A 72089-nucleotide genomic window follows, 5' to 3' on the forward strand; every position below is an offset into this window, starting at 1 on the left:
AGGCCGATTACTTCAAGGGTCCCATCGCCGCCGACTATGGTCTCGGATCTGATTACGGTTGCAACTGCCACTTGGAATGAAGCATTAGTCCGTTCGGTTTTTTTGCCAATCGACGCTGAGGCAATATTGAGCATACCCCTCTGCACAAGGAACATCTCTGACTTCTGGGCATGGAGTGCGGAGAAGAAGGGTGGCTTCTCAGTCCAATCGACGTACAGGTTGATTACACAAACAAAGACCGCTAGGGAATCTTGGATTGACGAGGAGGAGGGAACCTCGGAGACCGGGCGTGATAGCAGTTCGTGGTCGTTGCTATGGGCAGCTAATCTACCACCAAAGATCAAACATTTTCTGTGGAGACTAGCAAGAAGTTCGATCCCGACCGCTGATGTTCTTGTTCACAGAATATGAGTGTTTCTGAAGCCTGCAAAATTTGTGGCGCCCGGGATTCTTGGCGGCACACGATGGTGGATTGCACCAACGCTCGCTGTATCTGGGCTCTTTCGGACGAGGCCTTAGTTGAGAAGTTGAGCCAATACAACAATGATGACCCTCGGCAGTGGCTGTTCGCCCTCAATGATGCACTAAACGCGCAACAATTCATGTTGTTGGCAGTTACACTATGGGCGATCTGGAGTGCTAAAGGGAAGGAGGTCTATGAGGATATTCACCAATCTCCTATGACTACACATCTATTCATCCAGCGATATATTTCAGAGTTTCAGACCCAGACTAGGGTTTCTCCCGTGAGAACGTCCGGCCAGGTGAATCAGAGACCGAAGCATTGGCTCAAACAGCCGCACAATATGTCAAAGCTTAATGTTGATGCAGCAGTTGCAGAGAGACACGGTGTGGGAACAATTGCAGCTATAGCAAGAGATGAATTTGGAGCGTTCTTGGGGGCCTCAACGTTGGGATTCACATCGATTACCAACCCTACCACCCTAGAAGCTTTGGCAGTAAGGGAGGCACTAGCTTTGTCGGAAGATCTCCAACTACTGTCAATCCATGTTGCCTCCGATTGCAAGGAGGTGATAGACAGCATTAAGGAGAAGAACCGAGCGGAATACGGCGCGATTGTGTATGAAATCATAGCCTACTCTAGCAGTTTTATTTCTTGTAATTTCGTTCATGAGTTTAGGAGCTCCAATGTGGAGGCTCACAATTTAGCAAAGCATGCTTTAAAACTCGGGGTCGGCCGCCGTGTATGGTTAGATCACCCTGAAAACCTCTCTTTCGTCCCGGCTCAACGGGTGACGACGTAATAAAGCTTTGCGAATTGTCTAAAAAAAAACCAAACACACCTCCGACCACTCGCTCCCTCAAAACCCTTCCCTGCCGCGCCGCCGCATAAACCCCTCTTCTCCCTCCCCACCCGCCGCCGCCGCCGCGACGACCATCCGCCCAGCGCGGCCATGGCGCCGGCCCTCGCCCCGATTCGCGACCTCCTCACCTCCTTCAGCCCCTCCTCCGACTTCCTCGCCCTCTCGTCCGGCGACGGCCGCATCAAGGTGCGGAATCAAACGCCGCCCATCCACGCCGGAGCGGCTGGAGTTGCCGCTTCCTCTGTTAACCCGACGGTTTGCCTCTGTCGCAGGTATGGGACGCCGTGCGCGGCCACTTGCAGACGGAGTTCGCCGACATCCCCGCGGTGGAGGTCGGGGCGCTCCCCGAGACGAAGCGCGGCCACCTCGCCCTCGACTACACCTGCATGAAGTGGGTACAACTCTCCACCAAGGTGAGGAATCACTCCCATTTTTCGAGCTGTTGCTGTCTGGCGCTGTGCCATGTGTTCGTGTGCTGTGCGTCATTGGTCGTGTTTTTGCCTAGCAGAAGAAGCGAAAGGCTGGGAGTTCGCTGCTCGTGCTTGGGACGGGCAGTGGGGATGTCCTTGCGCTCGACGTTGCTGCGGGCCATTGGAAGTGGAGGATCAGCGACTGTCATCCTGGGTATGGCTGGTGGTTCAGTGCATTTGTGTCATGCTGGGAGGGGAACCTCGTTGTTCATTTGTGGAAACCGCATTTTCTTAGTACGAAATGTTCATAATACCATGCCAATTACGAAATTCCTTTTGACGCATTGTTTAAGCACATATCCGCAGCTGTAATCTTGGCTTTGTTTGCTATTTCCTGTTGGGGTTAATCTCTGCAGAGCTTAGGCTCAGATGTGTTCACTTATGTCGGTGTGTGTTTCGTATTTGTTCAGGGGTGTGACAGCAGTGGCATACTCGAGACATGGGCGGAGTGTGTAACTGTGTATACAGCAGGCGCTGATGGCATGGTCTGTAAGATTGATGTCTCAGATGGATCTGTTGCAGGGAAATTCAAATCTTCCTCCAAGGCAATATCTGCGTTGGCAGTTTCATCAGGTATCTCTTCTTGATTTATATCTATTTTCAGTGTTTCACTACTCTCTATGTTGCTAAATCATCCATGTCTTGCTTTTTCATCTGCACCATGGATGTTTTTGCATCTGTCTTATGATTTCTCCTTCAGACATAGTTTAACTACTCTGACTTACCCTTACAACAGTAAATAGTTGATGATCTACCAGACACATGGATCCATTTAAAGAAAATCCCACTGTCCTGAAAAATGCCGCTTTTACTTGTTTATAATCCTTTTTTTGTGAAATCTGAACTTTATCTATCTGTTTATATGATATATGCGCAAATGTATGCTATTGTTAACATTATATGTATCCTTTGAGCTAAGGGCCTTTTAGTATATAATATCTGTCTGTATGTGTATTAATCTTATGCTGCAATGAGGCATGCATGCCCATTTTGTTTTGCTTGTATCTGCTCTCCTTCATACCAATCATTTCCACCCCAGTTCAAAGAAATGAAATGCACATTGTATTTGATCTTATCAGATGGAACAGTTTTGGCAACAGCAGCTGGTCAGTTGAGGACCTTTGACGCTTCTGACAACAAAAAAATTCAAAAATTCTCTGGGCATCCGGTGAGTTTGTCTTGTATGCCCTCCTGTACTGTGATCCTCTTCTGAATTTGTTATCTTTTCAATTGTATTGCTTTTTCTAAGTGCACACCTGTTGCTATTGACTACATGAACATTTAGGTGTCTGTGAGAAACATGATTTTTAGTAACAATGGCAAATATGTTCTGTCATCTGGAGTTGGGGAACGCTATGTTGCCATTTGGAAGTTGGGCAGTGGTAAAAGTCAGAGTTCAAGCTGTATACTCTCTATGGAACACCCAGCAATCTTTGTGGACTGCATGTGTTCAGGTACTAATGCTACTGAAGGAGAAATAGATGTGTTGGCTATCTCTGAGGTTGGTATCTGCTATTTCTGGTCTGGGAATAACATGGATGACTTGCGCAATAAGAAGCCTACTAAGATTGCCTTGTCCGAGTCCTCCCTTTCAAGAACGAATCAGGATTTCACGATATTTGCCGCAAAACTTCAAGGAATAGATGGACCTAATTCGGCTCATGTCCTTCTGGCATATGGATCCGTGGTGAAACCATCTTTCGATAAGCTGCTGGTTTGTTATGGTAAGGATGTTAATTTGGGTGTATCTGAAGATGGAGTTCTCTTACCTACAGTTCAACCCACCATGCACCAGAAAGGTCAATCTGCTAAAACAAAAGGTATGCTAATGCTCATCAGTTATGGTGGTAATTCACCTTATGTGTTATTTATTTATATGAATATCCGAATGGGTCAACCATTCAAACCCTGTTTACAAATGGGGATTTTGGTAGGAGCTTTATTGTTACCGCCTTCATTTGAGAAGGTTATTATTAATGGCGAATCTTGGGCTGAACTTTGTCTGTTTTTTTGTAGTAACTATCACTGCTCTAGACCGTGCGAATGCGGAAGATGCCATTCTTCCTCTTCCGAAGCTTCATACACAAGAAAAGAAAATGAAACATGGTGTAACAAAACCGAGTGGCGTCAAACTTGCGATTGATAGTGACCTTGGTACCACTTCAAGGTTGACTGAGAAAAGAGGTAAATTATCTCTTGCCATGTCTTCTCCTCTTCTGCAAGTGATGAAGCACAACCAACAGTTGGAGTCTACATAAACTATGAACTGCAGGGGCATAACCTTGTTGTGTTCTCCACGTGGGACGATGTAGCAACTAATTCTGTGACAACTTGAGTAATGTATTGCTATTTATTAGCATATTCAAATTTTATACTACTTTTTTGTAGGGAGAACCAGGATGTGCCTGTTATATTTATTATTCCGAATCATTTATTTTCAGAATGTTCTAGTATACAGCTTGGTCACATCACTAAAATACCATTTTCCTTATTTAGTTCCGGTGCAAAGAATTGAAAACGACAGCATATGCATTGAAGATCTGATGAGGAAATATGGCGTCATTGATCAGAGTCTCGTCGGCCATCCTGACATGGCCACTAAAATCTTATCAGATATGTTTAGTAGCAGTGGCATAACAATTGACGCTAATTTACCCAGCAAGAAGGTTTGTGGTAACTCAGTTTCAGCTTAAAGTTCTATCACTATTTGCATCTTTACTATGTACGTGTAGCTATCGAAGTTAATTCGTTGATGTGAAGGGGTACAATTTTGATGTTGTGTTCTGTTGTTCAATAGATTCGAGCACATCTAAGATCTTTAAAGCCTGGAGATGCTTGCAAGCTTCTAGAGAATTTAGTATGTGCATGGAGATCAAGGTGCTCTGCATCCATGTCTTTCTCCACTGCACATTTTCACCACCGTTTATTCTGTGTTGGTTGCTGATATGTATCTCTCGACAGATCTGGTAGCGCTGAGCTTGTTTTGCGTTGGATATACTGCTTACTAGTAATTCATGGTCGTTTTATCCCCTCGGAGAAATCAAGAAAACTAATTAGCGACCTGGAGAAGGTACTATTTCTTCTTACCACTTAGCAGTACTAGTTGGAGCTTGTTGCATTGCATAACTTGCATATATATATATATATATATATATATATATATATATATATATAATGTCTGTTTGTTTCTCCCATGAGCTTTGTAGATCATTCGAGACATACCCCCTCCAATAGGAGGGGTGACATTGTCTAGATTTGTAGTTTAGGTATGTGAAAATCATATGTGTTTTGTTTCATTTTTCTTGATATAAGACTTCTTGAGTTTCCGAATAGATGATAACAAACTATTGTGGTTAAATTGGCATCTTAATGAGTTGCAAAGGTTCATGTACTTATGTGTACTGTATTATGGAGTACTACTAGTATTGTTCTTGTTATGGAGAAGGGTTGTGCTATAGCGACTGACATGTTTGGTACTCCCTCCGTCCGGAAATACTTGTCACCAAAATGGATAAAAGGCGATGTATCTAGACGTATTTTAGTTCTAGATACATCCTTTTTTGTTCATTTTGATGACAGTATTTTCGGACGGAGGGAGTATTAGATAATGCACAACGCATGTATGCACTGGCCACTGCACCATGTTCAGAATGTTCGTGATGTAACTGTTATTGTAGTTTCCTGGCAACCTCGACATGTTTGGTACTCCCTCCGTCCGGAAATACTTGTCACCAAAATGGATAAAAGGCGATGTATCTAGACGTATTTTAGTTCTAGATACATCCTTTTTTGTTCATTTTGATGACAGTATTTTCGGATGGAGGGAGTATTAGATAATGCACAACGCATGTATGCACTGGCCACTGCACCATGTTCAGAATGTTCGTGATGTAACTGTTATTGTAGTTTCCTGGCAACCTCTTTGAGAAAGATGTATCAATGGTGGCGAGAACTCACCTGCTGCAATTGAACACACTGTGCACATTCAAATTGGCCTACAGGAAACCTCTATTAGTGAAAAAGCCCACATGCAAACTCTCGATTGTAACCTTCTATAGTCAGTGTGAAGAGCAGTCTGGAAGGTGAAACACATTATTGTGCTGATGATATTTGCCCCTACACTTGTATAGCTTAGATCTCGAATTTTCATGTCATCTTTGCAAGATGGATTTTCATTTAGGATCTCAAGTTGTATCTGTAGTAGTGTAGTTGGCAGTGACAAGTTATACTTCGGCTTCACATTGAGCAGATGATTGTAGAGTTAAAGATAAATCTGGGAGATGGTAGTTAAACTAGTAAATACTGCTGCCATGTGTTTTTGCTTCCTACTCTATTTGGGAGAGAAATGCAACATCAGTGCCTTACCTTATTTGGATCACATGATTAATTTGAATAAGCTACCAACCAATGTGGTTAAAGTTGATATGCCAACTACGAGACAGTCTTTGTCTGCTGGATGTTTGGCCATGAATTGGCATGCCACTAATCTAAGCAAAACTGATCTTTCTTTTGCAGATGTGTGCAGAAAGATACACAGCAACTGAAGATTTACTGAAGCTTTCTGGTCGTCTTCGGCTGATAATGGCACAGGTTTTCATCCATTTACAAGGCTGAAAATAAGTTAATAGTTAGTCCTACTGCTACAGTTATCAATTATTAAGTTATTATGTGTTTCACTTTCCTTAGGTTGACAAGGATGTGAAAGATGTATCGGCGAAGGCCGCAGTCCAATCTGATGAAGATGAAGAAGATCAAATTGATGAAATGGTGTATGGTGAAGACGTGGATTTGTCTGAAAATAGTGACGATGATGCTGAGTAGAATCGCCGCATTGTTGGCATGTCTCCAAGAGACTTTTTGACTTTGTGTACGGTCAAGATGTATTTTTCAAGCTTAGAGCCCATAGTCGAGTTTGTAAAACCGCGCAACGACGGAAGGTTGCACTAATTTTGACAACAGGAGGTAATATTTGAAGGGCATTTTTGTATGGAAACTTATCCTATCTATGCATCCGAGAGACTTTGCGCATCCATCCATCTGAATTGCAGGAGCAACATCGAAACAGTGATTAATTTGCAGTTTTTTTTGCGATGAGTAACATCATCGGGAGTCATAGAACTTGCACTTGATGTTTAGTTTGGTGCTAAAATTTTAAAAATACGGATTTGTGGTCATCCAACTTGTGTTCTAGTGTAAATACGGTCACGTTGCTCATATCCTGTGCTTATGTGGCACGCCAGCGTGGCCCACTGTTAGTGACTGAAACAGCTTGGCGCGTTTTTTCCTATGCAGAAGCACCCTCGCTCTGTACTTAATTTATTTAATTGAGCATAAGCCCCTCTATGGGTCCCACTTGTCAGCATGAGTGAAGGGAGAAAGTAGAATAAAAAGTGCACACGCACAAATTTGAACTCCAAACCTCAGGTACATGCATGCACAAGCAAACCACTGCACCGACTACATATTCCTACCTATAAAGAGGCACGCCTGATTTTATATTAGATGCATTTTTTAGCTAAATTCCCCTTTTCCCTGGGTTCGACCAGTAAAAGCTGGATCCAGGAAAACCTCACCTTTTTAAAAAAAACGTGTCAAAATGTAATGCATAACCCAAAACATACAAAACGTTGTCGTGAGCGAGAATTTTTTCGACTCCATTTTTTCTGAGAATGGCCAGAAAATTCGGGTTTCCAAATATCTTGGCAGTTCCAGTTTTTTATCGACCAAAATTTCTAAATGAGTTTTGAATTCAAATATTTTAACGTCTAAATATGTTTAGTTTATCAAAAACAAAGTGATTCCTGTTACATTGGCCAGCTCGACTCCTCTCTTATATAGAAGTTCGCATGTTTAATTCATTGTTACAGTTCGAGACCATTTTTATAAATGAGCATGAATAAAGAAAAAATATATTTCACAATACAGGGGATAGAAACATGGACCTGCCACTAAGCTAACTATGTGATTACTAGTAAATTGCACATGCTATGCACGTTATACTTCTTAAGTGAATAAGAAAGTGACGTGAATGAGAACTTCTACGGAGTGAACATTTTCTTTTGTTCGGTATGAGACGAACAATCAAGTCTTTTTATATTGTATTACAAATAATATTTTCATTTGCTCATATTTGTAATCACGTTGGGGTATGTGTGAGTCTATATTCCTTTTGTGATGTAGGGGGAATGGACACATTTTTTTTGAAAAATCATTACAAGTCCAATGATTCGATTGATGGATAATGTAGTCCGTAGGCAAACTGTCAAATGCATGGTAGTTTGATATCATTTTATCGATCTCACATTTTTGTAATCTATGTATGCTAATATTCACAAGAAAAGAAATTGATATGATTAAATAGTCACGTTTTCAGTTTGACAACAACAAAATGGCATGTCTCTACAACAACCGTATTAGTTATTTTTCTTTGTGTGAGCTATCGTAGTAGTTTATTTACAAAGCTATTGTTGTAGATAATGTCAGCGTGTACATTGGTTGTACGGTAGGCCGTAATGTCTCCATTTACACAAGATCTTGGGAGGTGTATGACCATGTCGGTCTCCCAGCTCACAAGCCCAATTCACGTGTACTAATCGCAGATAGCGGAACTTTCTTGTTGACGTGATGTACCTGTCCAGAAGTGTCCAGCGGCTTCAACACAGAAGTTCGCACGCGGGGAGGCATGATGGCGAATCCAATCATTTTCAACCATCTGATCTGTTGAGTAGCGTTCTGATGAGTGGTGGATAGCAATCATAACTTGCAAATAAACGGCTTGGATCTATCCAGTGGGAATTTGGTGGGATGCTGCAGTGGACTTCCAAGTTCAAAAAATTATGTGTACTATGTAGTGGTATAGATATGATATTGTATGCATGCGAAAGTTATTATATTTGACATATTTCCTGTCGTTTAAATTCAAAATTTTCGGGCGATATCAATTTTTCCGGGGACCAATCGGTTATCGAAAATTCGGTTCGAGAGAAAAAGAACATGAATACGAGTAGTTGTCATGGACAATATATAAAATTTGGTGTTTCTCTTTATAGACACTGATAGATGCTTAGTGTAGCGGTTAGCTCATGTGCTTTCCACGCTCGAGGTTGAGAGATCGCCATCATTTTTTATTATATTTGATGGCTTTATGCACAATTAAATAAATTGTGAGGGGGTTTTCTATGAAAAAAATCGGTCTGCTATGTCACCTAACACCTTGTGCACTCCCAACCACTGACAGATGGGCCTCCACCAGTCTGGCACGCCATGTGGATAGGCCATGCGGCTGAATACGAAAAGAAACACCGTATTTGCACGCAGGGACAAGTTATGTGACCATAAATCCGTATTTAAAAGTTTTAGCACCAAACTGAACATTGAGCGCAAGTTTTATGACTTCTGATGATATTACCTCCTAATTTGCAGTTAAACGTCCCCCTGGAATCCTAAATCACTGCGTACTAGTACAAGAGAGTTCACACGGAACATGCATGCCAGATCGTAGTTCTACATGTAAACACGCGAGGTTGCATGTCACTGATGGTCGCCGCCGGTGGACGCGCTGTGTGTCGTCGTCGCTCGCGTCGGTGTTAATTCGTTCTAACCACACCAACCCCCACTATCTATCTCTTGCTTTGACTAGGAGTCCGTCATTCTTCTTCTTAAACTAAACATTCTGGAACAATTTGTCCACGCGGTCCGTGGTGCCAATTGGACAACACATTGTTCGCCGTTAACTAAATATATATTGAGAAAGGGCGAGCTTTCAGACCCTACAATAATAAAAAGCTCAGCCGACCGACGGTGCCATCCAATTTGAAAAAACTCGACCCTGGCTTGGTGCCTTCACCAGCCTCCACTACTCACCACACCTATCCGTTCAAGCTTCACCAACCCCCGCCTTGGAGCCTCTATTTATAGCGCTCACTTCCGCTCTCCAGGAAACCAAGCAGCTCTAAGCCATTACAACTACAGCTCAACACATCATTTGCACCGGTCGTCCTTGATCCTCACAGCAATGGCCTCCACCGACAGCTGGACCCACGAGATTGAATCGCCGGTGGCCGCAGCGCGCCTCTTCCGCGCCGGCGTCATGGACTGGCACACACTGGCCCCTAAGCTCGCACCGCACATCGTCGCCAGCGCCCACCCTGTTGAGGGCGAAGGCGGCATCGGCAGCGTCAGGCAGTTCAACTTCACCTCAGGTACCACACGTCACGCACAATTTTCTTTTTGAAACGGAACGTCACGCACAATTCATGTCAGCTCCAGTCTGGTACACATCCTGGGTCAAAGCATAACACACAGTTGATCTTGCAGCCATGCCCTTCAGCCTCATGAAAGAGAGGCTCGAGTTCATCGACGCCGACAAGTGCGAGTGCAAGTCCACCCTCATCGAGGGCGGCGGCATCGGCACCGCCATCGAGACGGCCACCTCGCACATCAAGGTGGAGCCGGCGGCCAACGGTGGGAGCGTCGTTAAGGTGGAGTCGACCTACAAGCTGCTGCCGGGCGTGGAGGTAAACGATGAGATCACCAAGGCCAAGGAGTCTGTCACGGCCATCTTCAAGGCCGCCGAGGCCTACCTCGTCGCCAACCCAGACGCCTACAACTGAACCAGCTGAGAGGGAACACATATGGTTATGATTATGATTATGCTGGCCCTGGTATGATTTTTGTGTGCTTTTTTCCTGATCTAATAAAGCCGCTCCAATCGCAAGTAGTGACGCGGGAGCACTGAGCAGAGTGTGGACTTGACAAGTTAAAAAGGTCGTGTATTCAGTATTTGTAACTATCAAAGGGTGTCATGCTGTTGTTTGATGATGTTGTTGCTTGCTTATGTATCTTCCTCATGGTTTTGCCCGGAATAAAAGGAAATATTTGTTTGCTTTACTGAACATAATTTCGTTTGCTCTCTTCAAATAGGAAGCGACAATGTGTTGGCATTTTTCAATTTGGCATCACCTTTTTTCTGGCAAGTGCATCTATTTATTCCCTTGTTGGCGAGGATCCAGGTCCAAGTTTGGCTCATTTACAAGTCGGTGTTCTCTCTGCTAATGAAATGAATGGCAGCAACAGCTGGATCTTAAAAAAAAAGTCGGTGTTTGAAAAGAAAATCAGGAAGCTGGATCTTTTAAAAAAAGTCGGTGTTCGAAGGAGTACAATTTAGCACTGCAAGACGTCTAGATAGATAAACACAAGCAAAAAGATCAACATGTGGTAATTAAACTGTCTTAAATCCTGTTCTATTTGAGTCGTAAGTTGTCCAATTGTGAGCATGGGTGTCCGAAAGAGCAGTGTACACGCACATACATTCTACATTCTACATTGACATGCATCTCACATATACTGTACGACGATACACAGATGATATACATCAACAACAGTGTACGTACAACCGATCCTCTATCCATAAAATTAACAACCCTTGTCCACAATCCATCTTCATCCTCGACCCCGAAAGAACGCTAGCTTGGCTCAGTGTCAGTGTGGGCGGCCTGCTCCTGCGGCAGCAACCCCGGGATGAAGGGCACGCCGTACTTGGAGATCCAGAGCTTCCCCTGGATGAACCTCTCGACGTTGTACTTCTCTTGCGCCTGCCGGTAGGTGACGTGCTTGACGCCCTTCCACGTGACGCGATTGCTCATGTCGGCCCCCGGCCCCCGGTTGTCCACCTCGGCGTAGTAGCAGGTGCTGAGCGCGAAGTCGCCGAGCCACGGCAGCCACCCCTGCGGGTCGATGAGGTCGCCGATCTCCGACTGGATGTAGAGGGTGCGGGAGTGCTCCTTCCACGGCCGCCCCAGGAACGTCCGGAGCCTGCCGATGTGGTCCTTGAACTCCGGGTGCGGCTCGATGGTGCAGTTGTGGATGACGATGCCGCCGGCGGAGTGCCTCTCCTTGCGCCCCTGCGCCGTGATGATGTTCTGCTGGTTCTCCATGCACTTGCGCACCTGGAGCAGTTCTGGAACACCACCTGTGCGTTGCCGAAGATGAAGTCGATGGTGCCGCTCACGGTGCAGTCGCGGTAGTACTGCCGGCTGGTGTGCGTGTACAGCGTGTCCTGGTACCCGTCGAACTGGCACTCGTAGAACACCGACTGGTCGCTCTGCACCCTCAGCGCCACGGCCTGGTGGTTCTTGGCGCCCGCCGTGTTCTCCACCGTGATCCCGCGCATGAAGAAGCCGTTGCCGATCGCCTCCATGGTGGCCGTGTCCTTGGTGGTGATGTTCATCATGAAGTTCTTGTCCCCCGTGATGACCGTCTTGCCGGCCCCGTCGCCGATCATGACGAGGTTCGTCACGTTGCGCGCCACGGAGACGTACTCCTTGTACGTGCCCTCCTTGACGTGCATCACGAACGTGTCCTCGCTCTTGAGCGGCACCTTGGCCAGCGCCTCGTTGTTGGTCTTGTAGTCGCCGCTGCCGTCCGCCGCCACCGTCATGTCCGGCTTGAAGTCGGGCTCGCTGGGAGACACCTCCAGCAGCCTCCGCTTGGCGTCCGACATCCACCTGGGCGCGCCGTCGTGCCCGAGCAGCCGCCGGCTGAAGATGGACAGGTCCAGGTTGGCGATGGTGTCCCCGAACTCGTCCACGTGGACAGGATGTTCTCCGTCAGCTCCTGGGAGACGTTAAGCGCCTTGCGCATCTTGGCGGAGGCGTCGGTCGTGGTGTTGGCGAAGCCGTCAATGCAGGTCTCCTGGTACGTGAGCGCGGAGGTGAGCCACGTCTTGAGGTCGTCCATGGCGTGCTTGAAGTTGGTCATCTCGAAGCCGCCGAGCTGGTCGAAGGTGGTCTTGAGGTCGTCGATGGCATAGTGGAGCATCTCCTTGCAGTTCTTGAGCGCGCCCGACGTGCGTGGGTCATGTTTGAGCTCGTTGAGCAGGCTGGACTCCTGCACGGCCTTCTCGATCCGCTCCGAGGTGGCCTTGAAGATGGCCTTGGCCAGCTCCGTCGTGGTCGTCGCATTGCCGGCCGTCTCCCCCAGCGTCTTCTCGCACGCCGCCTTGTAGTCCACGGGCTGGCAGAAGGACTTGATCGACTTGATCGACGTCGTCAGCTCCGTGCTGTCCTCCTCATTTTTAGCTTCTTTGAAGGACACGACGCAGACGGCAGCGACGACCGCCACCACCAGGACGGTGGACGCGCCGATTATGGCGCCTTTGCTCATGGTTTACGACGATCAACACCTCCCGATCAGTTGATACAATTACAATCAAATGGGAGGTGTTTAGGAGGTTTGGGCCCCTCAGCCAATGGAAGGGGTCTACTTTATTTCTTACAAGTTGGACTAAATAGGAGCCGGAGATGAGGATTCGTCATTTTATAAGCGCGTGCTAATTTGGGACAAGCCGGAGAATGAGGGTTGCGCATGGGCCTTGAGCTCGCAAACAAGCCGAGGTTACAGGACAGCCGCACGAGGAGGACGAGCCTCTTCTTGTGTTCATCGTGCGTTTCTGGCCTTCAATTGCGCGGCGACTATATCCAGCTTGAGCAATGCCACACTTAGGAAAGAAGTTAACGTAATGTTACGTGATTAGGTAGTTGATAGATTTTGGTTGGTGTTAGGCAGAGGTGGGGCCCACCCCACTGAAAATAGGAGGGGGGGGGGGGGGATAGAATTAGGAAGGAAGGTTTACGTAGCCTCTTTGTACGTGTAGAATTATTGATCAGCTTAGCGCGAGTGCTTCTTTCGTCTCGACCTCCAGTACCACGCGCTAAGCTGGATCAATAATCCTACACCCCCTAGCCCCGTAGCGCCCCCCCCCCCCACCCACCTCCTCTGCCTGCCTTTTGGGCCGGCCCATGTGGGCCGCGAGGTCCCCCAGTTTTTTTATATTTCTTTTTCTGTTTTTATTCTTCAAATTTTAATTTCTTCTTCATCACCGTTTTTATTATTTGTTTTCTTTCTCTTTCTTTGAACATTTTTTTAAAATCTTGAACATTTTTTGTTCACTAAATTCAAAAAATATTAATGAAATTCAAAACTTGTTCATAAAATACAAAAAAGATTCTGCATAATTTTAGAAAATGTTCATCCAGTTTTCAAAAATTTCATCTGATTTTTCAAAAAAAGTGATCTTGAATTAAGAATGTATTCATCAAGTTCAAAAACTGAAGAATGTTCATGTAATTCAAAAATTGTTCATCTTACTCAAAGTTGGGTTCAACGTCAATTTTTAAAATGTTCATCAATTCAAAGTTTTCATCCATTTTTCAGAAATGTCATCCAATTTTTTAAGAAAATGTTCTTGATAAGAATTTGTTCATAAAGTTCAAAAAATGTTCGTCAAATTCACAATTTGTTCAGCTGATAAAAAAAGGTCATCATTATCCAAATTCATGGACATTTTTTCAAATTCATCAACATTATTCAAATTCAGCTACGTTTTTGGCTCCACGAGCATTTTTGAAGTTCGCATATTTTTCAAATTTTGGAATGTTTTTGAAATCCTGAATCATAGAAAAAACGAAATAAGAAGGGAAACAAGAAATAGGGGCCTCCGGCCGCCACTGCCTGGGGTGCGCGGTGCAGCAGGGGGCGCGCGTGTCCGCTGCCTGGCATGTGCTATGCCATATAGGGTGTGTTTGGTAGAGTGCTGGAGGGTGCACGAGCTCAAAAGTGCCCTTCTCGAGCCATTTTGGATGTTTGGTACACTGCACGGGGCCGCCTCAACATGCACGAGCTCAGCCTAAATACTTTCTTTTTTTAGGGAACCCAAATACCCTCTTAGCATGCGCGAAGAGAGAACACCCAACAGCCGTTCGCTGGTCAGCATGCATGAACAAAGCGAGCGACAACGTGTTTCAAAAAATGTTTAGAACTTCCAAAATAATTTAATTTACAGAAAATGTTCAAAATAAAAAAATTGTCAAGATTTTCAAAATTTGTTCGAAGTTTCAAAAAATGTCCAGATTTTCTACAAAATATATCAACTTTTATTTAAATTTTCAAAAAATGATCGACTTAAAAAATGATTTTTTCCAAAAATGTTCAGAATTTTCCTAAATTGTTTTTTCAGAAAATTTCTAAATTTTGTTTATATTATAAAAAAGACCGGACTTTCAAATTTTTAGCACTGGTCACTCCCCAGCATGCCCTTTTGGGCCGTCCCATGTGCGGCGCGCTTGGTTTTTAATTTATTTTTTTTATTTTCTGATTTTCTCTGTTTTAATTAATTTGGGATTTCAAAATGTTCTGAAATTTCATGAAAAAATTACAATAAAAATATGTTCAAGACATCAAAAAATGTTATAAAATTGAAAAAAATAAATTGTGAATAAAAAGTGGTTATGACATTGAATAAGCAATTGTGAATCAAAAACTAGTATGAATTTTAAAAAATATTCACGAAATTTTAAAAATAGTCCCTGATACAATAAATATCCATACATTTCTAAATATTCGTCAAAACAAAAATATGTTCTTGAATTACAAAAATTGTTCTACCAATTTCAGAAAAAATGCGCCTCTATTGTAAAATTTTCACCGATCCAAAAAATGGTTCACGGGATAAAAAAAGTGTTCAGAATTTCAAGAAATGTTTGCGAATTTATAAAAATGTTTGTCATTTATAAAAAATCGCGACTTGGTGAAATTTTTTCACAAATTTGATAAACTTTCACATGTTTATGAGTAAAAAAATGTTCAAGATTTTAAAAAAGCGTTCGTGATTTGTGAAAATATGTTCACAAAATTGAAAAATGGTTATAAATGAGAAAAAAAGGAAAAATTTAAAAAGGAAAGAAGAATAAAAATACAGTAGAATAGGAAACAAAAAATGTAATAAAAAATAACGTAAAAGAAAAGAATAAAAAGAAAAAGAAAGGAAAAAATAAAAAAACAGAATAAAAAACGGCTTCAGAGAAGATTCTACAACCTTCCCAAAACTGATGGAGAAGGAGCCCGAAATGGGATGGCGCAAAAGAAAATCAGATCCTGTAAGGGGTAGGGGCTAGGTCGCTAACGAACGACCTACGTGTCAAATAGGAGACGCAAACTGAAGGTTTTGCCCCCGCAATGTAGCTACTAGACGCAAACTGGGTTTCTTTGTTCGAGTTCGTGGTTGCTGAATGGTTTAGTCTAGTTTTATCCGGGGATATTTGTTTGTTGTTTACTTGTTTTTCTTTCTTTATTCTTTGTTTTATACATGTTTTCCCCTGTTTTCTTCGCTTATTCATTGATTTTCTTAGTTTCTTTCTTGATTTTCACTTGTTTTTTGTTTTTCTTTTTTATTTCCTTTTACCTTTCTTTCTTTATTCTGATTTTTATTATTTTTTGGGTTTTAATCAGTTTTGTGGGTTTTCTTTGTTTTTTCTTATTTTTTATTTTCATTCTTTGAAGTGATTTGCTACTTTTTATATTTTATTTTTCTTTCTTTTTGGTTTTATTGGGTTTCTTCTTTTTTTACTTTGTGTTTGGCCGCTTTTGATTGGTTCTTTTTTGTTCACCATATGTTAACTTTTTCGTGAGTACATAGTAAAAAAAATTGTATATTTTTATAAACAGTTAATGTTTTTGAAACACATGATAATTTTTTTGAGAGCTTATATTTTCATTATTAGTTTACATACACTTGTATATTTTTGGTATATATCTAATACACGTTCCGAATACAGGTTTGAAATTATTTAAATACGAGGTTAACATTTTTGGAATACATGGTCAACAGTTTTCCAATAGATATTAAAAAAGTTCAAATGCTTGATTAACATTTTTTCTATATACATATAGCATTTTTCAAGTGCTTGATTATCCTTTTAAAATACAAATTAACATTTTTTTCAATTGGTTGATTAATATCTTCTAAATACACGATCAACTGTTTTCATAGACATTGTACATTTTTTGTATACATTTTTATTATACATGAGATGCCGTGGATATAATCCTAACAATACTACATGGTTTTTGAAGACTGTCGTTACACTTAACGATATCCTAATATCTGAAAAACATTATCACAAACAACACTTGAGGTTGTCTTAGAGGCGAGACTATGAATCAGGTTTTACTGTTTATCATCTTGCATATGAGTTTTCCACTAAATCGAAAGTTCCGCCGCCGCAAGCCTCTGTAGCCAGAAGAAATCAATCTAGGCCCTCTCTGGCACCCTGCTGGAGGGGGCCATCATCACTGGAGGCCATGGAGGAGGATCCCGGAGGGGCCATCATCGCCATGAAGGCCAAGGACCAGAGGGAGAACCTCTCCCCATCTAGGGGGGGAGGCCATGGAGGAGGAAGCACAAGGGGGAGAACCTCTCCTCCTCTCTCTTGGTGGCACCGGAGTGCCATCGAGAGGGGAATCATCGCCGCGGTGATCGTCTTCATCAACATCACCACCATCATCACCATCCTCATCTCTTTTACGCGGTCCACTCTCCCGCACCCCGCTGTAATCCCTATTTGAACATGGTGCTTTATGCCACATATTATGATCCAATGATGTGTTGCCATCCTATGATGTTTTGAGTAGATATCCTTTGTCTTTGGGTTGATTGATGATCTAGATTGGTAGGAGTTGTATGCTTTATTTTGGTGCTGTCCTATGGTGCCCTCCGTGTCGCGCAAGCGTGAGGGATTCCCGCTGTAGGGTGTTGCAATACGTTCATGATTCGCTTATAGTGGGTTGGTGAGTGCCTGAAACACAAACCCGAGTAAGGGGGTTGTTGCGTATGGGAATAAAGAGGACTTGATGCTTTAATGCTATGGTTGGGTTTTACCTTAATGATCTTTAGTAATTGCGGATACTTGCTAGAGTTCCAATCATAAGTGCATATGATCCAAGTAGAGAAAGTATGTTAGCTTATGCCTCTCCCTCATATGAAATTGCAATGACGACTACCGGTCTTGTTAACAATTGCCTAGGACAATTCCGCACACCGATCCACCATTATTCCATACTCGCTATTTATAATATATTCTAACTTTATGATAACAGCACCTACTTTTATATTTTAGCTCTCCGATACCATGCAAAGTTATCCTCTTCATACCCCACAATGTAGTTTTATTTCTCGTTTCTAGTTGGAAGCAAACGTTCGGTGTACATAGAGTCGTATCAGTGGCAGATAGGACTTGAGAGAATATTGATCTTACCTTTAGCTCCTTGTGGGTTCGACGCTCCATACTTATCACTTCCACCATTGGGAATTGCTACGATGATTCCCTGCACTTGGGGATTATCAAGCTCTTTTCTGGCGCCGTTGCCGGGGAGTAATAGCGTGGAGTTGATATTCTCGTGTGTGCTTGCTTGCTTTCTTCACTAAGTAGATTTTGTTTTCCCTTTTTGTTTATGTTTAGTTGTGGATGAAACATAAAAAAAAAATTTAAGAATGAAAATACCAAATTTTTTTTTACTTGCCTCTCATGCCTAAAAAGTTTTCAAAAAGAGAAGTGATTGGAAAGTTTTGCATTGAAGAAGTGAGGGTCGACCTTGAGCACTTGTGTTCATGCTCACGGAAACAATGTAGAATTTTTCATGGAAGTTTCTCTCTAAATAATTATCCCCTTGTATATATCCATTGTATTATAAAAATAATATGCCAAGTTTTGGTTTTAGGATGATTAGATCGCTTGTTTACTATGTGCAGAACAAAAACATAAACTTTGGCTGTAGCGCATGATTTTAATTTTTTTACTGGAAAGTCAAATGGGTCTGAAACGTTTTTCACATTACTTCTGTACAAATTTTTCAAATTGTCAAATTTATTTCATAATTTTTGGAGTTACAGAAGTTTGCTAAACCTCCAGATTACTACAGACTGTCCTGTTTTTGACAGATTCTGTTTTGCGTGTGTTGTTTGCTTATTTTGATCAATCTATGGCTAGTATCGGGGGGTATGAACCATAGAGAAGTTGGAATATAGTAGGTTTAACACCAATATAAATAAATAATGAGTTTATTACAGTACCTTATAGTGGTAGTTTGCTTTATTACACTAATGGATCTCACAAAGTTTTTGTTAAAGTTTTGTGTGGATGAAGTGTTTGAAGATCGAGGAACTATCAATATGAGAAGAATAAAGAGAGGCAAGAGTTCAAGCTTGGGGATGACCAAGGCACCCCAAGTAAATATTTCAAAGGATACTCAAGCATCTAAGCTTGGGGATGCCCCGGTTGGCATCCCATCTTTCTTCTTCAACAAATATCGGTATACCTCGGTTTTTGTTTTGTTCACATGATTTGTGTCCTTTGTGTTTTTGTTTTTCCTTTACGAACCATGCTAGCATGAGATAGCCCTTCATTGATTTATAGAATACTTCATGTGCTTCACTTATATCTTTTAAGTATGATCTTATAGAATTGCCCTTTGTGCTTCACTTAAATCTTTTGAGTATGGTTTTATAGAATGTTTCGTGTGCTTCACTTACATATTTTGAGCTTGGATATTGGTTAGTCTATATTAATTGTGGAATGCTCCATGAACTTCACTTATATCTTTTGGAGTATGAATAATACTATCATCTAAGGTGGGTTTGGAAGAGTGTCGACTTTAGGAATTAGTGATCCCACTATTCTGAATGAGAAGAATTTTGCTTATGTGAAGAGTAGAAAAATTTCTATGCTTATAGATCATGAAAAGAATGCTCTATGTGATGGTTATATTGTTGAATTCATTCATGATGCTACTGAAAATTATGATGAGGGAGGAATATATGCCTGTAGGAGTTGCAATAATATCAAGTTTCCTCTCTATGTGCTTAAAGTTTTGAAGTTATACTTGTTTTGCCTTCCTATGCTAGTTGATTCTTGTTCCTATAAATTATGTGAAAGGATCGATATAGTTGACTAGGGGGGTGAATAGGCAACTAACAATTTTTAGCTTTTATTTACCAATTTAAAGTTTGCATCAAAGTAGGTTGTCTAGATATGCAACTAGGTGAGCAACCTATATGATGCAACAACAATAAGCACACAAGCAAGCAAGAGATATAGCACAAATAAGCTTGCACAAGTAAAGGCACGAGATAACCAAGAGTGGAGCCGGTGAAGACGAGGATGTGTTACCGAAGTTCCTTCCCTTTGAAGGGAAGTACGTCTCCGTTGGAGCGGTGTGGAGGCACAATGCTCCCCAAGAAGTCACTAGGGCCACCGTATTCTCCTCACGCCCTCACACAATGCAAGATGCCGTGATTCCACTATTGGTGCCCTTGGAGGCGGCGACCGAACCTTTACAAACAAGGTTGGGGCAATCTCCACAACTTAATTGGAGGCTTCCAATGACACCACGAAGCTTCACCACAATGGACTATGGCTCCGCGGTGACCTCAACCGTCTAGGGTGCTCAAACACCCAAGAGTAACAAGATCCGCAAGGGATTAGTGGGGGGAAATCAAATTTCTCTTAGTGGAAGTGTAGATCGGGGCCTTCTCAACCACTCCCGAGCAAATCAACAAGTTTGATTGGCTAGGGAGTGAGATCGGGCGAAAAAGGAGCTCGGAGCAACAATGGAGCTTAGGGTTGGAAGAGGTGGTCAACTAGAGGAAGAAGACACCCCTTTTATAGTCGAGAACTAAATCCAACCGTTATCCACCTAACCAGCCCGCGACTCGCGGTACTACCGCCCCTGACAAGCGGTACTACCGCACGACCACACGGTACTACCGCGGGTGACCGCTGCTACGGCAGGAACTAGGTCAAGCCTGAAGCACAGAGGCTGAGAGCAGTACTTCCACAGGAGCGGTACTACCGCTCCCCCTTGCGGTACTACCGCAAGGCATGAATGGCCTAGCCTGGGAAAGACGCGGATGAATAAAAATACATCCGTACCTACTTCCGCTGAAAATCAAACGATGCAAAAATCCGACACGGTACTACAGATGGAGGAGCAGTACTACCGCGTGGCGGATGAGCCAGGCCACGCGCGGTACTACCGCGCACAAGGTGCGGTACTACCGCGGAGGCGCGGATGTAAAAAATTACATCTGCCCCTACTACCGCAATGCAGCGGCACTTGGCCTGGGGGCCACGGTACTACAGCTCCAGAGGAGCGGTTCTACCGTGGGCTCCTGCGGTACTACCGCGCCGAGGTTCGGTACTACCGCAGGTGCCTGCGGTACTACCGCTCCAGGGAGCAGTACTACCGCAAACCCAATATCAGCAACCAAGACATATTGCATAGAGGATAAACGGAGGATGCTCCAAAGCGCAGGGGGAAAGGTGGAGACAACGAAGAAAACGTGTACGTGATGATTCCACCCAAACCTTTCCGAAGCGGACCCCCTCTTGATAGTACGGCTTTCCTACGACTCAATTCCACCGAAAAGAAATGTAAAAAGAACACCGTCTTCAATAGTCTTCGAGGGGCACCAAACCGTCTTGTGCCTAGCGATGAAACGTCTGAGAAACTCAAGGCACACGATTAGTCCGCAAAAGCATTGTCATCAATCACCAAAACACCTTAGGGATAAATATGCCCTTACAATCTCCCCCTTTTTGGTGGATTGATGACAATACGGGATTTGCCCAAAGGAAAATAATATTGAGCAAACGCAAACCCCTCCTCTCTAAAATATAGACGGGCTCCCCCTAGATGTGTGCAATCTAGATGGGTGCTTTGGACTGCACGACACACATACTAGGATCAACACTCCCCCTATATTTTATAGACAAGGCATATCTTGCAAAAGTAAGGCTAACACTAGACAAGATAGCAAACAAGAGCATAACATAAGTAGCACAATTTTATCATAAGCTCACTAAGATAGGATAGAGTGCATATGTCTTACACCATATGAAGGATAAGTCTCAAAGGCGCAAACCAAACCAAAGCAAACGAGGTTCAAACGATAAAGCAAACACACCAAACACGACACACGACTCGCAAGCACGCAAATCCCTACACTCTCTCCCCCTTTGGCATCGAGACGCCAAAAAGGCAGAGAGGACACCTACACACAAGGGGTGGCTCACGCAGAGAAATCGCTCCAACGCTCCCCGTCAGACTCGGCGGCGGGGACGGTCTCCTCGATGTCCTCCTCAGAATCAGTCCACTTGTAGCCTTGCTTCGCCATCCATTCGGCCTCCAGGGTGATGTGCCTCTCTGACCCGCTGGATTCTGCCTCACCAAAGACCTTCATGATCCTCTTGTCACGGCGGCGACTCTCCTTGGAAGCAACGTGAGTCCTGTAATGCCCTTTTGCCTGCATGCAGAACAGAGTCTTCATCTTGTCCTTCGGCTTCTTGGCCCACGAGGGCTCAGAGGAACGATGGGTATACCCAGCAGCACGATCCTCAGCAACATCCTCTGCCTCAGCCTCCTCCTCATCGGCCCTCCTAGCAGCAGACGCCTCAGCACGAGTGGTAGTGTTGGCCCACTTGGGCTTGACACGGAGACTGATGGACTCATGCCAAATCCAGTCTGGAGCAAGGAACTCATCACCAGGGAACAGCTTCTCCCAAGTCTTGGAGATCAACAGAAACAGGTACGGTCCATAGATAGGTACCTTGCGGTTGAACACCGCGAACCAAAGCTCACACCACATGATGTGTGAGACATCAAGTGGTTGGGTCTGAGACACACGCGCCTCCTCGCACAGGAGCATCATATCCACCAGATAAGCATGCACCTTGTCCAGGTGGAAGGAGATCACATATTCAATACCAAACTGCTCCACCAAATCCAGAGCCTCTCCAAAGTACTCACGATGCTTGTCCTTCCTCATGTGATTCATGTCAATCCACTTGACATCCACGTAGGTGTTTTGCTTGGCCTTGATCACATCCAGATAAATGAGAGTCTGCTGCTTGGTCCAAAACAAGTCATTGCCTTTGAAGATAGCCCGGGCATTCACATATGGGTTGATCTGCCTTCGAGGGATAAACTCAGAAAGTGGAATCTCGTCCATGCCCTTGGCGGGTTCCTTGTACTTGCTAGCGGAGGACTTGACATTGCGCTTGGGGGGCACTGGAGCCCTCTGGAGCTTCATCTTGATTGCGCAGTCGCTTGGAGCCAGTGTCACGACTGGGATTGGAACGGCGAGCAGGGGCACCGGAGCCACCACCTAAGACACAAAGCAAAAGCACACACAAAGAGCGAGAATAATCAATGCAAATACCTTAGCAAGACAAGGGAAACAAGTAGAAAGCATACGTGGTAATTGCCAAGAAGAAGATTGGACAACAACAGTAGTACTGCCAGGTCGCGCGGTACTAAAATCTTAGTACTCCTAGTCGCGGTAGTACCGTGTGAAGACACGGTAGTACCGGGACTTGGAGCGGTAGTAGGACCTTAGTACCACAGCTCGTGCGGTAGTACCGCACCTGACGGGCGGTAGTACCGGACCTGCGGTAGTACCGCACAGAAGATGCGGTAGTACCGCACGACGGCGGATCCAAACAACTTTGAATCTGAGAAAAACCGCGAAAACACGGCGGTACTACGGTTGATCAAATCTACCACAGGACAACATATCAAGTATAATTTCTACGCAACACTACTCTCCTACATCCTACTCTTGCAAAGATTTGGCCTAAAATCTCAAGAACACATGCATCTCCCCAAAAACCTAGAGGCAAAAGAACAACCAAGAGAGAGAGGGATTTGGGGAGAAACCTTGGTCCATGGCAAGAGGAAGTGGTGGGGAACGATCCCACCGGTCAGAATCCGAGGAGAGTGGCCGGAGAAGGAGATTCGGCGAGGGTCTCCGGCGCCGTTCTTGAGCAAGAGAGAGAGAGGCGGCATGGAGAGAGACAAGTGAATGGGTATGGGGAGTTGAAACTCCCCCTGCCCGAGTCATAACCCCCCACGCGCACTCGTCAGCACGGTAGTACCGCGCTTCATCGCGGTAGTACCGCTCGGGCGGAAGTACCGCACCGAAGCGGTAGTACCGCTCTCCCAGGCGGCAGTAAAAAATTACTGCCGCGCTAGGTGCGGTAGTACCGTGCACACCACACGCGGTAGTACCGTGGCTGGCCACGGTAGTACCGCGAGCTCAGGAAGATGCACGTTTCAAACACAAGAAAAAAGTTCTTCGCACGGAATCTTCAAGCCAACAAGACACCACAAGAACACGCTCAACACGAAGAGAGAAAGGCAAAGGACAACAAGAAACAACCTCGAGACACAACCTCTCCAAAGAGAGGGCGGTGGCCGGAGCCACCTATGTTTGAGTCAATTGGTATGGTACTGCGAAGTATTATCCTTGGGTCCATGACCAAAACTCGTCTTTGAAGCACAAGTACCATCAAAAATGGCTAATGTGAAAGAGTTGATCAATTTATGCATAATGGGGGGAGGGAGAGTTCATTGAGAAAACAACACTCCCCCTATGTCCATGCCTACATCTAAACAAGACAACAAGTTGAGTATGGTGGGGTGTGCAAGGGTTCAAGCAACATTGCTCGAATCAATGATATTTAGCTCATGCCTTAACTCGCGAAATCTTGCTTCATCCAACGGCTTCGTGAAAATATCTGCAAGGTTATCATGAGTGTTGACGTAGTTGAGCTCGATCTCCCCTCGCCTAATGTGATCCCGGATGAAGTGATACCGAATCTCAATATGCTTCGTCTTGAAGTGTTGCACCGGGTTGAGAGAAATCTTGATGGCACTTTCATTGTCACACCAAAGAGGCACTTTGTCACAAATGACACCGCAATCCTTTAAAGTTCGCCTCATCCATAAGAGTTGTGCACAACAATTGCCGGCCGCCACATACTCCGCTTCGGTGGACGAGAGAGACACACAACTTTGCTTTTTAGAAGACCAACTTACCAAAGAGCAACCAAGGAATTGGCACCCTCTGGAAGCGGACTTCCTATCCACTTTGTCTCCCGCCCAATCGGAGTCCGAATACCCTACAAGCTTGAAGTTTGCTCCTCTTAGGTACCATAAGCCAAAGTTTGGGGTATGAGCCAAATAACGAAAGATTTGCTTGACCGCCACAAAGTGGCTTTCCTTAGGTGCGGCTTGAAACCGTACACAAATTCCCACACTCAACATGATATCCGGTCTAGATGCACAAAGGTAAAGCAAGGATCCAATCATGGAACGATATACCTTTTGATCCACCGCTTTACCATTGGGATCAATGTCAAGTTGGCACTTGGTGGGCATTGGAGTGGAAGCCGGCTTGACATCACTTAGCTTGAATCTCTTGAGCATGTCTTGAGTGTATTTGGCTTGGTTGATGAAGGTTCCTTCTTTTCTTTGCTTCACTTCGAAACCGAGAAAGAATTTCAACTCTCCCATGGAAGACATCTTCAACTTTGAGGTCATGAGTGCGGCAAATTCCTCATTGAAAGATTTGTTAGGGGAACCAAAGATAATGTCATCAACATATAGTTGGCACACAAACAACTCCCCTTTGACCTTCTTAGTAAAAAGAGTGGGGTCGATTAGCCCAACTTCAAACCCACGATCTTGTAACAACTCGGTAAGGTGGTCATACCACGCACGTGGGGCTTGTTTAAGGCCATAGAGTGCCTTATCGAGTTGATACACATGATCGGGAAAGTAGGGATCCTCGAACCCGGGGGGTTGCTTGACATAAACCAACTCATTAATAGGACCATTAAGAAAAGCACTCTTCACATCCATTTGTTGCAACTTAAAGTTGTGATGAGAAGCATAAGCAATCAACAAACGAATGGATTCAAGGCGAGCAAAGGTTTCACCGTAGTCGATACCCTCGACTTGGGAGTAGCCTTGAGCAACCAATCGTGCCTTGTTGCGAATGATGGTCCCATGAGCATCTTGCTTGTTCTTGAATATCCACTTGGTTCCAATGACATTGTGGTTCCCCGTTGGCCTTGGCACTAATCTCCACACCTTGTTGTACTCGAAGTTGTTGAGTTCTTCATGCATGGCATTAAGCCAATCCGGATCTTCGAGTGCTTCCTATACCTTTGGGGTTCAACACAAGAGACAAACGCATGATGTTCACAATAGTTTGCCAATTGTCTACGAGTGCTTACCCCCTTTTGAATGCTTCCTAGCACATTCTTAATGAGATGACCCTTGGTGGAGAGCTTGGATGCAATCTTGGCGGCACGACGCTCCAATTCCTCCTCGGTGGTGAGTTGAGGAGCGGTCACTTGATCATCTTGAGCGCCGTCTTGAGCTTGTTCTTGATCTTGAACTTGCTCGGAGGAGAGAACTTGACCTTGGGCATCACTTGGTGTGTCAACACCGTCTTGAGCATGATCTTGCCCTTGGTCTTGTTCATGAGGTTGAGGGCCTTCACTTTGTTCTTCGGAAGCGTGTGGGCCTTGGGTTGGTGATGGCTCCACTTGAGTGGAGCATTGTCCTTCTCCTTCGGCCACAAGGGGTTCCTCAATGGGTAGGATAAAACCAACAACCATTCTTCTTATGGCTTGAGGAGGAATTTCATCACCTACATCACAAGTGCCACTTTTCTCCACTTGGGAGCCGTTATTCTCATCAAACTCCACGTTACACGTCTCCTCAATAAGTCCCGTGGATTTATTGAGGACACGGTAAGCATGAGAGTTTGTAGCATAACCAACAAATATGCCCTCATAAGCTCTAGCCTAAAATTTAGACAACCGAACACCTTTCTTGAGAATGAAACACTTACACCCGAACACCCGAAAGTACTTGAGGTTGGGCTTGTTACCGGTGAGTATCTCATATGGAGTCTTGTTCAAGCCCTTGCGGAGGTAGAGCCGATGGGATGCATGACACGCGGTGTTGATGGCTTCGGCCCAAAAGTTGTATGGAGACTTGAACTCCGCCATCATGGTCCTTGCCGCATCCATCAACGCCCGGTTCTTCCTCTCCGTAACACCGTTTTGTTGAGGGGTGTAAGGTGCGGAATATTGATGCTTGATCCCCTCATCACTAAGAAACTCATCCAAGGTGTAGTTCTTGAACTCGGTGCCGTTGTCACTTATTATTGTCAAGATCTTTGCATTGTGTTGACGTTGGGCTTCATTTGCAAAGTCAATGATGGTTTGTTGGGTCTCACTCTTCCTCTTGAAGAAATACACCCAAGTGTATCTTGAATAGTCATCCACAATCACCAAGCAATACTTCCTACCCCCAAGACTATCAAAGTATGGAGGCCCAAAGAGATCCAAATGAAGGAGCTCCAAAGGCCTCTTCGAGTAAATGATAGTCGTGGGAGGGTGAGCCTTCTCATGTAGCTTTTCTTCGATACAAGCACTGCAAGCACGATCTTTAGCAAAACTAACATTCGTTAGTCCACGGACATGGTCCCCCTTGAGAGGACTTTGCAAAGATCTCATATTGACATGGGCTAAACAGCGATGCCAAAGCCATCCCACATCAACTTTAGCCATTAGGCATGTCGCGGTCTTAGTGGGTCGCTCCGAAAAGTTAATCACATATAGACCATTCTCGACATGCCCAGCAAAGGCTACTTTAAGAGTCTTGCTCCACAAGAGGGCCACGGTATCAATATCAAAGAAAGTGGCAAAGCCCATGATTGCAAGTTGACGAACGGAAAGTAAATTGTATGCAAGGGACTCAACAAGCATGACCTTCTCGATCGTGAGATCATGAGAAATGACAACCTTGCCGAGTCCCAATACCTTAGAAGACGAGGCATCACCCCACTTGAAATTGGTGGGCATAGATGGAATCTTGTGCACGTCCACCACCAAGTCCTTGCTTCCGGTCATATGATTTGTAGCTCCACTATCGAGCAACCATGATCCCCCACCAGAAGCAAACACCTACAAGAGATCAATGCTTGGTTTTAGGTACCCATTTTGTAATGGGTCCTTTGATGTTAGTAACAAGGGTCCTAGGAACCCCAATAGACCATTCAATATAATCATGAGGAGAACCAACAAATTTGGCATTAACATGCCCATCACTAGCACGACATAACACATAAGAAGGGTTAAAGTCGCTGGCTTTGTTGGGAGGGGTGGCATTGCCTTTCTTGACACCGCCACCCTTCGCATTGTTCTTCTTCTCCTTGGAAGCACCCTCTCCCTCCTTCACAAAAGTTTGCTTGAGAGGAGGAGGTCGTTTGGTCTTGTCATTCTTCTTCTTGTTCTTGGGCTTGGGTGCGAACCCAATCCCCTCCTTGGCCACAACTTCCTTTTGATTGCTCAAAAGGTCGTTGAGGTTCTTCTCACCTTGTATGCATGACACAAGGCCTTTCTCAAGTTGCTCCTTCAACTTAGAATTCTCCTCAACAAGATGCACATGCTCACAACAAGGGTTAGTAGCATTTGCATTATCAATTAACACCATATGAGGAAAGGTGGCTTTCTCCTTGGTTAGCTTCACTTGGAGTTGATCATGAGACTCCTTGAGGCTAGCATGAACACCCTTCAAGACTTTGTGAGCCTTGTCGAGAATGTCAAACTCCTCTTTGAGTCTAGCAAGATCAACCCCAAGCTTTGCCTTCTCGGAGTTTAGCACACGAGAAACAACAAGAGCATGATCAAGGTCTTTCTTTAACTTAGCATGATCATTGTTGTGTGACTCCTCAAGAGCCAAACGAAGACCACGCTCTTCATCAAGAGCATTGGAAAGATCCGAAATCTCATCGGCATAGTCGCGACTATGCCCCTCCATCTTAGAGATGGTATCTTCGTGAGCCTCGATCATGTCATTGGCTTCACCAAGTTGTTCCAAGAGAGCAACGAAGTGCTTCTTGGATTTACCCTTGAGTTTACCCATAAAGGTCTCAAACTCATTCTCCTCCACATTTGTCCCCTCATGTTCATCAATGCTATCCGAAGAAGGATGATTAATGATGGTAGTTTTGATGTTGGGGGTTACCTTGTTGGTGGCTTTAGCCATGAGGCACTTGGCGGTGATGCTCTCATTGGGTGAGTCGAAGAGAGACACCCGTGGAGTCGTCGCAATGGCAACGGAGGCCACGGAAACTGACTCACCATCTTCATCATCGTCATCATCCTCATTGTACTCTTCTTGTACCACCAATGCCTTGGGAGGAGTCTTCTTGGTGAAGTTGCTCTTGTTGGGGAACGACTTGGCCTTGTCCTTTCGGATGAGCTTGCCACCATTGTCTTCCCTCTTCTCATAAGGGCACTCCGCAACAAAGTGGCTCACATTGCCACAATTGAAGCAAGTCCTCACTCGTTGCTTGCCCTTTGCGCCACTTGAATTGTTCTTGTTGAAGTTGGGCCTTGAGTTCTTCTTGCTCCAAAATTGCCTTGAAGCAAGGGCCATGTGTTCATGATAGGCATACTTCGTATCTTCGAGGTTTCTTTCCTCTTCTTCCTCTTCATCCTCTTCCTCCATACTAACCTTGGCCTTTAGAGCAAGGTTGGGCTTCTTTACTCTTTGAGAGCGTAGAACCGCATTGTCGGCGATCTTGTCCAAGATTCTCATAGCAACGAACTCATCCAACACTTCACTTGAGGACAAGGTGTGGAAGTCCGGCCTTTGACGAATGACGGAGGACATGGCTTTGTGGTAGGGCATCATTGCCTTGAGGAATTTGCGCTTGATCCAATTGTCATCCATGTCCTAACTTCCATGATCTCGGAGAGAGACCACGAGTTTGGTTACTCTCCGATAAAGCTCACGAGGTTCTTCATCTTCTTTCATTGCAAATTCATCGGCTTCATCTTGCACCACTTCATAGTTGGAGCGTTGAATGCTTGCGCTTCCCCGATAGAGGGAAACCACTTGGTGCCAAGCATATTTGGCCATGGAGTAGGGCCGGAGATGAGGAAGATCTTCGGGTGGGATTGCTTCTTGGATGATGAAGAGAGCATTCTCATTGAATTGGTTATCCACGGCTTCTCTAGGAGTGAAGTTACTTCGGTCATGCGGATAGAAACCTTCTTCAATGATTCTCCAAAGGTTAGTGTTCACATGATTTAAATGACGCTTAAAACGATAGACCCAAGAATCAAATTCTACATTCTTCTCAATCTTAGGGGCCGGGCCGGCATGATTAAAATGAGTGGAAGGAAGCGGTCCACCATAGACAAGTGGAGGTTCCACATGGGCAAAGATGCCGGTGCCATTTTTACCACTAGAAGAAGGAGCTTTCTCGCTAGTAGCTTCCCCCTTGTCGGAGGTAGCATCCGTCACCTTGTTAGCGGGATCACCCACTTTCAGCTGTGCGGTGGAAAGTTTAAGCCCTTCTAAGAATTTATTAAACATGCTTTCGACCTCAGTCGTCATGGAGGTTTTCAATGTGTCCAACGCCACATTGAATTCCTCACGAGAGACCGCGGTTCCCCCATCTCCCGTGGACGAGACCGGATTCGCACCGGAGTGCTCCTCCACACCGTCTACGACGTCAACCATACTCTTCGGACGGTAAAGTCCTTAATAAAGAGACGAGGCTCTGATACCAATTGAAAGGATCAATATAGTTGACTAGAGGGGGGGGGGGTGAATAGGCAACTAACAATTTTTAGCTTCTCTTTACCAATTTAAAGTTTGCATCAAAGTAGGTTGTCTAGATATGCAACTAGGTGAGCAACCAATATGATGCAACAAAAATAAGCACACAAGCAAGCAAGAGATATAGCATAAATAAGCTTGCACAAGTAAAGGCACGAGATAACCAAGAGTGGAGCCGGTGAAGACGAGGATGTGTTACCGAAGTTCCTTCCCTTTGAAGGGAAGTACGTCTCGTTGGAGCGGTGTGGAGGCACAATGCTCCCCAAGAAGCCACTAGGGTCACCGTATTCTCCTCACGCCCTCACACAATGCGAGATGCCGGGATTCCACTATTGGTGCCCTTGGAGGCGGCGACCGAACCTTTACAAACTAGGTTGGGGCAATCTCCACAACTTAATTGGAGGCTCCCAACGACACCACGAAGCTTCACCACAATGGACTATGGCTCCGCGGTGACCTCAACCGTCTAGGGTGCTCAAACACCCAAGAGTAACAAGATCCACAAGGGATTAGTGGGGGGATATCAAATTTCTCTTGGTGGAAGTGTAGATCGGGGCCTTCTCAACCACTCTCGAGCAAATCAACAAGTTTGATTGGCTAGGGAGTGAGATCGGGCAAAAAAGGAGCTTGGAGCAACAATGGAGCTTAGGGTTGGAAGAGGTGGTCAACTAGAGGAAGAAGACACCCCTTTTATAGTCGAGAACTAAATCCAACCGTTATCCACCTAACCAGCCCGCGACTCGTGGTACTACCGCCCCTGACAAGCGGTACTACCGCACGCCACACGGTACTACCGCTGCTACGTCAAGAACTAGGTCAAGCCTGAAGCACAGAGGCTGAGAGCAGTACTTCCGCAGGAGCAGTACTATCGCTCCCCCTTGCGGTACTACCGCAAGGCAGGAATGGCCTAGCCTGGGAAAGACGCGGATGAATAAAAATACATCCGTGCCTACTTCCGCTGAAAATCAAACGATGCAAAAATCCGACACGGTACTACAGCTGGAGGAGCGGTACTACCGCGTGGCGGCTGAGCTAGGCCCCGCGCGGTACTACCACGCACAAGGTGTGGTACTACCATGGAGGCGCGGATGTAAAAAATTACATCCGCCCCTACTACCGCAATGCAGCGGCACTTGGCCTGGGGGCCACGGTACTACAACTCCAGAGGAGCGGTACTACCGTGGGCTCCTGCGGTACTACCGCGCCGAGGTCCGGTACTACCGCAGGTGCCTGCGGTACTACCGCTCCAGGGAGCAGTACTACCGCAAGCCCAATATCAGCAACCAAGACATATTGCATAGAGGATAAACGGAGGATGCTCCAAAGCGCAGGGGGGAAAGGTGGAGACAAGGAAGAAAACGTGTACGTGATGATTCCACCCAAACCTTTCCGAAGCGGACCCCCTCTTGATAGTACGGCTTTCCTACGACTCAATTCCATCGAAAAGAAACGTAAAAAGAATGCCATCTTCAATAGTCTTCGAGGGGCACCAAACCGTCTTGTGCCTAGCGCTGAAACGTCTGAGAAACTCAAGGCACACGATTAGTCCGCAAAAGCATTGTCGTCAATCGCCAAAACACCTTAGGTATAAATATGCCCTTACATTATGTGTTCACAAAATCCCTAGGCATAGGAAGTTGGTTAGATTCAAATGTGCTAGTCATATTCTTCATGATGCTCTCTTTATGTTTCAATTCTTATCTTTTATGTGAGCATCATTGAAATCATCATGCCTAGCTAAAAGGCATTAAAGAAAAGCGCTTGTTGGGAGACAACCTATATTTACCCTTACTGTTTTTGTGTGTTTACATGATTAAGATACTGTAGTAATCATGTTTTATAGTTTTTGTTTCAATAAAGTGCCAAGTAAGACCTTTGGGAAGACTTGGGTGAAAGTTAATGTGATCTTGCTGTAAAAAACAGAAACTTTGCGCTCACGAGATTAGCTACCATTTTTTACAGAAGAGTGATTTTGAGTTGATTATTTTTGCAGAAGATTAATAGACAAATACCTCACGTACGCCAATTTATTTCATAATTTTTGGAGTAGCAGAAGTATGGTTGCTGTTCAGATCATTACAGACTGTTCTGTTTCTGACAGATTCTGTTTTCATTGCATAGTTTGCTTGTTTTCTAGTTTCTATGGCTTATATTTCTCAATATAAATTGTATAAATGATTTGGTACAGTATACATTGTGTGGGAACAATTATGAACCTTGTCTTTGACAGTACCAAAGTGAATGGTTTACTCATCATACTAACCTATCTCACGAAGTTTCGTTAAGTTTTGTGTGATTGAAGTTTTCAAGCTTTGGGTGAGATATCGATATGAGGAGAATAAGGAGTGGAAAGACCCTAATCTTGGGGATGCCCAAGGCACCCCAAGGTAATATTCAAGGAAGAATCAAGCGCCTAAGCTTGGGAATGCCCCGGAATGCATCCCCTCTTTCGTCTTCAAAACTATCGGTATACCTTACTCGGAGCTATATTTTTATTCATCACATGATATGAGTTTTGCTTGGAGCATATTTTCAATTTTACTTGCTGTTTGAATAAAATCATTGGATCTGAAATCTTGAATGAAAAAGAATCCTCCCATGGCTAGTTAATTATTTGACTACTCAGTGTTCTTCACTTATATCTTTTTGGAGTAGTTTGTCATTTACTCACGTGCTTCACATATATCCTGTGAGTAAATGGTTGAATGAATTGAATATCATAAATCTGAATTTATATATGTTTCATATGCTTATACCATGGGGAGTAATGACTTCACATAGAATAAGTATAGGTAGTAAACTTATTGAAAGTTAGCAAACGCGGAATTGGTCACTTGAACAATTCATGAAAGAATATTGAAGGAAGGGAGATTTCACATATAAATATACTATCTTGGACATCTTTTGTAATTGTGAGAACTCATTAAAATATGACATGCTAAAATGTTGATGTTGGACAAGGAAGACAACTTAATGGTTTATGTTTTCCTATATCCGAAACGTTATATTGTCTTGGATCATCCAACATGTTGGGCTTGCCTTTCCCTCTCATGCTAGTCAAATTCTTTGCACCAAGTAGAAATACTACTTGTGCTTCCAAACATCCCTTAAACCAGTTTTGCCATGAGAGGCCACCATACCTACCTAAGGATTGAGTAAGATCCTTCAAGTAAGTTGTCATCGGTGCATGCAATAAAAATTGCTCCTTAAATATGTATGATCTATTAGTGCGAAGAAAATCAGCTTTATACGAACTTATGATAGGGAAGAAATAAAAGCGACGGACTGCATAATAAAGGTCTTTATCACAAGGGGCAATATAAAGTGACGTTCTTTTGCATTAAGATTTTGTGCATCCAACAATAAAACTGCATGACAACCTCTGCTTCCCTCTGCGAAGGGCCTATCTTTTACTTTTACGTTCTACCCTTATACAAGAGTCATGGTGATCATCACCTTTCCTTTTTACACTTTTTCCTTTGGCAAGCACTTTATGTTGGAGTGATCCGGATATATATATCCACTTGGATGTAGGTTTTCATGAGTTATTATTGTTGACATTACCCTTGAGGTAAAAGGTTGGGAGGCAAAACTATAAGCCCCTATCTTTCTTTGTGTCCGATTAAAACTTTGAACCCATAAATATCACGTGAGTGTTAGCAATTGTGAAAGATTAAATGATAGTTGAGTATGTGGAGTTTGCTGAATCAAAGCTCTGACATAGACCCTTCGTGAAAATAAGATGAATTGCAATTGTTTGATGACTGAGAATATTGTTTGTTAGTTTTCAAGAAAGTTTATGATCTATACTTTAACATGTGAATAGCATGTTACTTGATCATGAAAAGTTTTATGAGATGGGCTACGGTTATGACATATAATGATGCTAGAAAAGGTGATTGAAATTATCATTGATCAAACTTGTGCACCTGCTAGCATTCACACTTCATAAATTATTTCTTTTATCTTTTACCTACTCGAGGACGAGCAGGAATTAAGCTTGGGGATGCTGATACGTCTCCAACGTATCTATAATTTATGAAGTATTCATGCTATTATATTATCCATCTTAGATGTTTTATATGCATTTATATGCTATTTTATATGATTTTTGGGACTAACCTATTAACCTAGAGCCCAGTGCCAGTTTCTGTTTTTCCTTGTTTTTGAGTTTTACAGAAAAGGAATACCAAATAGAGTCCAATTGATGTGCCAATTTTTGTTTTTTTTAGGACCAAAAGAAGCCCCTGGAGCAAAAGAGTTGGGCCAGAAGAGTCCCAGGCTGTCCACAAGGGTGGGAGGCGTGCCCACCCCCCTAGGCGTGGGCCCCTCCCTCGTGGACGACTCGGAGACCCCCCTGACGTGAAACCAACGCCAAAAATTCCTATAAATACAAAAACCCCCAGAAAATAACCTAGATCGGAAGTTCCGCCGCCGCAAGCCTTTGTAGCCACGAGAAATCAATCTAGGCCCTCTCTGGCACCCTGCCGGAGGGGGCCATCATCACCGGAGGCCATGGAGGAGGATCTCGGAGGGGCCATCATCGCCATGGTGGCCAAGGACCAGAGGGAGAACCTCTCCCTATCTAGGGGGGAGGCCATGGAGGAGGAAGCACAAGGGGGAGAACCTCTCCTCCTCTCTCTTGGTGGCACCGGAGTGCCATCGAGAGGGGAATCATCGCCGCGGTGATCGTCTTCATCAACATCACCACCATCATCACCATCCTCATCTCTTTTACGCGGTCCACTCTCCCACACCCCGCTGTAATCCCTACTTGAACATGGTGCTTTATGCCACATATTATGATCCAATGATGTGTTGCCATCCTATGATGTTTTGAGTAGATATCCTTTGTCTTTGGGTTGATTGATGGTCTAGATTGGCAGGAGTTGTATGCTTTATTTTGGTGCTGTCCTATGGTGCCCTCCGTGTCGCGCAAGCATGAGGGATTCCCGCTGTAGGGTGTTGCAATACGTTCATGATTCGCTTATAGTGGGTTGGTGAGTGACTGAAACACAAACCCGAGTAAGGGGGTTGTTGCGTATGGGAATAAAGAGGACTTGATGCTTTAATGCTATGGTTGGGTTTTACCTTAATGATCTTTAGTAGTTGCGGATGCTTGCTAGAGTTCCAATCATAAGTGCATATGATCCAAGTAGAGAAAGTATGTTAGCTTATGACTCTCCCTCATATGAAATTGCAATGACGACTACCAGTCTTGTTAACAATTGCCTAGGACAATTCCGCACACCGATCCACCATTATTCCACACTCGCTATTTATAATATATTCTAACTTTATGATAACATCACCTACTTTTATATTTTAGCTCTCCGATACCATGCAAAGTTATCCTCTTCATACCCACAACGTAGTTTTATTTCTCGTTTCTAGTTGGAAGCAAACGTTCGGTGTACGTAGAGTCGTATCAGTGGCAGATAGGACTTGAGAGAATATTGATCTTACCTTTAGCTCCTTGTGGGTTCGACACTCCATACTTATCACTTCCACCATTGGGAATTGCTACGATGATTCCCTGCACTTGGGGATTATCAATGACCAACTATTTGATCATGCTGGTAACTTTACTCACAACTTACTTGGAGTATTGGACATATCTGATTTGTTTACGTACCATGGAATACATGGTTTATTCACAACACAACTGTGAGTGAAATCTCAATCATGTACTTTGCTCATCAGTATTCCAAATACTGTTTTTTGCTTAAAAACTCTTTCCATGTGACCTTGGCAAGAAACTCTTCTTGAAATTTTTATAGTAAACTATTTTAGTATCTTGTCAATATGTATTTGGCTAACATCGATTAGGCACTACTATCTACATAGATTATTATGCCTAATACCAAGGCTATATTGCCTAAGCACTTCACTGAAAAATTAGTTTAAATAAAGTCCTAATTCGTGTCAAGGAATTTATATTTTCAATCAACAATGTGTCATGTACACACATTGTTTAGAAATATTACCATGCTCCCACTTACTTTCTTGTAAATACAAGTATCTTCACTTTCGTCGATGAAATCAATTTTTGACCATTTCATTAGAACGAAGATTCCAACTCTGCTATACTTCCTTCAGTCCAGTATAGGATCTCTTAAAGTTCGCACACTTACTAGCATCCTCTGGTCCGACAAAATTACCTTGGACTGTATCATATACAACCGCAATTCTATTCCCATCTCATGTGAATCCTTATGACATCCATCTATTATATCTCATAATTGAAATATGTAGTAATTGCTAGTTTAACCCGAACTGACTTTAAGCATTACTTATAGGTTCATTGTTTGTCCAACGATATCTCGTATGCATACCATGAAGGTTTTCACGAGTTTTCCCAAAATATATAGTTCAACTGCAATTTTGACCAAAGTCTCTTTATCTCATATAGGGGCTTCTATATTAGTCGTGATAGGAAATCCTGGAACTACTTCCAGTCTAGTGTATATTTTCTTTGACCTGGTGACGAAGAATCTATAATCTCGTCGAGTTGGACTGTCCTCCCACTCACTCTTTTGTAGAAAACATTTTCTTCAAAATTTACTGCACCATGTGGCAAAACACTTTGCCTTGACATAGTGATAGAGGAATACCCAACTATTTGGGATAACCTACAAAGTAGCACTTATCTGACTTGGGAAATAAATTTGTAAACATTTTACTTATGTATTATATTCCCAATTGTTAAGAAAAACCAAATGGTTTAGCATACCATACCATTTCTTATATGGCATCATTTTTCAACATATTTGATGGAACTCTTTCTCAGTGTAAAATTCACAATCTCTAAAGCTTCACATTCTTATTTTTAGCAAATTGATTTAATGTCATCTTTGATCTCACCATGTCATACATGGTTCGATTACATCTACTCAGACACACCACTCACAATGATGTTCCACGAGGTGCAAGTTAAGGAACTCTTTTCACAACTCATCAGACAATCGCTAAATTTGTAACCCAAATATTCCTTTCTGCAATCCAATTGCAGAAACATAATTTTCTTGTTACAATAATTTCTACTTCATCCGAAAATCCTTTTGAAACATTTCAAAGGATCCAGATTATGGTTCAATAAGTAAATATAAATATCTACTTGAGCCATCATTGCAAACAGATAAATCAACTTCTTGCAACAACAGTTATTGGTCTACACACATCAACATGCATGTTTCCAATTATTTTATTGCTCGTTCTTTATGGCCTGCGAACGATATTTTAGTTTACTTCACCATTTGGATAAAAGTTGCAAGTGTCAGATGATTCACAATCAGATGACTTTAAAATCCATCACTATGAAATTTCTCTAAGCGAGTTTCTCCAATGTGACTAAATGCAGTGCCGTGTCCTGAGATAACATGATAACATGGTATCTCGCTAGCCCTTACCGAGACCTCAAAACATAAATGCAGAGCACCTTTGAAGTTAAAGCAATGACTAAACATTATAACTCAGGGTAGAAGAGATCCAGTCACGGTATACCCAACATTAACTAGACTCAATGCATAAGAATGACAATAGCGCTCTCAGGATTGGTATTTAAAATGAGAAGGTGATGAATCAACAATACAAGTAAATAACATGATAGTAAATAGATAGGCCCTTCGCAGAGGGAAGCAGAGATTTGCATAGGCGCCAGAGCTTGAAGGTGAGAGGTGTGCTTTTCCTATCAACGTCGCGATAAAGGATTTTCAATATCTTCCATGCTAACACATTATCAGTGGTTCCCAAGCGAAAAGGTAAAGGTTTACTCCCCCTCAACCATACAAACACTAGCCATGGCTAGCCGAAATCACGGGGGCCCTCCAAATAATCAACTTTCCGGGGGAGTTTGTTTTATTTTTCTTCTTCATTTTGATTATAGGACTGGGCACCCTAATTACCGGCCTCTCTTGCGCAATAAAAAGTGAATAAACAACCATCGTGAGAATAAGCCGCTTAGCATGGAAGATATTGACCGCCCCCCGTTACTCCATGAGTGGTACACGCACACAAAACATATGATTATTTGAATGATTTGAGGTGGCACATGCAATTTTACTTGGAATAGCAGAGTAATACAACATATAGGTAGATATAGTGGACTCATCTGGAACAACTTTGGTTTAAGGATTTGGATACACAAGCAATTTATATTCCCACTTAGTACATGCGAAGGCTAGCAAATAGATTGAGAAGCAACCAACTAGAGAGCGACAACGGTCATAATCATGCATTGCGAATAATTAACATTGAATACTAGCATGAGTAGTGACGGTGTCCTGGACTAGGGGGTGCTAACCTAGTCGGCCCGTGTTCCTCGGGCCACAGTGGGCTCTCATTCTCCTCAAGATGGACTCCAGAAGCCATACGTTGAGTGCATGATCGATACGTCTCCGTCGTATCTGTAATTTTTTATTGTTCCATGCCAATATTATACAACTTTTACATATTTTGGCAACAATTTATATGATTTTTTGGGACTAACATATCAAACGAGGTCCAAACGCGATAAGTATCTACGGAGAATTATTTTGGAATATATGTGATTTTTGGGAGGTGGAAACAATGCAAACGGAGGCCCACGGCCTCCACTACGCACCAGGGCGCGCCTGGCCCCCGCTGGCGCGCGGTGGTGCCTAGTGGGCACCCCGTAAGTCGGTTGGGGCTCGACTTCATGTGCAAGAAAGATAATTTATGGAAAAATTTGTGTAAAGATTTCAGCGCAATCGGAGTTACGGATCTCCGGGAATTTAAGAAACGGTGACAGGCCAGAAAACAGGAATGCAAAACAGAAGAGAACAGAGAGGGAGATCCAATCTCGGAGGGGCTCCCGCCCCTCCGCCACTGTGGAGGCCATAGACTAGAGGAGGAACTCTCCTCCCATCTAGGGGGGGGGGGCAAGGAAGAATAAGGAGGGGGCTCTCTCCCCCTTTCTCCCGGTGGCACCGGAGCGCCACCGAGGCAATCACCGTGACGGCGATCTACTCAACAACTTCGCTGCCATCAACACCAACTCTCTCCCCCTCTATGCAGCAGTGTAACCTCTCTTCTACCCGCTGTAATCTCTACCTAAACATGGTGCTCAACGCTGTATATTATTTCCCAATGATCGTATCTATGGCTATCTTATGATGTTTGAGTAGATTCGTTTTGTCCTATGGGTTGATTGATGATCGTGATTGGTTTGAGTTGTATGTTTTATTTTGGTGTTGTCCTATGGTGCCCTCCGTGTCGCGCAAACATGAGGGATCCCCACTGTAGGGTGTTGCAGTACGTTCATGATTCGCTTATGGTGGGTGGCGTGAGTGACAAAAGCATAGACCCGAGTAAGTGGGTTGTTGCGTATGGGAGTAAAGAGGACTTGATACTTAATGCGATGGTTGGGTTTTACCTTAATGATCTTTGGTAGTTGTGGATGCTTGCTAGAGTTCCAACCATAAGTGCATATGTTCCAAGTACGGAGAGTATGTTAGCTCATGCCTCTCCCTCATATAAATTTGCAATAATGATCACCGGTCTAGTTATCAATCACCTAGGGACAACTCTTTCTTGAGTGACAAAAAGCTACTCCCTCCGTCCCATAATATAAGAACGTTTTTGCACTATGTCAAAAACGTTCTTATATTATGGGACGGAGGGAGTATTTACTAAACAACTAACTTTCATTATCTCACAAAGTACTCATAGTTTTATTCTTGCTAAGAGCATCTCCAGCCGTTTGGGCCCCCAGAACGCCGAAAAAGCGCCGTCTGGGGCCGAACCGGCGTTTGCTTTCGGCGTGAGGGCGATTGTGTTACCAGTCGTCGCCCCCAGGTCGCCCCCAAAATCGCTCAAACTCGGCGATCTGATATGAATATGGCACAAACTCGACGAGTTTTCATTCAAATTTGTACAAAAACGGAGAAACAAACAAACTACGCCTAGCTACGCCGCGATCGCCCCCCGCATTCTACATGCCGAGGAGCATGTAGAAGCGGGTGTAGTCGCTGCCGCCGCCGCCGTTGTCGTCACTGCCCTGCGCCCCGCTGGGGCCGCCGCCATCCCTACTACATCCCTGACCAGGGTCGCCGACGCACGGGGGGTTGGACGGCCCGGGCTCGTCCTCCTCGTCGCTGTCGAGGACGGCGATGCTGCCCTCCTCGCGTCCGCGGCGCTGGGCCTTGATCTCCTCGTACGCCCGGCACTGGCGCGCCACCTGCTCGCGGACGTAGTCCTCCTTTGCCCACTTGAGGGCGGTCTCGTCGTCGACGGCCATCTCCGCGTGCTCCGGCTTCACGGGGAGCAGCCCCGGCTCAGTTTTCGATCGGACTAGGCGGTGGGAACGCAGGGAGGGGCGGCCGCCCTCGTTGATGACGAGGGCGCCGCTGCGAGTGCGGCGCCGAAGCGGTGTCTCCTCCGGCTCCGGCTTGACGGGGCGGAGCACCGGCGAGCCGGAGAAGAGGAAGCTGGAGCCCGACGACGAGGAGGTCCGGCCTCCATTAGCCGCGGCGTCCAGGAGCTGCCACAGTGGCGAGAGAATGACGGGCGTGGTGGGTACTCGAGGCGCGGCGTGTTGCTGGTCTCGATGTGGTCGAGGACGGCCTCGAGGGTGCGGTCGGGCATGCCCCACCACTCGCGCCGCCCGTCGGTGTTGTAGCGGCCGCGGGGGATGATGCCATTGGAGGAGGCGATATGGTCCTCGCAGCGGCGCTCGAAGTACATCGTCCACAGTGTGTTGCTGTCGGCGAAGTACCTCGGCTCGTTCCGCTGCGCCTCGGTCAGCGACGAGCGGATGCGGGCGATCTCGGCCCGGCGTTCAGCCCCGGTGGGCACCGGTGGTACCGGGACGCCGCCGGCGCTCAACTTCCACGTGTCCGGCACCCGCATGTCTGGGGCGCCGGATAGTCAGCCTCGTAGAGGAGGCGCGCCTCGTCCTCGTGGAGATGGCGTCGGCCGAAGCCGTTCGCCGCCATGGAGTCGCCGGGGTACTGCTCAGCCATTGCTCGTCGGCGGGGAAGAGGGGGGAGAAGTGGCTTCTATGGGTGAGACGAGTTGAGAGTTGTGGCGGCTGTGGCGTTCACCGACGGTGTTGGGGATATAACGATTGGGTATGACCCACCCAGGAGGGGCCGGGTCATGCCACTGGCGGTTCATAATGACAAGGCCCATGAAGATATTGAGGATGGCGGTTCATGAAGGAGGCTCACTGAAGGCCCAAGACCCAAAGGCGACTTTAGGCCCACGAGTGTAAACCGTCATTAATATATAACTTGTATTGTAAGGCAAGTATAGGTAGTCACCGAGCCGGACACGTTGTGTATGAGCCGGCCGGGACTCTGTGAACCGCCGGGCGTCAACTTGTGTATAGAAAGGGACGACCCGACGGCGGCTTAGGGCAAGAAACAAGAGATCGAAAGCTAGGTCAAGCGTATTCGCTCCGTGGTAATCGAAACATAAGCAATACCACCTCAAACTGGATTAGGCCTTTACCTTCATTGGAAGGGGCTGAACCAGTATAAACTCCCTTTGTCCTTTGTCCCGTTTAACCCCTTTAAGATAACCTAGTTGTGATGGCTCCACGGCTAAGTCCTTCTGCTAGGACATCTGCCGTGACAATTCCACGACAGTTGGCGCCCACCATGGGGCCAGTGCATGGTGGTTTCGAGTTCTTACAGGGCAGCTTCGAAGGGATCAAGGGATACGTTGTGGGCCGGATGACCATGAGTCGTCGCGGCAAGCTATACATCGACGATGCAGGCTGGGGCCCCGAGGCCGGCTCAATCGAGTACGGGTACCGGGTCCCCTTCGGCGGAATCCATGTCTTCATCGGCAAGATCGGTGAACCGGCCCCTGAGCTGGACATCTGCACCGACATCATCAAGATGGCTCAGCGTGCACGACCCGCCCGAGTTCAGCCCGCCATGAAACGCGCCTTCGTTGGGTTTATCCATGGGGCGGAATTTGGGGACAGATCTGTGTCTGGCGGTGAGACGGTCATCTATTCTGATGGTGAGTCGTCCATGGGCGAGACCGATTCATTGTATCAACTGCAAGACGGCCGGCTTGGGGGCTATTCCGATGGTGACACTATTCCGGACCCCTATGAGCCGCCGAACAGGGTTGCAATCTTCATGGCCAGCACACAGCCGACGCTTGGTTCAACAACCGCCGCGGCTATGACCTCCAGTTCAATGGCTGCGGTGGCGGCTGGTCCTAGCGGCTCTGCACGCCCGCCGGCTCAAGTTCTCACAGAATTGTTAGAAGCTTTGGCAACTCTGATGGGGGAGGAGGTAACCCCGGATAACCAAGAGTAGCACAAGGTGGATGTGGCTAAGCTACGAGATGGGATAGCTCAAGCCAAGGAGGAGCTGGCGGCTGAGAACGCCAGGATGAGTGCAGAGCAGGCTGTTTTGGATGCCCAGGCACAACGGATTCAAGCAGATTCCTTCCGGCTCACGTTGGATCAGAACGCTTCAAATGAGGTCATGAGAAGGAGGCATAAGACTCGTTTACCTTCACTTTATGAGGCGAGAAACCTCTTCAACACGCCTGGAACAGGGACCAGTTGAAGGAAATATGCCCTAGAGGCAATAATAAAGTTATTATTTATTTCCTTATTTCATGATAAATGTTTATTATTCATGCTAGAATTGTATTAACCAGAAACATAATACATGTGTGAATACATAGACAAGCCAGAGTGTCACTAGTATGCCTCTACTTGACTAGCTCGTTGATCAAAGATGGTTAAGTTTCCTAGCCATAGACATGAGTTGTCATTTGATAAACGGGATCACATCATTAGGAGAATGATGTGATTGACTTGATACATTCCATTAGCTTAGCACTTGATCGTTTAGTTTACTGCTATTGCTTTCTTCATGACTTATACATGTTCCTATAACTATGAGATTATGCAACTCCCGATTACCGGAGGAACACTTTGTGTGCTACCAAACATCACAACGTAACTGGGTGATTATAAAGGTGCTCTACAGGTGTCTCCGAAGGTACTTGTTGAGTTGGCGTATTTTGAGATTAGGATTTGTCACTCCAATTGTCAGAGAGGTATCTCAGGGCCCTCTTGGTAATGCACATCACTATAAGCCTTGCAAGCAATGTGAATAATGAGTTAGTTGCAGGATGATGCATTAGATAACGAGTAAAGAGACTTGCCGGTAACGATATTGAACTAGGTATTGAGATACCGACGATCGAATCTCGGGCAAGTAACATACCGATGACAAAGGGAACAACGTATGTTGTTATGCGGTTTGACCAATAAAGATCTTCGTAGAATATGTGGAGCCAATATGAGCATCCAGGTTCCGCTATTGGTTATTGACTGGAGACGTGTCTCGGTCATGTCTACATAGTTCTCGAACCCGTAGGGTCCGTACGCTTAAAGTTTGGTGACGATCGGTATTATGAGTTTTTGTGTTTTGATGTACCGAAGGTAGTTCGGAGTCCCGGATTTAATCACGGACATGACAAGGAGTCTCGAAATGGTCGAGACGTAAAGATCGATATATTGGATGACTATGTTCGGACACCGGAAGTGTTTCGGGAGGTTTCGAACATTTACCGGAGTATCGGGGGGTTACCGGAACCCCCCGGGGAGTATATTGGGCCTAATGGGCCTTAGTGGGAGAAGAGGAGGGGCGGCCAGGGCAGCCGCGCGTCCCCTCCCCCTCTAGTCCGAATTGGACAAGGAGGGGGGGGGGGCGCCCCCCTTTTTGCTTCTCCACCTCTCTCCCTTCCTTCCCTTCTCCTACTCCAACAAGGAAAAGGAGGAGTCCTACTCCCGGTGGGAGTAGGATTCCCCCCTTGGCGCGCCCTCCTTGGCCGGCCGCCTCTCCCCCTTGCTCCTTTATATACGGGGGCAGGGGGGCACCTCTAGACACACAAGTTGATCTATTGATCTCTCCAGCCGTGTGCGGTGCCCCCCTCCACCATATTCCACCTCGGTCATATTGTAGCAGTGCTTAGGCGAAGCCCTGCGTCGGTAGCAACATCATCACCGTCATCACGCCGTCGTGCTGACGGAACTCTCCCGTGAAGCTCTGCTGGATCGGAGTTCGCGGGACGTCATCGAGCTAAACGTGTGCTGAACTCGGAGGTGCCGTGCGTTCGGTACTTGGATCGGTCGAATCGTGAAGACGTACGACTACATCAACCGCGTCGTGCTAACGCTTCCGCTTTCGGTCTACAAGGGTACGTGGACAACACTCTCCGATCTCGTTGCTATGCATCACCATGATCTTGCGAGTGCGTAGGAATTTTTTTGAAAATACTACGTTCCCCAACAGTGGCATCCGAGCCAGGTTTATGCGTAGATGTTATATGCACGAATGAACACAAGTGAGTTGTGGGCGATACAAGTCATACTGCTTACCAGCATGTCATACTTTGGTTCGGCGGTATTGTTGGATGAAGCGGCCCAGACCGACATTACGCGTACGCTTGCGCGAGACTTGTTCTACCAACGTGCTTTGCACACAGGTGGCTAGCGGGTGTCAGTTTCTCCAACTTTAGTTGAACCGAGTGTGACTACGCCCGATCTTTGAGAAGGTTAAAACAACACTAACTTGACGAACTATCGTTGTGGTTTTGATGCGTAGGTAAGAACGGTTCTTGCTCAGCCACGTAAAACTTGCAACAACAAAGTAGAGGACGTCTAACTTGTTTTTGCAGGGCATGTTGTGATGTGATATGGTCAAGGCATGATGCTATATTTTATTGTATGAGATGATCATGTTTTGTAACCGAGTTATCGGCAACTGGCAGGAGCCATATGGTTGTCGCTTTATTGTATGCAATGCAATCGCCCTGCAATTGCTTTACTTTATCACTAAGCGGTAGCGATAGTTGTAGAAGCAATAGTTGGCGAGATGACAACGATGCTACGATGGAGATCAAGGTGTCGCACCGGTGACGATGGTGATCATGACGGTGCTTCGGAGATGGAGATCACAAGCACAAGATGATGATGGCCATATCATATCACTTATATTGATTGCATGTGATGTTTATCCTTTATGCATCTTATTTTGCTTTGATTGACGGTAGCATTATAAGATGATCTCTCACTAAATTTCAAGATAAAAGTGTTCTCCCTTAGTATGCACCGTTGCCAAAGTTCGTCGTGCCGAGACACCACATGATGATCGGGTGTGATAAGCTCTACGTTCATCTACAACGGGTGCAAGCCAGTTTTGCACACGCAGAATACTCGGGTTAAACTTGACGAGCCTAGCATATGCAGATATGGCCTCGGAACACTGAGACCGAAAGGTCGAGTGTGAATCATATAGTAGATATGATCAACATAGTGATGTTCACCATTGAAAACTACTCCATCTCACGTGATGATCGGACATTGTTTAGTTGATTTGGATCACGTGATTACTTAGATAATTAGAGGGATGTCTATCTAAGTGGGAGTTCTTAAGTAATATGATTAATTCAACTTAAATTTATCATGAACTTAGTCCTGGTAGTATTAGCATATCTATGTTGAAGATCAATAGCTCGCGTTTAGCTCCCCTGTTTTATTTTTTGATATGTTCCTAGAGAAAAATAAGTTGAAAGATGTTAGTAGCAAAGATGCGGACTAGCTCCGTGATCTGAGGATTATCCTCATTGCTGCACAGAAGTATTATGTCCTTGATGCACCGCTAGGTGACAGAACTATTGCAAGAGCAGATGCAGACGTTTTGAACGTTTTGACAAAAGCTCGGTATGATGACTGCTTGATAGTTTAGTGCACCATGCTTTACGGCTTAGAACCGGGACTTAAAAAATGTTTTGAACGCAACAGAGCATATAAGATGTCCCAAGAGTTGAAATTGGTATTTCATACTCATGCCCGTGTCGAGAGGTATGAGACCTCTGACATTACTTTGCCTACAAGATGGAGGAGAATAGCTCAACCAGTAAGCATGTGCTCAGATTGTCTGAGTACTACAATCACTTGAATCAAGTGGGAGGTAATCTTCCAGATAAGATAGTGATTGACAGAGTTCTCTAGTCATTATCACCAAGTTTCTAGAACTTCGTGATGAACTATAATATGCAAGGGATAACGGAAACGATTCCCAAGCTCTTCGTGATGCTGAAATCGACGAAGGTAGAAATCAAGAAAAGCATCAAGTGTTGATGGTTAACAAGACCACTAGTTTCAAGAAAAGGGGAAAGGGAAGAAGGGGAACTTCAAGAAGAATGACAAGCAAGTTGCTGCTCAAGTGAAGAAGCCCAAGTCTGGACCTAAGCCTGAGACTAAGTGCTTCTACTGCAAAGGGACTGGTCACTGGAAGCGGAACCGCCCCAAGTATTTGGCGGATAAGAAGGATGGCAAAGTGAACAAAGGTATATTTGATATACATGTTATTGATGTGTACTTTACTAGTGTTTATAGCAACCCCGCGGTATTTGATACTAGTTCAGTTGCTAAGAGTAGTAACTCGAAACGGGAGTTGCAGAATGAACAAAAACTAGTTAAGGGTGAAGTGATGATGTGTGTTGGAAGCAGTTCCAAGATTGATATGATCATCATCGCACACTCCCTATACTTTCGGGATTAGTGTTGAACCTAAATAAATGTTATTTGGTGTTTGCGTTGAGCATGAATATGATTTTATCATGTTTATTGCAATACGGTTATTCATTTAAATTAGAGAATAATTGTTGTTCTATTTACATGAATAAAACCTTCTATGGTCATACACCCAATGAAAATGGTTTGTTGGATCTCGATTATAGTGATACACATATTCATAATATTGAAGCCAAAAGATGCAAAGTTAATAATGATAGTGCAACTTATTTGTGGCACTGCCGTTTAGGTCATATTGGTGTAAAGAGCATGAAGAAACTCCATGCTGATGGGCTTTTGGAATCACTTGATTATGAATCACCTGATGCTTACGAACCATGCCTCATGGGCAAGATGTCTAAGACTCCATTCTCCGGAACAATGGTGCGAGCCACTGACTTGTTGGAAATAATACATTCCGATGTATTCGGTTCAATGAGTGTTGAGGCTCACGGCGGGTATCATTGTTTTCTGACCTTCACAGATGATTTGAGCAGATATGGGTATATCTACTTGATGAAACATAAGTCTGAAACAGTTGAAAAGTTCAAAGAATTTCAGAGTGAAGTGGAAAATCATCATAACAAGAAAATAAAGTTTCTACGATCTGATCGTAGAGGACAATATTTGAGTTACGAGTTTGGTCTTCATTTGAAACATTGCGGAATAGTTTCGCAACTCACGCCACCTGGAACACCACAGCGTAATGGTGTGTCCGAACATCGTAACCGTACTTTATTAGATATGGTGCAATCTATGATGTCTCTTACCGATTTACCACTATCGTTTTGGGGTTATGCATTAGAGACAGCTGCATTCACGTTAAATAGGGCACCATCTAAATCCGTTGAGACGACACCGTATGAACTATGGTTTGGCAAGAAACCAAAGCTGTCGTTTCTTAAAGTTTGGGGTTGCGATGCTTATGTGAAAAAGTTTCATCCTGATAAGCTCAGACTCAAATCAGAGAAATGTGTCTTCATAGGATACCCAAAGGAGACAGTTGGGTACACCTTCTATCACAGATCCGAAGGCAAGACATTCGTTGCTAAGAATGGATCCTTTCTAGAGAAGGAGTTTCTCTCAAAAGAAGTGAGTGGGAGGAAAGTAGAACTTGATGAGGTAACTGTACCTGCTCCCTTATTGGAAAGTAGTTCATCACAGAAATCTGTTCCTGTGACTCCTACACCAATTAGTGAGGAAGCTAATGATGATGATCATGTAACTTCAGATCAAGTTACTACCGAACCTCGTAGGTCAACCAGAGTGAGATCCGCACCAGAGTGGTACGGTAATCCTGTTCTGGAGGTCATGTTACTTGACCATGACGAACCTACGAACTATGAGGAAGCGATGATGAGCCCAGATTCCGCGAAATGGCTTGAGGCCATGAAATCTGAGATGGGATCCATGTATGAGAACAAAGTGTGGACTTTGGTTGACTTGCCCGATGATCGGCAAGCCATAGAAAATAAATGGATCTTCAAGAGGAAGACGGATGCTGATAGTAGTGTTACTATCTACAAAGCTAGACTTGTCGAAAAAGGTTTTGACAAAGTTCAAGGTGTTGACTACGATGAGATTTTCTCACTCGTAGCGATGCTTAAGTCTGTCCGAATCATGTTAGCAAATTGCCACATTTTATGAAATCTGGCAAATGGATGTCAAAAACTACATTCCTTAATGGATTTCTTAAAGAAGAGTTGTATATGATGCAACCAGAAGGTTTTGTCGATCCTAAAGGTGCTAACAAAATGTGCAAGCTCCAGCGATCCATCTATGGACTGGTGCAAGCATCTCGGAGTTGGAATATACGCTTTGATGAGTTGATCAAAGCATATAGTTTTATACAGACTTGCGGTGAAGCCTGTATTTACAAGAAAGTGAGTGGGAGCACTACAACATTTCTGATAAGTATATGTGAATGACATATTGTTGATCGGAAATAATGTAGAATTTTCTGGAAAGCATAAAGGAGTATTTGAAAGGAGTTTTTCAAAGAAAGACCTCGGTGAAGCTGCTTACATATTGAGCATCAAGATCTATAGAGATAGATCAAGACGCTTGATAAGTTCTTTCAATGAGTACATACCTTGACAAGATTTTGAAGTAGTTCAAAATAGAACAGTCAAAGAAATAGTTCTTGCCTGTGTTACAAGGTGTGAAATTGAGTAAGACTCAAAACCCGACCACGCAGAAGATATGAAGAGAATGAAAGTCATCCCTATGCCTCAGCCATAGGTTCTATAAAGTATGCCATGCTGTGTACCAGATCTATTGTATACCCTACACTGAGTTTAACAAGGGAGTACAATAGTGATCTAGGAGTAGATCACTGGACAGCGGTCAAAATTATTTTCTCGATTATGGAGGTGACAAAAAGTTCGTCGTAAAGGGTTACGTCGATGCAAGTTTTGACACTGATCCAGATGACTCTAAGTCTCAATCTGGATACATATTGAAAGTGGGAGCAATTAGCTAGAGTAGCTCCATGCAGAGCATTGTTGACATAGAAATTTGCAAAATACATACGGATCTGAATGTGGCAGACCCGTTGACTAAACTTCTCTCACAAGCAAAACATGATCACACCTTAGTACTCTTTGGGTGTTAATCACATAGCAATGTGAACTAGATTATTGACTCTAGTAAACCCTTTTGGTGTTGGTCACATGATGATGTGAACTATGGGTGTTAATCACATGATGATGTGAACTATTGGTGATAAATCACATGGCGATATGAACTAGATTATTGACTCTAGTGCAAGTGGGAGACTGAAGGAAATATGCCCTAGAGGCAATAATAAAGTTATTATTTATTTCCTTATTTCATGATAAATGTTTATTATTCATGCTAGAATTGTATTAACTAGAAACATAATACATGTGTGAATACATAGACAAACAGAGTGTCACTAGTATGCCTCTACTTGACTAGCTCGTTGATCAAAGATGGTTAAGTTTCCTAGCCATAGACATGAGTTGTCATTTGATAAACGGGATCACATCATTAGGAGAATGATGTGATTGACTTGACCCATTCCGTTAGCTTAGCACTTGATCATTTAGTTTACTGCTATTGCTTTCTTCATGACTTATACATGTTCCTATAACTATGAGATTATGCAACTCCCGATTACCGGAGGAACACTTTGTGTGCTACCAAACGTCACAACATAACTGGGTGATTATAAAGGTGCTCTACAGGTGTCTCCGAAGGTACTTGTTGAGTTGGCGTATTTCGAGATAAGGATTTGTCACTCCGATTGTCAGAGAGGTATCTCTGGGCCCTCTCGGTAATGCACATCACTATAAGCCTTGCAAGAAATGTGACTAATGAGTTAGTTGCGGGATGATGCATTACATAACGAGTAAAGAGACTTGCCAGTAACGAGATTGAACTAGGTGTTGAGATACCGACGATCGAATCTCGGGCAAGTAACATACCGATGACCAAGGGAACAACGTACGTTGTTATGCGGTTTGACTGATAAAGATCTTCGTAGAATATGTGGGAGCCAATATGAGCATCCAGGTTCCGCTATTGGTTATTGACCGGAGACGTGTCTCGGTCATGTCTACATAGTTCTCGAACCCGTAGGGTCCGCACGCTTAAAGTTTGGTGACGATCGGTATTATGAGTTTTTGTGTTTTGATGTACCGAAGGTAGTTTGGAGTCCCGGATTTAATCACGGACATGACAAGGAGTCTCGAAATGGTCGAGACGTAAAGATTGATATATTGGATGACTATGTTCGGACACCGGAAGTGTTTCGGGAGGTTTCAGACATTTACCGGAGTACCGGGGGGTTACCGGAACCCCCCGGGGAGTATATTGGGCCTAATGGGCCTTAGTGGGAGAAGAGGAGGGGCGGCCAGGGCAGCCGCGCGCCCCCTCCCCCTCTATTCCGAATTGGACAAGGAGGGGGGCGGCGCCCCCCTTTTTCCTTCTCCTCCTCTCTCCCTTCCTTCCCTTCTCCTACTCCAACAAGGAAAAGGAGGAGTCCTACTCCCGGTGGGAGTAGGACTCCTCCCTTGGCGCATCCTCCTTGGCCGGCCGCCTCTCCCCCCTTGCTCCCTTATATACGGGGGCAGGGGGCACCTCTAGACACACAAGTTGATCTATTGATCTCTCCCAGCCGTGTGCGGTGCCCCCTCCACCATATTCCACCTCGGTCATATCGTAGCAGTGCTTAGGCGAAGCCCTGCGTCGGTAGCAACATCATCACCATCATCACGCCGTCGTTCTGATGGAACTCTCCCGTGAAGCTCTGCTGGATCGGAGTTCGCGGGACGTCATCGAGCTGAACGTGTGCTGAACTCGGAGGTGCCGTGCGTTCGGTACTTGGATCGGTCGGATCGTGAAGACGTACGACTACATCAACTGCGTTGTGCTAACGCTTCCGCTTTCGGTCTACAAGGGTACGTGGACAACACTCTCCCCTCTCGTTGCTATGCATCACCATGATCTTGCGAGTGCGTAGGAAATTTTGTTGAAATTACTACGTTCCCCAACACCAGTAACCTGCCGGAGGTGAACCGGGCGGTCGAAGCGCCTGGGACTGGAGCGTCGGCTCAGCCGCGCACGACAGATCCGCTCTGTTTGAATACTGCTCCGCCTCAGTATGTACCGACACCACCGGATCATTATTCTAACCCTTTGGATAATATGATTGCTGCGGCAATGCGATTGGCGGCTTTACTAGTTGAAGGTGAGTCTCCCACGGCGATAGAGACAGGGCGGGCCAGAGAACTTCTTCAGACAGCATTAGAGCAGCAAGCAGCTTATTCTTATAGTCGCGAGTGGATTCACTCAACTCCTCATCCAAGCCGGAGTTACAGCAGGCACATTGACTCACCAGCGGTTTCAAGTAGTGAGCAGCGCCGCAACCAGCCTCGTGGACATGACCCGGCGCACGGTGGTGCTAATGCTCAGACTCTGGTGATCAGGGCAGAGCGCGTCGGGAGGCCTAGCTGGCGGCTCAGCAAACGGCTCATCAACACGCTCCAGTTTATCCGACAACTTCGGTGGAGGCAGGCGTAACCTCTAGAACCACCATGTTTAGTGCCGGCTCTGCATAACGAGCATTTACCCAAGGATTTCAAGGGTCCTCGTAAGGTGCTTAACTACACGGCAAATCAACCCCCTGAGGCTTGGGTTGAGAGTTATGAAATGGCAATGGAGCTGCTGGATGTTGGTGCTGCATGTGCTAAGTATTTCACTTTGATCTTGGATGGACGGCCCGTACTTGGTTGAAAGGGCTGCCTGCCAACTCCATTGGATCATGGGCCGAGTTGAAAGCCCGGTTTATCCAGAATTTCAAAGACACATGCAAGCAGCCCATGTCAATTGTGGATTTGGACTCCTGTGTCCAGGAAGAGGGCGAGTCAACAACCCATTGGGTGCGCCGGGTCTCAGCTATCCTGCACTCATCGGATCGCATCAATGCCGATTCAGCAGTCTTGATGTTAGAAAAGAACTGTCGTTTCATGCCCCTTAAGCTGAAATTAGGACGGCTCAAACACCACTGCAGTGACATGGGGGAGCTAATGGCGGCTCTAGTCAAGTATGCCGAATCTGATAGTACCAAGGACCCCGAGTCTGATGATGAAAATCCGGGTAAGGGAAATAAGAGTAGCAACACCAAGGGGCAGCAGCATAACCCGACGAGTCAGGGGGGCAATGGTAAGCGCAAAGTTGACAGTAATTTGGATTTTGTGGCTAACACCAATACACAGAACAATGGTTAGTGTCGTAAGGGAAAGCCACCTCCTTAGTTTGGAGGGCCAAATTTCAATCTTGAGGAGCTGATGAATCAGCCCTGCCCGAAGCATGGTACAGGGGAAAGGCCAGCCGCTCACCTCTGGAAGGATTGTTTCATTATGAAGGAGTACAGAAAGTCAAAAAATTTCAAGGACAATCATGGGCCGAACGGCAGTTCAGGTTCCGGTTCTCATGGTCCGGGTTATGGTGGTGGCGGTTGAAATGCCGGTTTTCAAGGCCAAGGCAATCAGGGTGGTTATAATCAACAGTCAGGTCAGGGGAATCAATAGCAGCAGTCTAGTTATCAAAGTAATCCGAAGCAGTTGAATAGTGGGCAGTACCATGTTTTCACCACGAGTCTATGTAAGCGGGATCAAAAGCTCCATAAAAGAGCAGTAAACGTGGTTGAGCCGGCAATTCCCCGTTACTTGCGATGGTCTGAACACCCTATTCTGTGGAGCCGTGAAGATCACCCGCCCCGGGTTGATAACCCGGGTCACTTGGCTTTGGTGGTGGCACCTCAGGTTGGAGGATACAAATTCACTAAGGTGCCCATGGATGGAGGCACTAGCATTAATATCCTTTATTATGATACTTTCCGTCACATGGGATTAACTGATAAAAATCTTAAGCCGTCGAACACTGTTTTTCACGGTGTGGTGCCTGGTAAGTCGGCATATCCAGTGGGCAAGATATCTTTGGAGGTGGCCTTTGGAGATGAGTATGATTCCAGATCTGAGACGTTGGCCTTCGAAGTGGTCAAGATCCAGAGCCTGTATCACGCTCTGTTTGGGCGGCCGGCTTATGCTAAGTTCATGGCAAGGCCTTGTTATGTTTATTTGCAGCTTAAGATGCCGGGTCACAAGGGCACTATCACAGTACATGGAAGTCGTAAGATAGCCTTGGAGTGTGAAGAAGGCGATGCTGCTTACATTGAGTCTGTTTGTGCAACAGAGGAATTGAAATTTTATAAGGACAATGTTGACCCGGCAGATATGACGTCTTTGAAGAAACCAACCACAGAGCACAACCCCTTGTTGAAGTTTAAGTCGGCGGATGACACTAAGCTAGTTGCCTTCATTCCTGGTGATTCGTCCAAGCAGTTCAGCATCAGTGCGGATCTGAATCCGAATAGGAAAGCACGCTCATCGAGTTCATCCGTGAGAACCGGGACATCTTTGCATGGAAGCCTTCAGACATGCCAGGTGTACCAAGGGAACTTGCTGAGCACACTCTCAATATTGATCCAAAGTTTAGACCAGTCAAGCAATTCGTTCACCGTTTCAATGAAGAGAGGCGCAAGGCTATTGGTGAAGAAGTAGCCCGGCTCTTGGCGGCTGGGTTCATTGTTGAAGTTTTTCATCCTGAGTGGTTGGCTAACCCGGTGCTAGTGCTTAAGAAAAAAGACACTTGGCACATGTCTGTGGATTACACAGACCTTAATAAGGCCTGTCCCACTGATCCTTTTGCTCTCCCCCATATTGATCAGATCATTGATGCTACGGCGGGTTGTGAATGTTTGAGTTTTTTGGATGCTTATTCTGGTTATCATCAGATCAAGATGGCAGTTAAGGACCAGGAGAAGACGGCTTTCATCACTCCTTTTGGAGCCTTCTGTTATGTATCTATGACTTTTAGCCCTAAGAGTGCCCAGGCAACTTACCAACAATGTGTGCAGAATTGCCTTCATAATCAAATCGGGCGTAATGTTCATGCTTATGTGGATGATATTTTGGTGAAGTCCAGGAAGAAGGAGACCCTGATAGATGATTTGAAGGAGATCTTCGACAATCTCCGGGTTTACAAGATGATGCTTAACCCGGCCAAGTGTGTCTTTGGTGTGCCAGCAGGCAAGCTCTTGGGTTTTCTGGTTTCAGAACAAGGTATTGAAGTTAACCCGGAGAAAATAAAGGCTATCACCTCTCTGGCTAAACCGGCGTGTATCAATGATGTTCAGCATTTGGCAAGTCATATTGCAGCCTTAAGCCGGTTCATAAGCTAGTTGGGTGAGAAGGCTATCCCTCTTTACCAGATGATGAAGAAGACATATCACTTTGTTTGGAGTGATGCTGCTGATCAGGCGTTTGAGGCCTTGAAGAAACAGTTGGCTGAGCCGCCGGTTCTTGCTGCTCCCATTGATAAAGAGCCTTTGTTGTTATATGTGGCTGCCAATAGCCGAGCTGTCAGTGTAGCCATTGTGGTGGAAAGGAAGGAATCAGGCAAGGAGCATCCGGTTCAGCGGCCGGTTTACTACATCAGTGAGGTGCTTATTGAGTCCAAGAAGAGGTATCCACATTGGCAGAAGCTTGTATATGGAGCGTTCATGGCTAGCCGAAAGCTCAAGCAATATTTTCTGGGTCATCCCATCACTGTGGTTAGTTCTGCTCCTTTGGGGGATATCATTCAAAATAGAGAAGCCACAGGTCGGATAGCCAAGTGGGCCATTGAGCTCGGACCTCATGGTTTGAAATATATGCCTCGCACAGCCATCAAGTCTCAAGCACTTGTGGATTTCATTAATGATTGGACGGAGTTGCAAATACCTGAGGAGAAGCTGGATAACACATATTGGACTATTCACTTTGATGGATCCAGGCAGTGGAGGGCTCGGGGGCTGGAGTTGTTTTGGCTTCCCCACGAGGTGATAAAATTTCTTACGTTCTCCGGTTGATGTTCCCTTGTCTAACAATGCAGCTGAGTATGAGGCCTTGCTCCATGGTCTTCGAATGGCTAAGGAGATGAACTTAAGCAGGGTGAGGTATTTTGGTGACTCAGATCTGGTATCTCAGCAAGTTTCTGGCACTTGGGATTCCAAGGATCCACTCATGGCGGCTTATCGCCGAGAGGTTGATGCTATCGCTGGTCACTTCAAAGGTTATCAAGCTGAACATGTTGATCGCAGGAAAAATGAGGCTGCTGATGCTTTGAGCCGGTTAGGGTCCCAGCGTAAGCCGGTGCCACCTAACACTTTCCTAGATATTCTGCATAACCCTTCAGTCAAATTGCCTACAGAGGAAGATCTAGCTATTCCTGACCCGGAAGCACAATTGGTGGCGGCTCTTCATGTTATTCCTGATTGGACAGTTCCATATTTGGCTTATATGACCCCAGGTGAGTTACCTGAGGATGAAACTTTGGCCAGGCAGATAACCTGGCAGTCTAAGTCAATGACTATTGTCAATGGAGAGATGCATCATCGTAGTGTCACAGGGGCGTTTCAACGTTGTGTTTCTCCTGAGGAAGGCTGCGAGATTCTACGAGAGATTCATGAAGGAGATTGTGGTCATCATGCCGGCTCTAAGTCTCTTGTAGCCAAGGCTTTCCATCATGGGTTTTATTGGATGACGGCTCATGCTGACGCAGAGGATTTGGTTAGTAAATGTGATGGTTGTCAGAAATTTTCACGACGAGCTCATGTGCCGGCTCAAGAATTGAGGATGATTCCAATTGCTTGGTCGTTTCCAGTCTGAGGGCTTGATATGGTTGGGCCTTTCAAAAGGTCGAAAGATAAAAAGACCCACCTTTTGGTGTCGGTTGACAAATTTACGAAGTGGGTTGAAGCAGAGCCGGTTAGTAAGTGCGACGCGACGACGGCGGTGCAATTCATCAAAAAGGTGATTTTCCATTTTGGCTTTCCCCATAGCATTATAACTTATAATGGTACTAATCTTTCCAAGGGTGCTATGAAAGAATTTTGTCAACGTGAGCATATCCGACTTGATGTATCATCGGTGGCTCACCCCCAGTCCAATGGTCAAGCTGAGCGAGCCAATCAAGAGATTTTGAGAGGCATCAAGCCCCGGCTTATGGTTCCTTTGCAGAGGACGCCGGGTTGTTGGGTAGAAGAGTTGCCCTTAGTGTTATGGAGTATCAATACTACCCCCGACAGATCTACGGGTTATACGCCTTTCTTCATGGTTTACGGAGCAGAGGCGGTCCTCCCTAGTGACATCCGTCACGACTCGCCCCGTGTGGCGGCTTATGTTGAAGCTGATAATGAAAAAGCACGTCAGGATGCACTTGACCTGTTGGATGAGGAGCGTGACCTTGCGGCGGCTCGATCGGCGATTTACCAGCAAGACTTACGCCGTTATCACAGCCGCCGGGTTAAAACCAGAACCTTCCAAGAAGGTGACTTGGTGCTCCGGCTTATCCAGGATCAGACTGATATGCATAAACTATCCCCACCTTGGGAAGGGCCTTTTGTGGTCAGAAAAAATCTGAACAATGGGTCGTACTACCTTATCGACTTTCGAGGCCACAAGGACTCACACACGTCGGAGGAGGAGACCCGCCGGTCGTGGAACATTGCTCATCTTCGGCCTTATTACACCTGAGCCACTGGCTCTTGTGATGTATATATCTTGACACTGTATATATTATGATGAATATAATAAAGCTGGCATCCCTGATAATTCAGGGCCTCTGTCGTTTCATTTTTGAGAATAATGAGTCTTTATCGTCACTTCATATGGTCACTTGGGGGCTTCTTGCTCATCGAGCATAGCTATGACTACCCTCTTGATCCGGCTTATACGCCATGATTACTAAATACTTGGGGGCTTCCTGCTCATTGAGCATAGCTATGATCACCCTATTAAACCGGCTTGTACGTCTGGAATAAAATATTACTTGGGGGCTCTTTGTTCAATGGACAAGAGTTTTTATGACCCTTGTAATAGGCTTGGAAGCCAGGTGTATTCACCTAAAAACCTAGGTTGTCCTGCCTTTTTAAGTCTGCCACTCCGCCCAGATTGACTGGAATGACTTGCCGTACTTTTGACAAGTCAATCTTATACAGACCCTGAACTTGTCAAAGTTAAAATGACAATTGGTCATGTGAGGCCTGGCTTATAAGGTTGCATGAAGGTTTAACTCAGTAGCTGTGCGGCCCTTTGAAAGCACTTGATTTGAAGGTTTGGCAGCCTGTGAAAGCCTTGTTTTTGTCTTTTGATTTATATTCGATTTACATATTTTTTGAGGTTCATCTTTTGTGACATGTTAACACATGGTTGAAGACCAATGAGGGCTATGATGCCTTATAGTTCATATATGAATCTATTCGGAGTTTATTAAACCGGTCTGGCTTTGGACTATAAGTCGCCAGTGTATGATGATCTTACATACTTGGAAGCGTTGTGCTCTAAGTTTTGGGATATTACCCCTTACTACATACGGTGTTGTAAGCCGGCGGTATATGTCAATTGAACATAGCATTGTGTGGTCAATCTTTTGGGTTGTAGCCCTTACAGCACAGGTATGATAAGCTGGCAGTGTGAGCACATATCACAGGTATGATATTTTGTTATGTCTATATAAGATTATGATTGAACCAGCCCTGGTTATGGACTGCTTGTAGTCACCAGTGGTTTTTATAGGGTATTATGACCCGCCCTGGGGTAAATCGCCAGGGTACTTGTGATCTATTTGTGTGCAGGTAAAATAATAAATGTGGTGCACATAGTTGATGAAATCATGAGCATAAGTGGCAGATCTTCCATTGGCAGATCAGCAGTGTCATGCAAAACAAAACATGCACGATGGCATGGCAGATCAAGAGTTTAAACTAGCCTATTACAAGGCATCTGATGGACCAGCAACGATAAGTGTTTTGAGATATCAACACAGCAAAGTATCTTAAATCGGCTTATGGCTATTAGCGGGTTGACGCCTCCGGGTCATCTTGCGCCTCTTCTTCATCTTCAGCTCCTTGGTTATCCATCAGCTGGAAGTCAGGCGTAGCCCAGTTGATACCGGTCAACGCTCTAAACACAGCTTCATCATCAATAAGATTTGACGGATCAATATCAGGAGCGAAGGTGTGCTTACGAATCGGCGGGATGAGATCCTTTGGCTCGTGAACCGTCGCGTTTACTTTCTTGTTTTCGGCATCATAAGCCGCCTGGTATGAGGATAGATTGGTTTCGTCAACCAGCTTACTTGCTAAAGGATGCATTGCTCTTGCTATTGCTGTAAAGTCATCAACACTGAAGGCAGATCCATCTTCTTTAATGCTGGGGAAGCCATTGGCCAAGTCCTCAGGATCAAGATCTTCTTGCCATGCCTTTGCCCGGCTTGAGGCAGTCAAGGCGCCGGCTCTGGCAGCTCCCCATTTTAAGTCGTCAATCCTTTGAGGCAGCATGGATAGCTTCTCCAGTGTGTCTTTGATGAGTGTTGTGGGAGATTTCTTGTGCAGTACAACAGCAATGGTTCGTTGCGCGCCAGTATATAATTGTTCTACAAGAGTGTAGACAACTTTAAGCCGGACGCGCATATCCGAGCCCAAATTAGTGCTCCGAGAACCTATATCAGGAAAGTTATAGGTAAGTCGGCAGCCGTTTATAATATGGTTATTAAGATGCAAGGGAGACATGTTCTTACCGAAGATGGTTGCTGACATGATATTGATCTGATGCTTTAAGCCGGATAATTCCTCAGTCACCGGTTTAAGTGCGGCTTCAGCATCTTCCGCTCTCTTCAATAGAGCTGCCTTCTCAGTTTCCCAACCATCTTTTTCAATATTGAAGTTTTGCTTGAGCTGCTCAATGTTCTCTAAAGCAGTCTTCAATTCTGATTTGGCCTTGGATGTTTCAGCCTGTTAAGTTTTTATATTGGCCTTCAGATCTTTGAGCTGTGAGTCCTTCTCGGAAAGTTCAGCCTGTGACATAAGCAAACAGGGAAGGTATTATGATCATGATTACTTGCAGAGTCCCTCGCACAATACAAGTATTATACTTGGCACTTGGGGGCTAATGTACATTGTTCTTAAGAAATTTTTTGAAGTCCCAAGCACAAAACAAGTATTATACTTGGCACTTGGGGCTAATGCATATTGCTCTTTGTTCAAGACAAGATTGTTTGCTGATCCGGACAAATGATGTGATCTGGTTTATGAAGACTACAGATTGGATTACCGTTTTCAATAGGATGATTAGTCCCGATTTATTCATGACCGCTTAAGCCCGCCCTTGGGGGCTACGGATGCAAAGTTGCTTTTTGTTACTTAAAGTCTCAACTTAACATACTTGTTAAGCCGACCCTTGGGGACTACAGATGCAAAGTTCATTCTTATTATTTAAAGTCCCGGCTTAACATGATGATTTAAGCCGGCCCTTGGGGGCTACTAGTGATGTTGTGCGGTTTGTAGTGGCAACTGGAAAGTCTACAGCATATTCAAATTCTATCATATCCTATAGACTTGGCGGCTGATAGACAGATAATTATGAAAGAGAATGGTGAGTAAATTACCTCATAGCATTCCTTCATCAAATTGACCAAGCCAGCTTCAAAGTCACGGCTGGTGTACAGACGGTTCAAGTAACCAGAGTGGATGTCGCGCTGAAATGGGCGTAGCTCTCCAAATCTACCTTCCACTTGCCTTTATCTTTAGCAAAAATTTCTTATTTGGCGCTGTGCTTAGATAAGACAATAGGTTGACCCGGAGCTGTGAATCCAAACCCAGTGACAACAACATCATCAGTCTTCTTCTCAGCAGGCTTAATCGGGCTTGGCGGCTTAGAAATAGCCGGTTCAACGTCCATATGATCTATGGAGGCTTCATGATCTTGTGGTGGTGGATCATCAAGGGTGGCCTCAACAATTGGGTTAGAAGGTTCTAATTGTTGTTTTTCCGGTTCAGACGGGTTGGAGTCGTCGAGCGGCTTATTCAGTTTTGCCTTCTTGCTGGGTTTGGCCTGGCCCCTGGAAATAAGAAGCATAAAGAGGTCAGTATAATGATCAGGCATAAGGTTTGAATGATTAAACATACCCTTACCTAGGTACGGTCTTGAAAGTCGGGATTTGAGTTCCCGTTGACTCGCCAGAGGAGGAATGAGAAGTCCCCTGATAGTTTGAATCAGACGGGTTAAGAGGTTGTCGGAAATGACCTGCCTTGGGATAAAGTATATCAGAAATATGAAAGACCTCTGGGCGGCGTTTGCGAACCGGCGTGTTGGGTAAGCCGGAAGAAGTGATTACACCACCACTGTGTCGGGTGGTGCGGCGAGCTTCGTGTTGCTGTTTCTGCAAAAGAAAGTTGGGATCCAAGTGAGCTAAAGGGTGAGAAAAGCTTACTTTCCGGCTTGCTTGTCGGGTTTTCTGTGTTGGTAGAGGTTCTGAGCTGGAGGAAAGAATAATTACCTCTACGTCATCTGCACGGCTGGCTTCTGCGTCATCCTGATCATAGTCATTGCCAATAAGGTGTATAAAAATGAGACAAGAGAGTCAAGTTCTACCTCTGACTCATCATCATCCTTGCCATCATCTTTGTCATCGTCCAAGTTTAAATCAGCAGACTCAATGGTTTTCTTCTTGGTAGGCCTCTTGGTGGCCTTGGTTTTGGTACGAGCCGGTTTGGCCGGTTTATCTTGCGGTTTCTTCTTCCAAAATGGAGTATCAGCCTGTTGAGGTCAAAAAGATCATAAGTGGGCATAGTTACTGAAAATGTTGATCGAACGGAAGGAGTGCAACACTTACGGTTGGCGGCTTGTTGAAGGTGCTAAAAGGACTAAGCCCTGTTTTACTGCATTCCTTTAAGGATTCATTCAACAATTTCTTGGTGGCTTCAGTAATTTCTGCATCAGATAGTTGAATGTCGTAGTGGCGCTGGGGATATTTTAAATTGCCAGTATATCCGCACATTAAGCCAGGACGACGGCTTAATGGTAAGATACTCCAGGACACCTAGCACCGGACATGGTCGACGCCGGTTAAGCCATTGGCCATAAAGGCTCTGAGCTTTGAAAATGATGGCACATATTTAGCCCACTCCTTCGCACTGATCCGTGAGGGAAGTGGATGTGTGCTGCTAAGCCGGTGATCACGGTAACCCGGTAGAGGATTCTCGTCGGCTGGAGATGTGTCTTGACAGTAGAACCAAGTTTGGTTCCAGTCTTTGGGATGACTTGGTGGCTTAGCATAGGGAAAGCTGACTTCTTTCCTCCTTTGAATTGAAACCCCACCGAGTTTGGTGTTGGGTCCATCAACAAACTCTGTCTGACAGTTTAAATAGTAGAACTCTCTAAATAAATCACTGTGGGCTCCTCTTGAAGATAAGCTTCACAGAACACTTGGAAATTGCAAATGTTGGACACGGAGTTGGGTCCGATATCTTGAGGGTGAAGTTGGAAAAAATGAAGCACATCGCGGAAAAACTTTGAGCCAGGTGGGCTAAATCTTCGACTCAGGTGGTCAGTGAAAACAATCAATTCTCCGTCCTTGGGTTTAGGAGGATTTTCTTCACCAGGGGCCCTCCAGTGAATGACCTCTTTTTTGGCTAAGGCGCCAGTTGCGACGTGGTTGTTTAGGTCTTCTTCAATAACCCGGGATTGGACCCAGTTGCAAGCAGTATATGTCTTAGCCATTTTCCGATGATCTGAAAGAAATATTATGCCGGTTCAAGATTATATGGTTAAGCCGGCTGTCAGATTAAAAGGCAAATAATCATGAAGTATGCATAGGTGTTAAAACACAGGATGGCATTAAAGTTATAAAGATGAGCTATCGGCGGCTTAAGTGGGGACTAATGGTACCTGGCGGGTTACGGTTTCTGAGTTAAGCCACCCACACAATTATTGATTTATAGATCTGAGAATGGGAAAATTGCTAAGTGTTGGAAAAACAGATTTCACAGGCTAATGCTATGATTTTCGATCTACGACACTTCAAATAAAGGAAAATATTTAGACCTAAATTGTAGTACTTGAGCAGTTCATATGTCCAAATTGGTTTTCTTATGCAAAAGGAGATGCTCTAATAGCAAAAATGAGCACCACAACTACCACCGCGCAAGAGGGGTACCAAGTTTGCATCAAAAATCACAAGCTACAGTGAAGAGTGAAGATGAACTCCGACGAACTCGTGGAAACCCTAATGGGATCTATGGGAAAGGGAAGGAGGAAAACTCACCAGAGTTGTTGAACGGCGGAGGCGCACGAACGAACTCTGGTCAAATTAGGTTGATGCAGTGGCCGTTGTCGAGGCGGTGGCAAAGGTCGATGGCGGCGGCGGAGCTCGGGTGCTGGAGCAACATGAGGTGGAAGACAGAGACGAGGAGGCAAGGGGGGAAAGTGGAAAGGGACCCCTGGCCCTATTTATAAGGCTGGAAAGATAAGTGGCATGCACGGGAATCAAGGAGGCTAAAAAATGGATATGTGACAGCGCAGATGCCTCGATTTTCGGAGGATCATTAAAAGAGAAGATATATTAAAATTTGGGCCTTGCGTAATATTAATGACAGATGGCGTCACGACGGGTTACCACAATCCTAGGGGATGATGTCATGGCGGGTTACAAGATCTCGCAAGAGTATATGAGGAAAGATTTTTTCTAAGTATTGAAGATTGATATGAACAAGTTCACATCAACTTGGGGCCTAATGTTGGGGATATAACTATTGGGTAAGACCCGCCCAGGAGGGGCCGGGTCATGCCACTGGCGGTTCATAATGACAAGGCCCATGAAGATATTGAGGATGGCGGTTCATGAAGGAGGCTCACTGAAGGCCCAAGACCCAAAGGCGACTTGAGGCCCACGAGTGTAAACCGTCATTAATATATAACTTGTATTGTAAGGCAAGTATAGATAGTCACCGAGCCGGACACGTTGTGTATGAGCCGACCGAGACTCTGTGAACCGCCGGGCATCAACCTGTGTATATAAAGGGACGACCCGGCGGCGGCTTAGGGCAAGAAACAAGCGATCGAAAGCTAGGTCAAGCGTATTCGCTCCCTGGTAATCGAAACATAAGCAATACCACCTCAAACTGGATTAGGCCTTTACCTTCACCGCAAGGGGCCGAACCAGTATAAACTCCCTGTGTCATTTGTCCCGTTAACCCCTTCAAGCTAACCTAGTTGCGATGGCTCCACGACTAAGTCCTTCTGCTAGGACATCTTCCGTGACAATTCCACGACAGGCGGGGAGATCGGCTTTATAGCTGAAGCGGGGCAGTGAGAACCGGCATACCGGGCGACACATGGCGGGGGCGGGTAGGACTCTACTACGCAACCTTCTTCTTGTAGACTTTGTTGGGCCTCCAAGTGTAGAGGTTTGTAGGACAGTAGCAAATTTCCCTCAAGTGGATGACCTAAGGTTTATCAATCTGTGGGAGGCGTAGGTTGAAGATGAACTCTCTCAAACAACCCTGCAACCAAATAACAAAGAGTTTCTTGTGTCCCCAACACACCCAATACAATGGTAAATTGTATAGGTGCACTAGTTCGGCGAAGAGATGGTGATACAAGTGCAATATGGATGGTAGATATAGGTTTTTGTAATCTGAAAATATGAAAACAACAAGGTAACTAATGATAAAAGTGAGCACAAACGGTATTGCAATGCTAGGAAACAAGGCCTAGGGTTCATACTTTCACTAGTGCAAGTTCTCTCAACAATAATAACATAATTGGATCATATAACTATCCCTCAACATGCAACAAAGAGTCACTCCAAAGTCACTAATAGCGGAGAACAAACGAAGAGATTATGGTAGGGTACGAAACCACCTCAAAGTTATTCTTTCGGATCAATCTATTCAAGAGTTTGTACTAGAATAACACCTTAAGACACAAATAAACCAAAACCCTAATGTCACCTAGATACTCCAATGTCACCTCAGGTATCCATGGGTATGATTATACGATATGCATCACACAATCTCAGATTCATCTATTCAAACCAACACAAAGTAATTCAAAGAGTGCGCCAAAGTTTCTACCGGAGAGTCAAGACGAAAACGTGTGCCAACCCCTATGCATAAGTTCACGAGGCCACGGAACCCGCAAGTTGATCACCAAAACATACATCAAGTAGATCACGTGATATCCCATTGTCACCACAGATAAGAACATGCAAGACATACATCAAGTGTTCTCAAATCCTTAAAGACTCAATCCGATAAGATAACTTCAAAGGGAAAACTCAATCCATCACAAGAGAGTAGAGGGGGAGAAACATCATAAGATCCAACTATAATAGCAAAGCTCGCGATACATCAAGATCGTACCACCTCAAGAACACGAGAGAGAGAGAGATCAAACACATTGCTACTGGATACCCTCAGCCCCGAGGGTGAACTACTCCCTCCTCGTCATGGAGAGCACTGGGATGATGGAGATGGCCACCGGTGAGGGATCCCCCCTCCGGCAGGGTGTAGGAACAGGGTCCCGATTGGTTTTTGGTGCCTACAGAGGCTTGCGGCGGAGGAACTCCCGATCTATTCTGCTCTCCGATGTTTTTAGGGTATATGGATATATATAGGCGAAAGAAGTCGGTCAGGGGAGCCATGAGGGGCCCACGAGGGTGGGGCGCGCCCAGGGGGGTAGGGCGCGCCTCCTTGCCTCGTGGCTTCCTCGAAGCTTCCCTGACGTCTACTGCAAGTCTCCTGGATTGCTTCCGTTCCAAAAATAACTCTCCCGAAGGTTTCATTCTGTTTGGACTCCGTTTGATATTCCTTTTCTTCGAAACACTGAAATAGGCAAGAAAACAACAATTTGGGCTGGGCCTCCGGTTAATAGGTTAGTCCCAAAAATAATATAAAAGTGTTTAGTAAAGCCCATAAACATCCAAAAGAGATAATATAATAGCATGAATACTTCATAAATTATAGATACGTTGGAGACGTATCAGCATCCCCAAGCTTAATTCCTGCTCGTCCTCGAGTAGGTAAATGATAAAAGAGATAATTTATGAGGTGTGAATGCTAGCAGGTGCACAAGTTTGATCAATGATAATTTCAATCACCTTTTCTAGCATCATCATATGTCATAACAGTAGCTCATATCATAAATTTTTTCATGATCAAGTAACAAACTGTTCACATGTTAAAGTATAGATCATAAACTTTCTTGAAAACTAACAAACCGTGTTATTAGTCATCAAACAATTACAATACATCTTATTTTCAGGAAGAGTCTATGTCAGAGCTTTGATTCAGCAAACTTCACATACTCAACTATCATTTAGTCTTTCACAATTGCTAACACTCACACGATATTTATGGGTTCAAAGTTTTAATCAGACACAGAGAAAGATAGGGGCTTATAGATTCGCCTCCCAACCTTTTACCTCAAGGGTAATGTCAACAATAATAGTTCATGATGCCGTACATCCAATTGGATATATATATATATATATATATATATATATATATATATCAGGATCTTTCCAACACAATGTGCTTGCCAAAGGATAAAATGTAAAAAGGAAAGGTGAAGATCACCATGACTCTTGCATAAGGCATAAGACAAGAATAAAAGATAGGCCCTTCGCAGAGGGAAGCAGAGGTTGTCATGCGCTTTTATAGTTGGATGCACAAAATCTTAATGCGAAAGAACGTCACTTTATATTGCCACTTGTGATAGGGACCTTTATTATGTAGTCCGTCGCTTTTATTGCTTCCACATCACAAGATCGTATAAATCTTATTTTCTCCACACTAATAGATCATACATATTTAGAGAGCAATTTTTATTGCATGCACCGATGACAACTTACTTGAAGGATCTTACTCAATCCATAGGTAGGTATGGTGGACTCTCATGGCAATACTGGTTTAAGGGATGTTTGGAAGCACAAGTAGTATCTCTACTTGGTGCAAAGAATTGGCTAGCATGAGGGGAGAAAGGCAAGCTCAGCATGTTGAATGATCCATGACAATATACTTTATTTCGGATATAAGAAAACATAACCCATTAAGTTGTCTTCCTTGTCCAACATCAAACTTTTAGCATGTCATATTTTAATGAGTGCTCACAATCATAAAAGATATCCAAGATAGTATATTTATATGTGAAATCTCTCTTCCCTCAATATTCTTTCATGAATTGTTCAAGTGACCGATACAATGTTTGCTAACCTTCAATAAATTTACCACCTCTACTTCTTATATGTGAAGTCATTACTCCCCATGGGATAAGCATATGAAACATATATAATTTCAGATTTATTATATTCAATTCATTCAACCATTTACTCATAGGATATAAGTGAAGCACACGAGTAAATGACAAACTACTCCAAAAAGATATAAGTGAAGATCAATGAGTAGTTAAATAATTATTTAGCTATGTCAAGACTCTCCCATTTAATAATTTTAGATCTTGATACTTTATTCAAACAGCAAGCAAAACAAAATAAAATGACATTCTAAGAATAGCAAACATCACGTGAAGAAGCAAAAACTTAGGATCAACCGATACTAACCGATAGTTGTCGAAGAAGAAAGGTGGGCATCCCAAAGCTTAGATGCTTGAGACTTCTTGAAATATTATCTTGGGATGCCTTGGGAATCCCCAAGCTTGAGCTTTTGTGTCTCCTTAATTCCTCTCATATCACTGTCTCCCTAAATCTCAAAAGCTTCATCCACACAAAACTCAACAAGGACTCGTGAGATAAGTTAGTATAAACCAATGCAAAAACCTTATCATTTTCTACTATAACGAATCACTAAAATTATTATTCAACATTGCATACTAAATGCCTCTGCATATTTAATACTCCTATCCTCAAATAGAATCATTAAACAAGCAAACATATGCAAACAATGCAAACATAACAGCAATGTGCCAAAACAGTACAGTATGTAAAGAATGCAAGATTCATCATACTTCCCTAACTCCAAACATTATGAAATTCTACCACACTGTAGAAAATTTATCAGAGCTTATTATGCAAAAAGTTTCAACATTTTATCATACTCTGGCTTTTCTAGGGAATTTTTGCAACAGCGATAAACTTTCTGTTTTGAAACAGCAACATGTATACTTGCAAAATAAGCATGGTAAAGGCTATCCTTGACACTTTTATTGAAATAAAAGATGCAAAACATTGTTCTAAATAACATCAAGCAAATCCTAACAAAATAAATTGACACCCCAAGCAAAACACATATCATGTGGTGAATAGAAATATAGCTCCAAGTAAAGTTACCGATGAACGAAGACGAAAGAGGGGATGCCTTCCGGGGCATCCCAAAGCTTAGGATCTTGGTTGTCCTTAAATATTACCTTGGGGTGCCTTGGTAATCCCCAATCTTAGGATCTTGCCACTCCTTATTCCATAGTCCATCGAATCTCTACCCAAAACTTGAAAACTTCACAACACAAAACTCAACAGAAAACTCGTAAGCTCCGTTAGTATAAGAAAATAAATCACCACTTTTGGTACTGTTGTGAACTCATTATAAATTCATATTGGTGTAATATCTACTTTATTCCAACTTCTCTATGGTTCATACCCTCCGATACTACTCATAGATTCATCAAAATAAGCAAACAACACATAGAAAACAGAATCTGTCAAAAACAGAACAGTCTGTAGTAATCTGTATCAAACGTATACTTCTGGAACTCCAAAAATTCTGAAATAAATTGGTGGACCTGAGGAATTTGTCTATTAATCATCTGAAAAAAGAATCAACCTAAAAGCACTCTCCAGTAAAAAATGGCAGCTAATCTCGTGAGCGCTAAAGTTTCTGTTTTTTACAGCAAGATCAAAAAGACTTCACCCAAGTCTTCCCAAATGTTCTACTTGGCACAAACACTAATTAAAACATAAAAACACATCTAACCATAGGCTAGATGAAAGATTTATTACTAAACAGTAGCAAAAGCAAAGGACAAAAATAAAATTGGGTTGCCTCCCAACAAGCGCTAACGTTTAACGCCCCTAGCTAGGCATGATGATTTCAATGATGCTCACATAAAAGATAAGAATTGAAACATAAAGAGAGCATCATGAAGAATATTACTAGCACATTTAAGTCTAATCCACTTCCTATGCATAGGGATTTTGTGATCAAACAACTTATGGGAACAATAATCAACTAGCATAGGAAGGCAAAACAAGCATAACTTCAAAACTTTAAGCACATAGAGAGGAAACTTGATATTATTGCAATTCCTACAAGCATATATTCCTCCCTCATAATAATTTTCAGTAGCATCATGAATGAATTCAACAATATAACCATCACATAAAGCATTCTTTTCATGATCCACAAGCATAGAAATTTTATTACTCTCCACATAAGCAAAATTCTTCTCATTCGGAATAGTAGTGGGAGAAAACTCAACAAAATAACTATAATGTGAGGCATAATCCAATTGAAAATTAAAATCATGATGACAAGTTTCATGGTTATCATTATTCTTAATAGCATACAAGTCATCACAATAATCATCATAGATAGCAACTTTGTGCTCATAATCAATTGCAACCTCTTCCGTGGATTCATCACTAAATAAAGTCATGACCTCTCCAAATCCACTTTCATAATTATCACAATAATATTCAACATCCTCCAGAATAGTGGGATCATTACTTCCTAAAGTTGACACTCTTCCAAACCCACTTTCATCAATATAATCATCATAAATAGGAGGCATGCTTTCATCATAATAAATTTGCTCATCAAAACTTGGGGGACTAAACATATCATCTTCATCAAACATAGCATCCCCAAGCTTGTGGCTTTGCATATCATTAGCATCATGGATATTCAAGGAATTCATACTAACAACATTGCAATCATGCTCATCATTCAAATATTTAGTGCCAAACATTCTAATGCATTCTTCCTCTAGCAATTGAGCACAATTATCGGAATCCTTATTTTCACGGAAGACATTAAAAAGATGAAGCATATGAGGCACCCTCAATTCCATTTGTTTGTAGTTTTCTTTTATAGACTAAACTAGTGATAAAACAAGAAACTAAAAGATTCGATTGAAAGATCTAAAGATATACCTTCAAGCACTAACCTCCCCGGCAACGGCGCCAGAAAAGAGCTTGATGTCTACTACGCAACCTTCTTCTTGTAGACGTTGTTGGACCTCCAAGTGTAGAGGTTTATAGGACAGTAGCAAATTTCCCTCAAGTGGATGACCTAAGGTTTATCAATCCGTGGGAGGCATAGGTTGAAGATGAACTCTCTCAAACAACCCTGCAACCAAATAACAAAGAGTCTCTTGTGTCCCCAACACACCCAATACAATGGTAAATTGTATAGGTGCACTAGTTCGGCGAAGAGATGGTGATACAAGTGCAATATGGATGGTAGATATAGGTTTTTGTAATCTGAAAATATAAAAACAGCAAGGTAACTAATGATAAAAGTGAGCACAAATGGTATTGCAATGCTAGGAAACAAGGCCTAGGGTTCATACTTTCACTAGTGCAAGTTCTCTCAACAATAATAACATAATTGGATCATATAACTATCCCTCAACATGCAACAAAGAGTCAGTCCAAAGTCACTAATAGCGGAGAACAAACGAAGAGATTATGGTAGGGTACGAAACCACCTCAAAGTTATTCTTTCGGATAGATCTACTCAAGAGTTCGTACTAGAATAACACCTTAAGACACAAATTAACCAAAACCCTAATGTCACCTAGATACTCCAATGTCACCTCAAGTATCCGTGGGTATGATTATACGATATGCATCACACAATCTCAGATTCATCTATTCAAACCGACACAAAGTACTTCAAAGAGTGCCCCAAAGTTTCTACCGGAGAGTCAAGACGAAAACGTGTGCCAAACCCTATGCATAAGTTCACGAGGCCACAGAACCCGCAAGTTGATCACCAAAACATACATCAAGTAGATCACGTGATATCCCATTGTCACCACAGATAAGCACATGCAAGACATACATCAAGTGTTCTCAAATCCTTAAAGACTTAATCCGATAAGATAACTTCAAAGGGAAAACTCAATCCATCACAAGAGAGTAGGGGGGGGGGAACATCATAAGATCCAACTATAATAGCAAAGCTCGCGATACATCAAGATCGTACCACCTCAAGAACACGAGAGAGAGAGATCAAACACATATCTACTGGTACATACCCTCAGCCCCAAGGGTGAACTACTCCCTCCTCGTCATGGAGAGCGCCGGGACGATGGAGATGGCCACCGGTGAGGGATCCCCCCTCCGGCAGGGTGCCGGAACAGGGTCCCGATTGGTTTTTGGTGGCTACAGAGGCTTGCGGCGGCGGAACTCCCGATCTATTCTGCTCTCCGATGTTTTTAGGGTATATGGATATATATAGGCAAAAGAAGTGGGTCAGGGGAGCCACGAGGGGCCCACGAGGGTGGGGGCGCACCCAGGGGGTAGGGCGCGCCTCCCTGCCTCGTGGCTTCCTCGAAGCTTCCCTGACGTCTACTCCAAGTCTCCTGGATTGCTTCCGTTCCAAAAACAACTCTCCCGAAGGTTTCATTCAGTTTGGACTCCGTTTGATATTCCTTTTCTTCAAAACACTGAAATAGGCAAGAAAACAACAATTTGGGCTGGGCCTCCGGTTAATAGGTTAGTCCCAAAAATAATATAAAAGTGTTTAGTAAAGCCCATAAACATCCAAAAGAGATAATATAATAACATGAATACTTCATAAATTATAGATACGTTGGAGACGTATCACGCATCGGGTGCCTACGCTGTGCCGCCCGTGAGGCATCAAGGGAGGCTGACCGGCGCGACAGCCTTGGCATTGATTCCCGCGGGTGCCGAGGCGATGAGGACGGCAAAGCGGCGTGTAGCCGACTTGGCGGGCCCATTTCCATTCGCGCCAAAACGCTTTCCCCGGCGCCCCCAGCGCGCCGGGTTCGCTTGGGTCCGCTGGCGCCAGTTTCGGCCGAAACCGGCGAAAAACGGGCTCCTGGGGCACGACTGGGCCGTGTTTTGTGCGCTGGTGGCAAAAATGGCCTGGGGGCCTGTTGGGGGCGCGACTGGAGATGTTATAAGTAGTTATAGCATTACACCTAAAACATAGTTTCATACTTGTTCTAGGTAAAGCAAACATTAAAGTGTGTGTAGAGTTGTATCGGTGGTCGATAGAACTTGAGGGAATATCTGTTCTACCTTTAGCTCCTCATTGGGTTCGACACTTATTTATCGAAAAAGGCTACAAACAATCCCCTATACTTGTGGGTTATCAAGACCTTTTTCTGGCGCCGTCGCTGGGGAGCAATAGCGTGGGGTGACTATTCTCGTGTGTGCTTGTTTGCTTTATCACTAAGTAGTATTTATTTTTTTGTTCTAAGTTGTTCTCTATCTTTAGTTATGGATATAGAACACGAAATACCAAAAAAATAGTTATACTTGCTACTCATGGAGATGGGGAACCTCCTAAAACACTGGATGCTCGTTATGTGAAAAATGTTAAACACTACTTTGATAATCCGGAGAAAACCCCATTCAACTTGATAATGGGAGACACGTTGGATCAATGTGAATACTTTAGGGATTATCACTTGACTCAAAAAGGGAAACTGTTATGGGATCGAATTCATACGTTGCATTGGTATGCTCAGGATCTATGCTTGAGATATGATTATACTTGTTGCTCTAGGATGAAGGCTCCACACATTCCCTTTTTATGCAAATTTAACGATGATGAAACCTTGTCTTCTTATGCTAATGATAGATATGATTACTACAATGTGGAACGAATAGAAGAATTTGTTGCTTTTAAGGGTGCTTATGAAATTGAATCTTTGTTTGAAAAGTATGAAGATTTTGATGATGCTATTTATAGACCTGAAATTTTTGATATTCTTAAATATTGCTATGAAAATTATAAATAAAACTTTGATATTGATGTATTTCTTGAGAAAGTCTCCG

The 72089-nt window shown here is 44.4% G+C and overlaps 1 protein-coding gene and 2 pseudogenes across 1 annotated transcript; 2 read left to right on the forward strand and 1 right to left on the reverse strand.

Moving 5' to 3' along the window:
* The first annotated feature begins 1312 nt into the window (after window positions 1-1312).
* Window positions 1313-6782, forward strand: LOC123053477 (uncharacterized; annotated as a pseudogene).
* A 2944-nt stretch (window positions 6783-9726) lies between these two features.
* Window positions 9727-10684, forward strand: LOC100873096 (pathogenesis-related protein 1). Its single transcript, XM_044472362.1, has 2 exons — window positions 9727-9996; window positions 10112-10684. The coding sequence occupies exons 1-2, from the start codon at window positions 9810-9812 to the stop codon at window positions 10405-10407; spliced, it is 483 nt and encodes a 160-aa protein (XP_044328297.1). The 5' UTR covers window positions 9727-9809; the 3' UTR covers window positions 10408-10684.
* A 325-nt stretch (window positions 10685-11009) lies between these two features.
* On the reverse strand, window positions 11010-12987 carry LOC123049449 (pectinesterase-like; annotated as a pseudogene).
* Between the last annotated feature and the right edge of the window lie 59102 nt (window positions 12988-72089).

The sequence above is a fragment of the Triticum aestivum genome, chromosome 2D (genome assembly GCF_018294505.1).
Source record: "Triticum aestivum cultivar Chinese Spring chromosome 2D, IWGSC CS RefSeq v2.1, whole genome shotgun sequence".
NCBI classification, from domain to species: Eukaryota; Viridiplantae; Streptophyta; class Magnoliopsida; order Poales; family Poaceae; genus Triticum; species Triticum aestivum.

Bases quoted from the DNA above. Each gene is read 5' to 3' on its own strand.
- LOC100873096 (XM_044472362.1), top strand. From the start codon at position 9,810: ATGGCCTCCACCGACAGCTGGACCCACGAGATTGAATCGCCGGTGGCC. The intron at 9,997-10,111 runs GTACCACACGTC...TTGATCTTGCAG, and splicing joins GCAGTTCAACTTCACCTCAG to CCATGCCCTTCAGCCTCATG.